The sequence below is a fragment of the Pseudonaja textilis genome, chromosome 1 (assembly GCF_049901715.1).
Source record: "Pseudonaja textilis isolate UNSWEBS1 chromosome 1, rPseTex1.2, whole genome shotgun sequence".
NCBI lineage: Eukaryota > Metazoa > Chordata > Lepidosauria > Squamata > Elapidae > Pseudonaja > Pseudonaja textilis.
In genome coordinates this window covers 272,217,510-272,275,129 of record NC_141990.1, presented here as the reverse complement: position 1 = coordinate 272,275,129, position 57,620 = coordinate 272,217,510, and the positions used below count along the sequence as shown (strand labels likewise).

The following is a 57,620-nucleotide window of genomic DNA, read 5'->3' as shown; positions in this document are numbered from 1 at the left end:
CAAAAAAGAAAGCAGTGTTCTTGGCCAGGATTATTTCTTTTTGGACCTTTGTTGTAATGACGAGGCAGTCAAGTTGTTTGATCATGATCAACTGAATCATGATGAACTTTATTGGAGTCTAGTCTTTCATTTATACACATTTTAATTATCCTCCAACATTGGTTAACTTTGGTTACTGCTTAACTTTTATTACTGTTTAGCATAACACAATTAATTATCTCTAGTTAAAGTCTAACATATGTTTACTTCCTCTCTCTAATCCTCCTTTAGATTAGTGACTTTGTTTGCCTGAGTTGTATTTGCTTGGAAACATTCTTTATCTGAGGTTTGCCACCCGAGATAGGAATATTCCTGCAATTACAACTCTACAGACCTTGTCAGTAATCATCCTTTTTTTCACCTCCTTGTAATAGTTTATCTAGTTCCTGAAATGTGGTAAAAAAAATCCAAATTGTTCCTTATCTTTTTTTTATGTCTTGTTTGAATTTGAATGTAGGGCCACCATCCTATTTCAATTCCTTATAGTTTTAATTGGATCTGTGTTTTAGCTCACTTTCATCAGTTATAAGTTCTTTGTATTTTATTGTTTTGTTCAAATCCATAGCATTGGGATATATTAGTGCCTCCATTGGGAATAGCCAGAGAGGTATTTTCACATAGTGGTTCCTTTTGATTTTTCCCCCCCATACATATAACAATTCTTACCCAGTGTCTTTGAAAGTAGTTGTGACATCTATTTTTCCCATCCCAAAGGAATGCATGCCAGACAAGCTGTAAATCAAAGCCTTCTATTGTCAGTATTCTCTTGTCTGCCAGATTGACCCAATCCTTAATCCAGGTACTAACTGCAACTTGGTAGTATAACTCAAAGTCTAGGAGGGCCAAGCCTCCCTAACTTCTATTGTCCTGCATTAATTTCCATTTTATTCTGGCTTTTTTCTTCTGCCAGATAAATTTGGCAATTTTTTTTTATTAAGGTCTTTGAAGAATTTCTTTCCTAGTTTGACTGGCACAGTTTGGAATAGGTATACTAGTTTTGGTAGCACATTTGTTTTTACAGTCGCTATCCTTCCCATCAGTGAAAGTTGTACATTTACCCATCAATCTAAGTTTTTCTGTATCTGAGCTATCGATTTATCATAGTTATCTACCTCGATTGTGGAACATTTCGCTCGGAGCCAGATCCTCAAATATTTTACTCTTTTCTTTATCTGGATCCCTAATTCATAGACCTTGTCAATGTGCAGCAGTAATCATTCTGTACTTTAAAAAAAAAGCAGCAAAGAGTTATTTATCTCTGGCTTAACAGAAAGCAATGCAACAAAATGGAGAGCAACAGACCTGGCTTGTTCCTGATGCCTGAGGAGTTCTCACTTTGTCTTTAATAGGACTTTCCTCTGGGTATGTATCAATTTCTGCTCCCCCTAAGGGTTTCTGGTGGATTTTACCATTTCTTTTGAACTTGGATCTGCCAATTAGGAAGAAAATGTTGTTGCTGAAAGTAATGGTGAAGATTGAACACTAGCCTGGGAATTATGGGACCTGATATAGCTCTGGAGAGTACCACATGTGCTCTGCAGTTGCATCAAATGTTGCCTATGCTCTCAAGCCTACCTTTAGCGCATAGCCTAAAGAAGCTGAATGTGACACTTGCTGCCAAACATTTCCATCATGTACTTACCAGAAAAAAAGGCAGCCAAATGATAGCCTTCAGCACGGAGAATAAAACATTATTTTTATACCGAGAAATGTCCAGCTTCGTTTTGGCTGCCGAGGCTTAGCTTTTAATTATTCAGAATCATGTTATTGTATGCAGGCTATAATTTTCATACACAAACATGCACACACCAACTGGAAGTTTTCATCTGAATGGAGCTCCAGAATCCAATCAAATATGTTGTCGTTCATTAAAATTGACAACTGCTATCGGCCTTTTTTTTTTCCCGTTACCCTAGTTGAAATTCAGTTTAGTACTTCCCAAACAAGCATCCTTCACTTGTGATGAATTATGTTTCCCATCATCCCCTTATAACAGGCACTGAAGTTTGATATAGACCCGTTAGGTTATCACTATACATCACTATAATATATTGTTTATATTCCTCTATCAATGCCTGCAATGTTTGGAAAGGAAATAGAAATAGTGCAATAAATGCAATTCTTCAAATGCACACACTGTTAATAACTCTGCTTATTACAGGACATGGAGAAAATTTGTGTGATCCCTAAGAGTCAACAAGACTTGATGGCATGTAATCAGTTAATCAATTATAGGACCCGTGGATAATTTGTTCTGATACAAATTTATAATTTGGGCCCTCTCCTACACACATAAGCCACAATTATTTCATCCCATGCATATGATCTCATTGGTAATGACAGCAAATATGTCTGTTTTAATCATGAAATTAATAACCTTGTACATAAAACTGACAGCAGCTTTTGATATTTGCTTTGCAACATGCCGGCTTTTTCTTTTTTTAAATTAAGCTTTAAAAAAATTAAAAACAGATAATGCAGGAATCCTGATAGATGCCAAAAGTAATGCACTATGCCAAATATTAGTTGTACTCTGTCTTAATAACTGTATCAATGCTATTTGTGCTTTTAAAAACAAATAAAATTGTACTGTTGCACTTTCACCATTTCTCCAAGTAGGAGTTTGATCTCACCCTCAAACAGCCCCCAAAGCCCATGATTTTCTTAAACCAGCTTATAGTCAAGCCATCGCAAGCGTAAGACAGGAGCAACTTAAATTATAACTGCAGTTATTTATTAGTTACTTAGTATTAAGCCATGTATTCTTTTCCTTGGCTTACAGGTGGATGAAATCTGACAGGTCTGGGCTGGTTCTAAATTAAAAAAAGAAGAAGTTGTTCATTCCCAAACAATGGCTGATTCTCAGGAGCCTGATGCAGAAACAGGTAAATCTTTGCTACCCTATTTAGTGATCATTTCAAGTTACAATGGCACTAGAAAAGTAACTTTATGACTTATCCTCACACTTATGGCAGTTGAAGAGCCACATAATCAAGATTCAGGTGCTTTTACAAGTAGTAGGCATTTACACAGTCATCTTGCAGTGAAATGGGCAGCAAACAAATTTAATAAATGAATAAATAAACCATGCAGGGTCCAGGGGTAGGCTGCTGGGGGGTTGCAGGGGTTCGGGAGAGCCCCTAGCTAAGATTCTGCAGTTCAGAGAACCCCCAAATCCCACTCCTGGCTGACCCCGCCCACCTCACCCCTCCCAGGAGTCCCCACACAGCCCATTTTGAATGCAGGTAAGTGCAGGGAGCGTGCGGAAGCTTGGGGAGGGTGAAAAACGGGCCTCTTGGAAGGCTGGGAAGGCTGGAAATTGGCTTGTTTCCGGATTCCAGAGAGCCTCTGGAGCCAGGAGTGGCTGTTTTCGCCCTCCCGGTGGCTCGAGGAAAGCCTCCGGAGCCCAGGGAGTGCAAGAACGCCCACCTCCGCGGTGGTGCAGGAGGCTGACTAGGCCACACCCACTATGGTCACAGCCACCCAGCAACCAAGCAGAAAACCCATTGCTAAAAATTTTGAAGCCCACCCCTGGTAGGGTCCTGTAGTCATGTGATCACCACTTGCACACTTCACAGCCAGCGTCTGACAAGCAGAGTCAATGAAGAAGCCCTCAGTAAAATCGCAATGTGGCATCTCATGTAACAACGGCATTGCTTAACAGAGTTGCTAGCCTCAATTATGGTTGTTAAACAAGGACCAGCTAAACTGAGCTGAGCAATCCCTGAGCTATCTGTCTACTGCTTTCCTTGCAATTAGAGAACCAAAAATAATTATGGTTTGTAGAAGTAAAAATAGCATTCTAGCTGAAAGAGTCAGCCCAAATCAATGGAAAGCAATCAACTGATTCCTAATTTGAAAAATGATTTTCCCAGAAAGGTTTACTTGGCAAAATCGAGGCATAGCACATGGGAGTATAGTTTGCACTGAGATATCCTTACACAACATTGTAGTCTTTCACTTATCACATGCACTTTTAAGACTAATTAGTACTATGGTATTATTTTTCTGACTAATTTTGCTAAATGCAAAATCTGATCCTGCATCTCATAGGCAGTTTATACTTAAATATAAAGAAATTGGCTGTTATAATGGGGCCCAGATCTTTTAATCAAATGATTAATAGCCATGTTCTTTTGTAGTATGCTTTTAGTTTATTTAATTAACTACTCAGGGTCACCAATTTCTAATGAGGTTTTTAGACCAGAAAATAAGCAATAGTATTCATTATCTTCCTATTACAAATAATGTTTAACCATGTGAAAATTATGTTGTGCGGCTATGCTTTTATTAAATATTAAAATCTCTGCCACTTGCACATGAAAATGCTAAATACTAAACTCTGTGCTAACAATTTGTGCTCCCTGTGAAATTCATATATTATTTGTTTCCATTTTTGAAAACTAAATCTTGGCTGTGATCTTTGGAAATCATAAAAAATATTTTGAAATTGCAGTATTTTAATACTCTTTCTCCTCCTTTCCTTCTCCCCCTCTTCTCTTTTTCAGTCTCATGTTAGTCATGACTTGTGGGGAAAGTTCTAAATTTCTGAATTCACACAAATTATTTATAAACAATTATAGCTTGGAACACATTCTGTCTTTAACCCAAACCAAATAGATTATATTTTGGTTTAGCATAATATGTGAACTCAGTTTTGTCTTTTATGATGAAGTTTCATTTTATAAGAGGACACACCAAAACACAGTTTATCTGGATTGGCATATTACACACAAATATGGTTTGCATGAATCTAGCTATTGTAGCCAGTGGTGGGATTCAAATAATTTAACAACCAGTTCTCTCCCCTAATAGCTGGATGGGCATGGGTGGGTGGTCATGTGACTGGGTGGGCATGGCCAACTTGATTAGTCTCACCCTTAGGAAATTTCTCCTTAGTCCAACTCACAATAAAATAACACTCTTTCAATATTTAGAATAGAATAACAGAGTTGGAAAGGACCTTGGAGGTCTTCTATGGATGGAAACTAACCAAAGAGAGAATCAACCTAGGACTAAGGAGAAATTTCCTAAGGGTAAGACTAATCAATCAATGCAATAGCTTGTCTTCAGAAGTTGTGGTTGTTTCATCACTAGAGGCTTTCAAAAAGAGTGAGGGAAGTACCCCCCAAAAGGACAATGCCAGGAACCACTAAAACAATGCAGAAAACTTAAAACAGCCATTCTCCTTTTTAAAAAGGTCAACCCCAAAGCAATCGCAGCAGCTGAGAGGGAAACTAAGAGCAGCTATTCATGCTAATTGAAAGCCTGGGCATGCTGCCAAAAGCCATTAACCCTTCCAACTCTATTATTCTGTATTCTCTATGTTCTAAATTGGGTGCTTCACAGCAGAAGCAATACAGCTGGCTGGATCACACATGCATTAAATTGGCCTGTGTGATCAAGCTGCATCATTGTCCCCTCCTGTATCTTTTCCCCCAGGAAGAAACAAGAAGTAGCCAACACTGCAGCAGCTATAGAAGGTCTTGGGGAACTCCAGAGAGTATCAGTTGATCATAGAAGTGTTACTTAATACTCTTTATAATGGAAACGTTTGCAATCTTATCCTTCCTGAAGGGAAGAGGTTAATCCCATCCCTAGATGGGTGATTGATGCGTTTCGCTACCCTAATCCTGTCAGTTTCTGTTGTTTCTTGACTTGGTTCAGCATATATAGACTGCATTGCAGCTGTAACTGTTAAGTGGTTCTTGGCTAACTGCCCAGAGCTATTAACTGAAGGAGGAGAGAGAGAGAGAAAAAACCCCTCTCTTGCACTTTATTTTAGTCAGTTCTCCGAACTGCATAAATAATTAACTAACTGTTTAGATGAACAGGTGAGAACCAGCTCAATCCCACCACTGATTGTAGCTTGTCATGATAAAATAGGTTAGGGCTACCGTATCTGAATTCATAAATCCAGATAGCCACTAGATGGCACCATTTTCCCCGGCCTCTAGTGCTATGTACTCATGTTTTCCCCAAAATAAGATGCAGTCTTATTCTCTTTTGGGGCCCAGAATAAGCACTAGGGCATATTTTCAGGGGATATCTTATTCCCCCCCTCCCTGTATAGGAGGCCCACTTCTTTTGCTTGCTCACAGTGGAACAGGAGACCTATCACATTCTGTAGTTTGGCATCAAGAAACCTCAGACAACACACTTCAATTAGAAGCGTTTATCCTTGAAAGCTTGAAACCCGGCACAAAGTGACCAACGAGCAAAGAAGCAAAACAGAGTCAGCACTAACTGCAGTTTATCCCTTCACCCTTAAGTATGTGTGTTTATCCCACCCCCTGGCATCCCCACCCTCGGGTGTCCACCCACATTTAGTCCAGCAAAATCTTCGCATACTCACCTGCCCCTGGTTGCCGATGCTCAGCTGTTTCGGCTGGGTCTGCTTCTCAGCTGATTGTAGGCTCTCTGATTCCCAACCAACTGCTCACGCAGCAATGATGGGTCCTCCCCTCCCCGAATGGCAGCCCCGGGATGGCTCGCTTACGGATGGCCATTTCAGGGTTCACCATACCTATACCCAGAATAGGCAAGGAGTTTTGAAACAACATTTCCTTGGGGTAATTGAAAATGTTTCATCTTGGATTCTTTAATTGAAAGAAAAAGAGGTTTGATGTTTAAATTCGATCACCTTGAAGGATTGTCTATCATACAGCTTCATAATTTCTTCTAAGTCAAACCTCCTTTGAGTTCTGAGTCCAATTCTGGGAACCAGAACAAACTAGAATAGATATAAGTTAGAACAATGGAGATGATCAAGGGTCTGTTCGTGATATTATAAGTGACTGAGGGAGCTAGAGATGTTTAGGAGAAAAAAACACAACTGAACAGGCGTATTGTCACACTTTTCAGACTGGACAAAGATTAAGGCACCTGCTGTGAATGTGTGAATCTGAAGTTCTGTAAATGGTTGGATTCAATGATTAAACCTGAGGAACATTCAAGTTACTACATTTATGAAGTAGATTTCATATTCTGTAAAATGTTCAATTATCATTAGCATCTTTTCAGCTCCATTCAAAAGCAATCAGCAAAGAAACGACCAATCTGATTCTATACACATACACATCTCCTGTCCTTGTGTCGTAGCATTCATTTGCTTCCTGTACTGAATTGTTGACCATGGGATAACCATAACGTTTTATGCATCAGTAATTATTAATGATCCATAAGAAAACCTGTCTTCTTATTCAAGGGTTGCTTTACTCAAGAGCCTTTACTGAGGAACTGAGAAGTATCTGGAATAAATTCATTTTTAAAACAGATTTGTGTATGTGTGTGTGTGTGTAGGATCAGATCTTTCATTGCTCTGCTGATTGCTTTTGAATGGATCTGAAAAGTTGCTAATGAAAATTGCTCATGTTTTCCTAACCTGATACGATTGTGTTTCTTAAGTCAAATGTTAACGTTAGTTACTGTTAGGTTCGTTTAAATGTTTTGTATATATCCAATACAGTGTGAGGAAATTTAGAAAGGATTTTCTACCATCAGTGCTTTAGAATTGAGGGAATTCTATAAGATGGCTTCGGGGGAACTCCCAAAAGTGGTTTTTCAAGAAACAACTGGACTTTCTGGTTTTTCTTTGAAGGCGTTTCACTTCTCATTCAAGAAGCTTCTTTAGCTCTGACTGGATGGTGGGGAATGGAAGGATTTATACCTCTTGCAGGCAGCTGGTCATTTGCGTTCTTTTAATGAGCCATTAAGGCCACCTGGAGGTTTATCTGTTTCCTCAGGGTTACCTGAGTGGTGCAAATGGGTGTGGAGCTTTCTTGGAACTTCTGAAAGGAGGGCTCACTAAAATATGGGCGTCAAACTCACCGCGTCATGTTGCCATCGTGCGATATTTCATGATGTTTTTTCCCATTCGTGGAGTGGGTGGGTGTGGACTGTGCATGATGCATCTGACCCACAGGCCGCCAGATTGATATCCCTACACTAAAAGAATGCAAATGACCAGCTGCCTGCAAGGGGTATAAATCCTTCCATTCCCCACCATCCAATCAGAGCTCAAGAAGCTTCTTGGATGAGAAGCAAAATGTCTTCAAAGAAAAACCAGAAAGTCCAGTTGCCTCTTGAAAAGGCACCTTTAGAACAACCATGACTTGGATGACTGAGAATCTCCATAGATTTCATGGGAACTTATTCAATTTATCTAATACTGTAGTTTAATTAGTCCCCCCCACCCCACCCCAATTTTATTCCTCTTGATTTTTTTTCTCTCTGTTTCTTTTTACCAGCCTCGTGTTTATTGTTCTTTCTGTCCCTTTCTTTTATTTTTTTATTTTTTTATTTTGATTTGTCGATTGCTTACAAGATAATAGGTATAAGTATATACATAGTTATGAATACATGAAATGGGTACATATAAGAAAAATAAAAGAAACAATAGAACAGGGACAGTAGGCATGTTGGTGCACTTATGCAAGCCCCCTACAGACCTCTTAGGAAAGGGGTGAAGTCAATAGTAGACAATCTAAGGTTAAAGTTTTTGGGGTTTGGGGAAGAAACCACAGAGTCAGGTAGAGTATTCCAGACATTGACCACTCTGTTGCTGAAGTCGTATTTCCTGCAATCAAGTTTGGTGCGGTTAACCTTGAGTTTGTATCTATTGTGTGCTCTTGTGTTGTTATGGTTGCAGCTGAAGTATTCATTGACAGGTAAATCATTGCAATGTATGATTTTATATACCATACTTAGATTAGACTGAAGACGGAGTAATTCAATGTTTTCTAGGTCTAGAATTTCAAGTCTGGTGGCATAAGGTATTCTACGAGTAAAGGAGTGGCGAACTCTTCTTGTGAAATATTTCTGGACTTTCTCAACTGTACAAATATCAGATACGTAATGTGGGTTCCAGACTGATGAGCTACATTCGAGTATTGGTCTAGCAAATGTTTTGTATGCTCTAGTTAGTAGTGTGATATTACCAGAGAAAAAGCTACGTAGAATTAGGTGAACAACTCTTAATGCCTTTTTGGCTATGTAGTTACAGTGGGCTCTAGCACTTAGATCATTAGAGATGAGTATTCCAAGGTCCTTTACAGAGCTTGGATCATCAACAAGGTCTTGACTATTCAGCTTGTATTTTATTTTCTGATTTTTTTAACCTGGACATACCACAGAAACTTTTTAATCTTTTCTTTGTTTTTAAAAGAGTCTGGGTACATTGAACAGAAATTCTATAGTGCCATGTTCTATGATTCCAGATGGCTTTTTTTAAAAAAGGGGGGAGATTAAGACAATATGATACAAGTGAAGAATACTTAAACTCTATTTATGTGGTGGGGGCTCCAGGATTAAGAATCCTAAACTTTGCCTGATGATGTTGCTCCGCTGATATCACTGTTTCCAAACGATTCCCAATGAAACAAAAGTGAACACATTTCAAGTAGGGATGTACAGAGAAATCTGGTAGGCATAAGCATTTATCTTATTTAATACTTTAATGTTAATCATTCTCTGTATATCACTTACTCTTGAAAACAGTTTTGATTTATAAATTTTAATCACTGCCATCAAATGTAAAAATATACTGGGTAAAAGTGCAACATGTGCAGCCACATCAAACTTTCAGCTTGGGTGAACAAAGGCACCAGAAAAAACACAAAGGCAGAAGTTAACATTGTTCTTAACCAAAGGACCCAGAAAGAAGAAAGAAGAAAGCAACTGAATACAAGCGGATTCTAACCTGACACTTATGTTTGGGGTTCAAAATATACACTGTTCCACTACATAAATCAACAGGTATGCAATGTATCCGAATACTCAGTTTGAATTAAAATAGAAGATAGAACTACTTATTTCTCATTTAATTTCCCCAGGAAAATAAATAAAGAAAACTCTTGCTGCCCATCTTTTCTCATGCCTTTTGTCATGATCACAGGGTTATATGTGATGAGCTGGGATCCACTTTTGAGATGGGAATGAGAAGGTAGCCATGTTACATGTTCAATCAATCAGAATAGAGCTGGAAGGGACCTTGGAGGTCTTCTAGTCCAACCCCCTGCTCAAGCAGTATACCACTTCAGATAAGTGACTGTCCAGTTTTTCCTTAAAAACCTCCAGTGATGAAGCACCTACAACTTCTGAAGGCAAGTGGTTCCACTGGTTAATTGTCCTCACTGTTAGGAAATTTCTCCTTAATTCCAGGTGGCTCCTCTCCTTGATTAGTTTCCACCCATTGTTTCTTGACCTGCCCTCTGGTGCTTTGGAAAATAGGTTGACCCCTCCTCTTTCTGGCAGCCAAAGTGAAACAGGTATTAAGTTGTGAAGTCTTGTGGGATACGAGGCTTGACTTCTTTCTCTGATAAAAATAGCTCCCAATACGGAGTGGTAATTTCTCATGGAGGGAAGCATAAATGAAAGGATTGAAACAGGCTGAAATCATGGCAGCCACATGACCTCAAACTTGGATGACATTCACATATCGCTTATTTGGGTCAGCAAACTCTTCATCCATATCTCTAATCAAATTAACCAACTGGAGAGGGAGCCAACGAAGACCAAAACACAGGACCGAAATCACCAGGATCTGGAAGGTCTTTTCTTTTTTTTTGTAGCCCGCTTTTCTTGGTTGTGACATACAGCTCCTGAGATCTTTCTCTTCTGGAGATGATAAGAAATGGTACAGGAAGAGAACAGCATGGCCGCAAGTGGAGGCATGTAAGAGAGGAGGGACATCAGGCAAGAGTACAGCTGTCTCTCTGTCTTCCAAGGCAACCAGATTTCTTCACAGACAATCATGTCATGGCCAATGCTGTTGAGGCCTAGGTAATAGGTGTGTAAATAGATCAGTAGGGAAACCACAAGAGACAAGTAGCAGCCACAATATAGATATAGCACTTGCATCTCACCCTTTGGCAAATGGGATGCACAATTACAATGTATCGATCGACGGCAATGGCTGTAAGTGACAGGACAGACATGAACATGGTCGTCCCTTGAATCAGGGTGACAAAGGAGCACATGAAGGCTCCAAAAAGCCAGCCTTGGCTTTCAAAGGCATACACGGCGGTCAAGGGAACGCAGAAAACGCACATAATCAGGTCAGCAGCTGCCAAGTTCCCAATAAGGAGATTTGTGGTGCTGTGCAGCTTTTTGGTGAAGCTGATGAGACAGAGGAGGAGGAGGAGGAGAGGATTCCTTGGGCAGGCAACTGACACCAAAAGAGCATAGAGGGGAATGAAAGGTGGCTTCAGCCCACAGAGGAGATCCAGGCCAGTGAAGAAGAGATCTGAGCTAATTAAACAGGAGCCATTCAAGAGCTGGGAATGGACCGCCATGTCATCATCTGATCGTGAGGATCTTTTACATTAGAAAAGAAAGCGGGGAAATTGTTAAAAAGAAAATAGAGATTTGGCATTGTTCATCCTTGTGGAAATGCCACTCTACTTACTTACCTGGTATGTCACCAAGACATGGGAGATTAGAAGCATAGAAATAATTTTGTGTCTGTTTTGAAGAGGTGGCAGGTTTCAGCCTCCATCTTCTAGCATTCCTAGGAAGTCATTAAATGCGTCCCTTGAGACTTCTTGACACAGCACATTTCATTAAACTTCTTTTGAGGCTATTCTTTCCCCCAGAAGGATTTTCCAGGGCTTTTGTAAGTACCTACATTTATTTGCGGCTACAACCATGCCCTTTTCCCCCAGTGTCTCCCTCTGGGTTCCTTCTGCTCTTTGCCATTCACTTTGGTTAATCCTGGCTGGCAAATCAGTGTGAGCTTGACAATTAGACTGGGTGATTCTTATGTCAAACTCTTACTTAAAATTCACTTGTTGCATGAAGTTAGGGGTTTCACTGCAATTTTATTTATATTTATTTGTCCATACTGACCTGCATAAACATAAATAAATGGCAATAGGGAATAATTACAAGAACATTATCTCAAAAGATTTGATAAGAACAACCCTGCATTTTAAAGGTTCATTTCCCTAAAATCCCTTCCACATTCAGTTAATGTTAATTACTATTCCATTAATTCCTCAATTAAGTATCTATATCTATATCATGGTATATCTATATCATTTACAACATATACATATCAATATTGTTCTATCTATCTATCTATCTATCTATCTATCTTTCTATCTTTCTATCTTTCTATCTTTCTATCTATCATCTATCTTTGTCTTTCTGTCTGTCTAATCTATCTATCTATGTATCTATCTATCTATCTATCTATCTATCTCTGTTTAATCTAATCTATCTATCTCTGTCTGTCTGTCTGTCTGTCTAATTTAATCTATATCTATCTATCTATCTATCTATCTATCTATCTATCTATCTATCTATCTATCTATCTATCTATCTATCATCTATCCATGTCTGTCTGTCTGTCTAATCTAATATATCTTATCTATCTATCTATCTATCTATCTATCTCTAATCTATCATCTATTCTATCTATCTCTATCTGTCTGTCAGTCTAATTTAATCTATCTATCTATCTATCTATCTATCTATCTATCTATCTATCATCTATCTATCTATCATCTATCTATCTATCTCTATCTGTCTGTCTGTCAGTCTAATTTAATCTGTCTATCTATCTATCTATCTTTCTATCTATCTCTAATCTAATTTATCTATCTATCTCTGTCTGTCTGTCTGTCTAATCTATCTATCTATCTATCTATCTATCTATCTATCTATCTATCTATCTATCTATCTATCTGTAAAGGTAAAGGTGAAAGTGTCCCCTGTCCAGTCATATCTGACTCCAGGGGGCAGTGCTCATCTCCATGTCTTAGCTGAAAAAGCCAACATTGTCCAAGGACATTTCTTTGTGGCCAGCATGACTATATGCCTAGGCACATGGAATAGCAATAGCATTTAGACTTATACCAGTATACTGACGCTGTTACCTTCCCACCAAAATGGTATCTATTAATTTTACCTGCACTTGCATGCTTTTGAACTGCTAGGGGCTGGTGATAGTAATGGAAGCTCATCCCGTTGCATGGAGCTAAGGTCTTGAACTCAGGCTGACAGCTTTCCAACTGACCTCAGCTTCTTTAACCACTGAGCCATCAGGCCCCCATATCAATAGACAGATGACATGATACAGATAGATAGATGATAGGTGATAGATGATGATAGATAGATAGATAGATAGATAGATAGATAGATAGATAGATAGATAGATAGATAGTTACATCTATTGCATGTGTCCCATTGCCCAAAACTCTTCTTTTCATTAATTGCATCTTTCTGATCCATTCTATGGTTTAGCTACATATACAGCTATACCTCAAGTGAAGGGAAAGAGATACCATTAGGAAGTTTTTTCTAACATCAAACAGAAAACTGTTTCTTTACAGTTTGCATTCATTAGCTGTTGTCATGACTCATTAATGCAATAGAAAATAACTTTGTTCCTTCTAATTCCCACTTATTTCGCTGGGATTTAAGCTGCAATTGTCTGGCCACAGGAATTAGTCAGATCTCAGTATGTTGTCTGGAAGAGTAGGAAGTTTTACATATCTGGGTGATGGTAACAAGCTCTGCTAAAACCTGAATCAAATTATGTTCTGATTAACATCTCATTTGGAAGGTGAAAAATAGACAGCAGAATACATTTTTCTCCAGTTAATGGTCTGTACTCTGGAAGAATAGTTCCTTTTCTAAAAGTAGTGAGGCATTGAAGGATTTGTATCAGATTCGTCCTCATTCCCAGGTTATAAGCAGTGTCAGCCTATAGGTCATTTTTCCATGCCTCAACTTTGGCCAAATGGTTTCTTGCCCAAACAGAGCTGCCAGTACTGCATTGCTGTCTTTTCAGATTGTGTTATATGTTAAGGAAAAAAAATCTATAACTCATACTTAAAGTAGCCATTCAACTCAGTTCTAATTTTTGTAACTTTTTTTCCTCTTTTGCTTTTTTTCAGCATGATAAAAGTATTAACCTCAGGAGTTTTGCTGCTGTTACCAAACTCTTTCCTGAACTGGACATTCTTTCATTTTTGTTCTCTGATTCATATGGTATCTGGATCTGGCTCCATCTCTACCATTGCTATCTCTATAGGTGTTAATGTGACTAGGGAAAGGATTGGGAAATTATGGAAACAATCTACCATCAATTTATAGATAGACAAACAGACATGTACCCATGTGTGCGCATGCATGCGCACATGCGCGCACACACAGAGAGAGAGAGAGACAGACAGACAGACAGACACTCTAGGGTTCTAAGATTCTCCCCTTAGTCTCCCCATCCTTCTGGAATATATACTGGGATGACATACAAGTACTTTTAAATGCACCGGAGCAACAGACAAGAAAAAGAGAGAGAGAAACAATATACTTTTTATATATATAAAAGTATAAAAAGTATAAAAAGAAAATGGACAAAACCAAGGTATTCTTAAAAATAACACCCCAAAGAATCTAAAAATCCATCAGATGCTAATAAACAACTGGCAAAGAAATAGATTTGAAGTTGATGTGAAAGCTTATATAAATTAAAGAACTCTGATCTCTCTTAGGAGGCAAATTTATGGTTGTGGCACTGTTTTTTCTTCTTCTCAAATATAAAGACCTATCTTGTGTGACCAGCAACACTCAAAGAACTATTTGAAACAAAGCTGTAGCTCAGGTTATTCCATATTGTAATCACAAAGACGCAATTTACTCTTTTCCCTATTATTATTAAAAAAATTGAGTGTGAGCTAATACAATACTTTATATGTTGGTGTTTTTCCCCCCCAGGGAAAAAGGCACATAAAATATATAACTGAGTTTTATGTATGCACCAGGAATGGTATGAATTCTGTTACAGATCTACTTGTTAGTTCCTGCTGTATTACCCCCACTTTCCAGATTGGCTAAAATCCCTTTGCTTCTTTTGTGGTGCTGGCACACCAAAAATAACTAAGTCATCATGTCCAAAGAAAAGCAGCAGGCTTCCATGACTCAGGCCTGATTTGATTTACACAAGAGATTAAAAGTATGAAGTACCGATATGAGTATATGATTTGAAATTTAAGTGCAGATGTAATGGATGCCAATGTAGTGAGTGCACTAGGACTGGAAGGTAAGAGGTTCAAATACACCTTTAATCATGGAAACTTACTGTGACTTTGGACCAATTTGTCTGTCTCAGTGTGATGTATTTTACAGGGTTGCTGTTGGAATAAAATTAAGAAGATTCTCATCATTTGTCTTGTGCATTTGGCAGAAAAATGGGATAGAAAAGTAACAAATAAGTGGATAATTTGAGGGTGGGTGGGCAGAATGGGTTGAGAATGGTGGGACTAATAGTCCCTTTAAAATATTAAAACTACTAAGTTTAATATTTCCACCACAATATTTTCAGATACCCCATTCCTCTTGCACCTTTTCTTCAGATAGAGATAACAGGCAAAAAGAAAAAAAGAAAGAAAGAAAGAAAGAAAGAAAGAAAGAAAGAAAGAAAGAAAGAAAGAAAGAAAGAAAGAAAGAAAAGAAACAAAAGGAAAATACAGCATCTTCAAATTGTCTAGCAAGGAATGTAGAGATAATTTATACAGAACCAATGCAAAAAAAAATCCTACACTAACTTAAAAACAACAGTATTCGACGTTGTTGGAAAAGTTAATTCTTACTGTTCTACTTGCTTTTTTGAGATACAAGGTTTGGCATGATGTTGACAAATGCCTCCCTGACTTGCTCTAGTGGTACCTCTGACTGAGTATCTGAAGAGTTGGCACCCTTGATGACAATTAAACATTAAAAGTGACTCAATGTTCTGGACGAATCGAGAACACTAAAGTTTGTTTGTTCTGGGGGATTGAAAGAATCCCGCTACTTTATCTCGCTATACATCCGCACCGTCAGCTCTTCAACACTTACCACTGAGGAAAAGAAAGACAAAATACAGCCTGGACGTTTTGCTCGAGTTTCCAAAGCTATCGCGGGGCGTTTGTGGGAGGAGCCGGTAAACATATTCGGCTCTTCCTTCTCACAATCTATGGTGCTTTTTTCTTTTCTCTTTTATTCTTCCCGAGCCGACGGGATGGGGGAAAGCCGGAGACGGGGCTGACCAGAGGCCAGACCTGTTTCGTTCACTGAGACTCGCCGTGTTGGAGCTGCAAATCAGACAAGCCTCCCTTCTTAATAAAGACGCGGCTCCAGTTGGGTTTCCTAAAAACCGAGGAAAAAGGCTGGAAAGGAAAACCCTGGAACTGTCCTCAGCTTGTGGTGCTGAATTTAAGTGCTGACCCGCCTTTATCCTGAGAAGTATATATAGAGACCGACAAATCTCCACCCACCCACCCACCCCCACAAGCTACTTGGACAAGGATTTAAAATGAACTCCCCTCTGCTTCTCCTCCCATTTCATCTCTTTACTGCTGGAATATAGTCTGCCCGTTTTGGAGAAAAAAGCACAACAATGCATGGAGTAGAATGCTTCCAAGGAAGCTGGGATCACTTCACCCTAACATTTTCCCTAAGCAGACTTACCTAGCCGGGTGCCCTCAAGAGAAACTGATTTCTGTCACCCCATCATGGTGCTGTGGCTATGAATGACAGGGGCTGCAATCCCAAAAATTTGGAAGGCATCACACTGAGGAAAGCTGCTTTCTGTTATGCTAATAACTTACATATGTAGGTAGTCCTCAGCTTATGATCACAACTGAGCCCAAAATTTCTGTTGCTAAGTGAGACAGTCGTCAAGTGAGTTTTGGCCCATTTTATGGCCTTTCTTGCCACAGTTGTTAAGTGAATCGCTGCAGTTGCTAAATTAGTAGCAAAGTTGTTAAATGAACCTGTCCTCCACATTGACTTTGCTTGTCAGAAGATTATTTAAAGGTGATCATATGACTCCAGGACACAACTGTCATAATACTGAGTCAGTATCCAAGCATATGAATTTTGATCACGTGACCATGGGATTGCTGGAACAGTTGAAAATGTGAAAAATGGTCATAAGTCGCTTTTTTTAGTGCTCCTGTAACTTCAAACATTCATTAAATGAACTGTTGTAAATTGAGGATTACTTGTAGTCCTATACCCTTCTCTCCCTATGAACAACCTCTGTGGATTTTGTTTTTGCAGCAATAATACATGGCAAAGTTTTAAAGGTATATTTCATGTACAAGCCATCATTTTTTTTAAACCCTGACTTCTGACATATTAAAAATACAAATGACTACCTACTAACATCACTTTTCATTGCCAAATAAGCCCTCAGCCATTATAAAAAATTTAGCAGGCTTCTAGAAAAATGAAAAGAGAAAATACATCTCATTGCAAAACAATTAAAATCATTTTTATGTAAACCTAAAACCTGGATTTGGCAAACAGATGAAATAGATAAGTGGATTTTAGATATCTTTGTTGGCAAATCATAACTCATGTTGAAACATAAAAAATTAGATTGCACTGATTGCATCTACCAATATTTAGCATTCTCTATCTTTTTTACTTTGGAAGTTTTCTTGACAATCACTTTTACAAATTTTGATTGTATGCCCACCATCAATAACAGAATAACAGTTGGAAGGAACCTGAGAACATAATCAAGATAATTTAGAATGAAAATATGAGATATGTGCTATTTTTATTATCTTAAGTTGCTGTTATTTTATTGTAATGCATACTGTTGGTTTGACAATTTACATATGTTAAGATGTATGCCACACAGCACTTGGCTTTGATGGGCTTGTTTATAAGTTGTTTATAAACTATAAAAATAGTTAATATATAAATAAATTTTAGTGATGGTCTCATGGATATGGAAAACCAATCAAAACAGCATATGCTTAACACCTACTATATAAAAGTTTCTCAAAACAGATCATTAAAATATATATTTCCTAGATTGGTTTTTTCCAGGATTGTTTTCCTGCAGCTGGTTGTATATGTTACTTATTAGATCATTATGATATTTTAGAATATGCTGATGTTTTGCCTCAAAGTAATGAAAATTGGTTTGATGTGTGTAAAGTATCTACTTGTCTTTTGAAGGTTGGGTATATATTACTTTGCGAAGATATATTCCAAAAACAGGGTATAGATTTATTAAATGTATGTATGGATCAGATGGATTAAATTGATGGATCTTTAAAACCTGTTCCTCAGTTTTACTTTTACCTGATCTGTCCATCAGGTATAGACCTGGATGTATAGAAATCAATCTCTATAAGTATGTCAAGAGATACGTACTTCTGCCATCATTCAAAAGAAGTGAGCTTTCATCAACCCCCTTGTCTTGGATATCAGCACAATGTCATCCATCCATGTTGAAATGGAAATTCACTTCAATCTTTTATTTTATGTTCTTCCTACCTGTCTAAGCAGCCGGTCTTCTAACCTTTCATGAAAAACCATAGAACGAATACTTTAAGAAGTTAATCTCGTTGCCTTATCCTATGGACCTGCAACAGTGACTATCCAGTCTACAATTTATGAGAACTATAATTAGAAAATCTAGGGAACATAAGATTATCTAGTCTTGCGAAAATAAAACAAATCTATTCTCATTTATTTCCTTGTCTGTTAAGCAACCTCCACTCTTGATAGTGGCACTCGGAGCATCTTGCAGAATATATTAGAGTTGGAAGGGGTCTCTGAGCTTGCTTGCTAGTTTAGACCACTACTGGCCTAGTGAGCTGATCAAAGGAGGACAAAGGGTCTGTTAATGTCAAGATCCATAGAAGCAGGGATTTACCCCATTAGACAGGACCTGAGGTGCAGACTATGGACAGAGACCTCAGAGATAATCCAACACATGGCAGACAGGAACAGCATACAGTATATTGAACAATAAAATCAAGTAGCTGGCATTGTGAACAAGAATATCTGCAGAGTATATGGACTACTAGGCCTTCCCAAGTTCAAATGGAGATTCCATAGAAGGTCATCAGGAGTAAGGTCCTATGGGACTTCCAGATTCAAACATATAGGCAGGTTTTGGCCAATCAACCAGACATTGTGGTAGTAGACAAGAACCAAAAACCGGTGGTGATAGATGTAGCAATGCCAAGGGATCAGGAAGGAGTATGAACAACTGGAGAAGTACCAGGACCTGATTGTACTCCAAAGCTGGGAAAGCGGCTGCAACAGCTCCTGGAAAAAAAATCACCAGAAGAGTGCAATGCTAGGAACAATTAAGATATTGCACAGAAAGCTCAAATTCCCAGGTCTCTTGTAGAGGACTCAAGATTGTGTAAGACACATACCACCCATAGAGATGATAAGGGATCTCTCTCTCTCCCCCGCCCCCCCCCTCTCTCTCACACACACACACACACCAAGATAAGTTTGACCCTTCCACTAAATTTGCTAAATTTTATTACGCTCGAATTCATTGAGTGTGAAACAGTTTGAACCAAATTGAACAGAGGCAAGGCCTTTGAAAAATGCCTTCCTTTCAATGAAATGGAACTGGATTTATTTTTACTTAACTGCGGGAAGTAATACGAAGTTGAACCATAGGCACATGGAAATCCATGCTTATATTTCTTTCTGCCTATTTTTAAACACAAAAGTGAAATTAGTCAAGACTGAAATACATTTATGAATTAAATATTTAATTTGCACAGCTTTCCAATGCAGGTTATTTCTATGGTAATCCATATTCTTTAAAAGCAATCAGCATTTCCTATTGCTTCTTCCATTAAATTTTTATCAAGCAGCATCTTAGGAGGAAATTGGAAGCTTTCCTTTCAAGTCAATCTTTATCACATGTGTACTTAGGAGGATAAATAGTTGTTAATCTGAAGCGTACAACTGCATCAGCATGTTTATCTAAAGATAATTTGACCTGATGAACAAATAGCTCATAACTGATAATTGATGTTATTGGAAAGTTGTCTCATTTCATGAAATACCGAAATGGCACACAATGTTCTCAGGCCTTCTTTCCTTTTTATTGTATAATATAAAGAGCACTATTATTTCAATTTTCAACTATTTGCCATTTAGACAAAAGCAACTATTTATTAGAAGATATTTGTCAGTCGCTATAATCCATGCAAATTCTGGGAATTTTTTGCAAGGAGCAATTGAACATGAAAGAAAAAGCTATCATGAAATACAAAAATAAAAATCTATTTACTTTTAATGGCCACTCAGAATTAATCAGAATCAAATGCACCATGAAATAAAAGGCTATAATAGAATAACAGAGTGGGAAGGGACCTTGGAGGTCTTCTAGTCCAACCCCCTGCTTAGGCAGGAAACCCTGCACTACTTTCAGACAAACGGTTATCCAATCTCTTACGTGCCTTGTGCAATATGAGGAAAGGAGAGATCAAACCTGTTTCTCAGATGGGGTGGAGGCAATGGGGATGACCATGAGGGTGGGATACATTGTCATGCTCACTCCCCAGATCTCAGAAAATGTAATGGGAGGTTATAACAAGGGTAATAACACCATTAAAATAGAAATCATTCAAAAGGAAGCAGTGGGGTTTTTAAAGAAAATATTCTTGCTCAACCGAGAAGAGACTAAAGCAGAGTGAAGCCTTCCGTTCTTCTGCCTGAGGAACACTTCTGCCCACTTCTACAGATTTGTATTAGGGATTGATACATATGAGTTAAATAAATCAGAGTAATTTCCCTCGCCTCCCCTTTCAACAGAACAAAGGACTCTTCAAAGCAGAGGCATGGATATCAACGTGATTAATGTTTCTTAGAATCAATCAGAGGACATAAGGCTCATGTTAATTTTGCATAGCTCTCGGCCTCTTTTCTAAACCCTGTTGCAAGATATTAATTCAGAGCATTGGTGAGATTTTACTGTCTGTATCCTGGGAATGAAATGAGACTTTCCAAAAGCATGGGGAAAAGGCGTTGGAAAGATGTTCCCGCTTCTTTTTGTTCCGGCCTTACCCACTGCTTTTTTCACTCTCAATTACTTGATGCATGCACCCCCTTGCCAGAGATTATCCCAGTAGGAAAATAAGATCCTGGGAAACTTATAGTTAAATAATTTGTAAAAAGGACAAAATGGAATCACAAATGGTTCCAGAAAGAACATATCACCATCCAACGAGCTCAAGTCTTGCTTTGGCTCGAAGCCTGAGACTATAGCCAGGTCTTTTATTGGCTTTCTGGTCTCTGGCAGGATGTCATTCCAGAGCAGTGGTCGCTGGGGCCATTGGTGGTCCGTAAGAAAAATTGGGTGGTCTGCAGAGAAATGTCACCCCCAAAGCACCCCCCAAAGCACCCCCCAAAGCAATTAATCCAGGCTGCGTGAGAACACAAGGCTGTGCCGCCCACGTGGCCCATGGGAACACAAGGCTTGCATTGTGAACAACATGTGGTAGTGAGGGGAGGGGGGAAAGGGTGGAGGGGGAACTTGCCCCACGCACCCCATGCACCTGGCCTGGCCACCAGGCTGCTTCTTTCCACTTTTTTCTTCTGCTTGTGGCTGCACGCAAGGAAAGCAGCAAAAGTCTTTCTTTCTCTCCCCCAAACTCCACCAGAAATGAGTCTTTGGGACCCTGCAAGGCACCCTGCTCCAAGAGGCTGCGCCAGCAGGACAACTCTCACAAAGATTCATTTCTGGTGGAGTTTGGGGGAGAGAAAGAAAGACTTCTGCTGCTTCTGCTGCTTTCCTTGCATGAAGCCAAAAGTCTCTCTCTCTCCTGGGAACGGAGCTGGAGATGGTGTCCTGTGATCCCAAATAAAGAATGATCAATCAGTAAAAAAATGGGGTGGGGAATTTTCCTGCAAACATTTTTTGGGATTTTCCCAGGGTCTCTGGTCCGTGGGATTTAAAATTATGAGTTTAGTGGTCCCTGAGGCCCAAAAGGTTGGCAACCCCTGTTCCAGAGGGCCCGTGCCATAACAGAGAAGGCGTGTTTCCTAGGCCCTACAAGGTGACTCTACTTACATGGAACCCAGATACAGATACTCAGAATTGGAAGGGACCTTGTAGGTCATCTAGTCCACCCCCCTGCCCAAGCAGTCTCAAGTGATGGCGCTCAAGAACTACTCGTTGAGTACCGTTTGCCAGCCAGTTGTGAATCCATCTAGTGGTGGTGCTATCTATTCCACTTTTTTCTAGCTTACTAAGAGGTAGGTTGTGGTCTACTTTATCGAAAGCCTTGCTGAAATCTAAATATATTATGTCCCATACCCAGAGCATGACCAGCCTACCTGGTCACCCTGGATGGCCAGAAAGAACTGGAAGCAGGCAGTTCCTCAAATAGTCAGGCTACATGGCATGAAAACATTTCTGGCGATAACCAGCACCTTGAATTGCAGCCAGAAGTCAACTGGTAACCAGCTCAGCTTGCAGGATCATGTCACACCAGCATACTCAAGCACACCCATCACTGCTCACACCATCGCATTCTGCATCAACTGTAGCTTCTGAGCATCTTTATGGGTAGCGCCATTACAGTAATCCCTTTGATGGATTCCATGCTTCAGAATTATCTTTTGATGGCTATATAAGGAAATTAGTCAGATTCTTGGCATCTTTTCCTTACCAGTTAGCAGGCATTTCTGCAATCACTACGGGTAGTCCTTGGCTTAATGATTGTTTAAAGTTATGACAGACCCCCCCTCAAAAGGGACTTATAACCCTGATTTGCCCCCCCCCCCATTGGTTACATGACCACATTTTGGCCAACCGGCAACCAGCCGTATTTATGGCCGTTTGCAGTGTCCCATAGTCATGGAACCACAATTTATGTTTTTGTTGGAAACCAACATTTATTTCCGGTTTCCAGCAAAAAAACCAACCTATAGCAAACAATGGATTTGTTTAATGACTATATAGCACTCACTTAATGACTGCTGCAAAAAGATTGTAAAGCCAGGTGTGGCCACATGGTGATCTACTTAACAACTGTCATGACTTATGACCAAACACACAGGCTGAATTAGGGTTCTAAGTTAAGGGTATTTCTGGTTGGCAAATATCAGGACAGTTGAGCCTTTTTAACCAGACTTTCTAAAATTCTTGACTAAATATCAAGGATTCTGAAGGTACAGAACATCCATCAGCAATGATCCACCTGGGGATTTTGATGGATGTTTCTTTTCAATCTGTGTTAATTGCTGTTATTAGTACTAACCTTATATCTTAAATCATATCCCACTCCATCATTTGAATGAGTCCTAGTTGACTTGTCAATAAAGATAACAATTTCCCGGTGAATTTGGAAATCACTTAGTTAATTGCTCTGCAGAAATCATGCACGATTGCAATTAGCATCGTAAACATCATAAGCATTTAGAGAATTTGGGGCATAGCGGCCCTGTTCTTTTCCTTTTTTTGTTTTCCAATGTCTTTCACACAAGCCACCTACAGTAGTGCAGACGTCAGCTTTGGAAGCCATATTAGCACCAGATGCTTCCACATTGCCACATTCTTGAGCCGGGGGAAATGTGGGGGAGAGGGGTAATAATTCAGAGAGCTCTCCATTCTACCATAATGTTCTGATTATGGAAATGAGAAGCCCAAAGGGGCAGGGCCGCCTTTTTCCTTTTCCTGTTTCTGATTCATGTAAGCTGCTCATCATTGGCTGGTTCACACGAATTCAAGCACCAATGAGTTTCCCATAACCAACACAGTGACTGTCCTGGGGGTGCCATCTGCCTTTTTTACATTAACACCTGGACCTTTAGTGTCCTCCTGCTTCGGTGTCCATCTTGCAACTCTAAATTATTTGGCAATAAAAGAATGTCTGAAAACAGTGACAATATCACATTAAAATATTCAGGAGGATCTTCTTTTCTTTTCTAAGGATTAATCCCATGCACCTGTTTGCAGCATTCACTACACACAGGTGCATGGGACCAATTCTTAAACAGCCAGGGCAACCGCCCCTCAATTTTTGTTGAATATTTTTGGTTGACTATAAACTATATGGGCACAATGACATTAGCAAAGAGGGTAAGTTTTTCTTAAAGTTTGTGGATTGGGGTTTCTTTCTTTGATTAATAATCAATGTTTACATGCAACATTATAGCACTTTTCCACCAGCCAAAATGCGGCTATTTCTCTGTGTGCCACCTCTATTCTAAAACATTTACCAAATCACCCCAAATTTATCTACACAAGAATGTATATTTTCACTGGATGGAGAAAACATCACAATCAACTTTCAAATAGTGTTAATTATACAAGTAGACAATATTCAGATTACAGACAAAGCAAAATCAAACGATACAATCCGCTATTCATATTATATTACCAGATTCAGAAAATCTAGTTAGGCTACATTTGAAATCAATTCAGTAAAGAAATAATCTGTAAACTTCTCAAGTTTTCAACATTTTGTCTAATACATTTGATGAACTTTTATTTTCTGATATGTTTAGTAAAACAGGGTATCTCTACAATTTTGGAGATGAAATAACAATGACATTTAAAGAGACATCAGATCTTCCAGTTGAGAATTTCAGTGCCAAAAAAAAAAGAACCCCACAGTGGGAATATCACATCATTTCCCCAATATGTGCTAAACCAATGCAAATAATTGTTGCATTTAAAAAAATGAGTTGTTTTTCTCCTTTCTCAGACCCATTAAGGTGGTATGTAGCGTCTCAAATTTGACTACATAATTTTGCCAATAAAGTTATGGTAAATAATGAAATTCAGATAGTTCCTGTCTTCAATTATTTCCATATGCAGCTGTTAAAAATAATTTCCATGGAAATAGAAAAGAAAAAGCAAATTTAAAAAAAATATTCAAAACAGCCAATAATAAGACAGCAAATCATGATAAGAAGTATTGGACGCAAAAACTATAAAGGCTTGGCGATAAAAATGGGGGAGATAGAAAGACCAAAGCTATGCTATAGCATTGAATGGGAGAATTACTTCCTACCAATCTTCCCCCGCCCAAATAAAGTGAAATAGGGGCTTGTTGGGAGGGTTACTCTAAAAACTCACATTTCTGTTCTGCCCTCATATCAAACTTTGTCTTCCTCATTCAACTGACAGCTCTGGTTTTTTTTCTTCATTATGCATTTTCTTTTACTTTTTGCAGCAAAAGAAATAAGAGGAAGAAAAACATGAATAGATAATTATTAGCCCAACATCCCCCCCAAAAAATATTTGAAAAGATGATAACATCAAATCCTTTGATGAAATGAATAAAAAATAATAATAGCCGCAACAGAACAAAGCTACACAAAGTAGGACATTTTTTCCCCCACCCAGCATTTATTGTGTTTTTGCTAAGGAAGTGCTTATCCCACTGAAGGGTAGAATTGCATGGCTTGGCTCAGCTTTAGCTCAGCTCAGCTGAATGGTGGTAGACATTTTTTACTTCCCAGGGAAAAAGGGTACAGGTGTTCCGGATTTTTTCCCAAGTTGTGAAAAAGATACCCGTGGGTAAACCAGGGGAGTTGTGAATGAGGCAATTACATTCTGCAAGGAAAGTATTGCTAAGGTTTTTTTCCATAGATGATCATTTAAGTGCAAAATCTTCTGTGCATTTGAGGGAAGAGATTTAAATCTGTTTGCCAAATTAAGTTATTCTACCACGCTTCATCATCTTAACGAATTACGCACAATTAAGTTAAATCTGCAACATTATAAGACGTTTAAACCAGAATCTGTACATTATGAACTTTGGTGGAGAGAAAAATCCACAAGGTCTATCAAACTCTATCCTTCTTCTGGCATTTTGACCCAAAGTGCCAACAGCCAACTGTGCCGGAGACAAGGTCCAAGGTCATTCACTGTTCTACAGGCGTAGGTTCTTCTTCTTCTTCCTCTTCAGCCTCTTGCTTCTCAGGAGGTGCTCCAAGGGGGATGAGAAACTGTATCTCCTCACTGCTGACTGCCACCTTCTCTGGTTGTAGCCAACGTTTCAAGTATTCCAAAGTACTGAGAAGAAGCAGAACAAAAGGTTACAAGAGCACTTCAGCGTAAATAAATAAGACAGGTGTAGACAATATGGTGCCTGCAGGCACCAATAAAGGACTTTAGATTAGATTAGTCCATCAGGCTTCCTACACCAATTTTAAAAAATAAGCAAACATAACCACAATTAACTTGCTAGTTTGCATCAGCAGATCAGGCTCTGGCAAAGATCATAGAAAGATAGTTGCTTTCAGGGAAAAAGTTGGCTTGCGTCTGTCTATATCAACCATTTTTGTCAGTAGGCAAAGGTCCGAAGGCAATTATTTTCTGAATATAACCACTTCATATGAGCCTGTAGTGAGAAAGACTAATTACCCCTGAAACAAGCAATGATTAAACTATTCATTCATAATTGCAAGGGCAGAATCTGTTTTTGAAATGTACCTTCTCTGAAAATTCCAGTAGAATCCCCATTTGGTTATACTAAACCATGATAGATTGCAGGGATTAAGCCATTATGGTTTGGAAACTATGGTTAGTGACTTATCACAATGCCAGCTACAGTAATCATAGCTTGACAAATAATATGATTAAGCAGATTATCACTTGGTGAACTGGGTAAGTTCCTCAACACAAGTTAGTTCACAGGGTTAATAGGAGAAGGTAATAGGAAAAAGCAGCACATTAAATGCCTTGACTTTTTTTTTTAAAGATAGGCAGGCTATAAATATAACACTATAAATAAATAAAGTAGGAAAAACATGTAAAATATAGTTTTAGGAATTTTCCAATCGCTTAATATTGTAACAGGACAAGTCTGGGCCATATGACCAGGAGTAAGCAGGCTTAAGAATGGAACAATTAATAGCATTCCAAGCTATTAATTAAAGTACTGTACTGTACTCCATAGGGGATGCATTGGTGAATTTTCTTCTGAGTGTTCTTTTTCTACAACTCTTGGTTTGACTGAGATTGATCTTTGTTTTTTTTCTGGTTTTTACTTCCACAGGAAATCTGTGCCGTACTCATTCTTTTCCGTTTTTAGAGAGCTAGTCTGCTGATGGAAAAAAGAGAGTCCTGAACCTCTTTAGAAAATTTCTAGATTAGCTAAAGATCATTTATTTAGATATTGTGATGGTCTGGAAAGCTTAATAAAATAAATAGTGTCCTGCTGGATAAGAACCCCTGCACCATTTAGTACCTTCAGTGATCAACCAACTGCACAGTCTCCTAGGGTCCCAGGAGAACATCTCCTGCCTTCAGAAGCATCTCCCCTGCCCTTATCAAGCCATGGAAGCCCATGATTTCCATGAATTGGTCCAACTCTTTTGGGGGGAACCTGCCAAGATGGTAGACAGCACCATATTTTTTAGTGGAGTATTCCAAAGTCTAATTACACATAGATGTAAAGTTCCGATTCTTCCAGGATTCAATTTCATCAGGTGGCCTCTGGTTCTACTATTTTTGGAAAGGGAAAATGGCAAGTCCTTTCCCACTTTATCCACACCATGAATACCTCAACATTTGCAACTGTTCTAGACTAAAATGTCACAACTTTTCCTTAGAGGGCAGTTGTTCCAGCCTTTTTATCATCTAAAATGCTCTCCTCTGAACCTTCTCTAACTCTTCTAGATCTTTTTTCAGATGTAGTAACCAGAACTTCACACAACATTCCAAATGCAGTCACATTCTTGATTTATACATAGGCATTATGATATTAGCATCTCTATTTTCTTTTTTTAAAATTTAATAATTTTATTCTAGAAAAAACATTTATTTGACATACATTTAAAATAGACAAATCAATATATATAAACTGCTCAAAAAAATAAAGGGAACACAAAAATAAGACATCCCAGATCTGAATGAATGAAATATTCTTATTAAATACTTTGTTCATTGCATAGTTGAATGTGCTGACAACAAAATCACACAAAAATTATCAATGGAAATCAAATGTAGCAACCCATGGAGGTCTGGATTTGGAGTTACACTCAAAATTAAAGTGGAAAAAAACACTACAGGCTGATCCAACTTTGATGTAATGTCCTTAAAACAAGTCAAAATGAGGCTCAGTAGTGTGTGTGGCCTCCACGTGTCTATATGAACTCCCTACAATGCCTGGGCATGCTCCTGATGAGGTGGATGGTCTCCTGAGGGATCTCCTCCCACACCTGGACGAAAGCATCCCCCAACTCCTGGACAGTCTGTGGTGCAACGTGGCATTGGTGGATGGAGTGAGACATGATGTCCCAGATGTGCTCAATTGGATTCAGGTCTGGGGAACGGGTGGGCCAGTCCATAGCATCAATGCCTTCGTCTTGCAGGAACTGCTGACACACTCCAGCCACATGAAGCCTTGCATTAGGAGGAACCCAGGGCCAACCGCACCAGCATATGGTCTCACAAGGGGTCTGAGGATCTCATCTCATGCCATATCTAATGGCAGTCAGGCTACCTCTGGTGAGCACATGGAGGGCTGTGCGGCCCCCTAAAGAAATGCCACCACACACCATTACTGACCCACTGCCAAACCGGTCATGCCGGAGGATGTTGCAGGCAGCAGAACATTCTCCACAGCATCTCCAGACCCTGTCACGTCTGTCACATGTGCTCAGTGTGAACCTGGTTTCATCTGTGAAGAGCACAGGGCGCCAGTGGTGAATTTGCCAATCTTGGTGTTCTCTGGCAAATGCCAAACGTCCTGCACAGTGTTGGGCTGTAAGCACAACCCCCACCTGTGTACGTCGGGCCCTCATACCACCCTCATAGAGTCTGTTTCTGACCGTTTGAGCAGGCACATGCACATTTGTGGCCCGCTGGAGGTCATTTTGCAGGGCTTTGGCAGTGTTCCTCCTGTCCCTCCTTGCAGAAAGGCAGAGGTAGCGCTCCTGATGCTGGGTTGTTGCCCTCCTACGGCCTCCTCCACATCTCCTGATGTACTGGCCTGTCTCCTGTCTCCATGCTCTGGACACTACGCTGTCAGACAGAGCAAACCTTCTTGCCACAGCTCGCATTGATGTGCCATCCTGGATAAGCTGCACTACCTGAGCCACTTGTGTGGGTTGTAGATTCCCTCTCATGCTACCACTAGAGTGACAGCACTGCCGGCATTCAAAAGTGACCAAACCATCAGCCAGAAAGCATAGGAACTGAGAAGTGGTCTGTGGTCACCACCTGCAGAACCACTCCTTTATTGGGGGATATCTTGCTAACTGCCTATGCTTTCCACCTGTTGTCTATTCCATTTGCACAACAGCATGTGAAATTGACCAGTGTTGCTACCTAAGTGGACAGTTTGATTTCAAAGAAGTGTGGTTGACTTGGAGTTACATTGTGTTGTTTAAGTGTTCCCTTTATTTTTTTGAGCAATGTATATATACAGAGAAATGTATATATACATTTTAGAGCATATATTGAGCAATGGTTAAAAAATTGTTTCCTTATCTTTACCATTGACGTGATCTGCCTTGTTACAATAACTCCTTCATTCTTTTAATGTTTTAATTTCTCTGTATAGTTTATGATTAAATGCACATCTTCTGTCATTTCCATAACTTATCCAAATATCAAATATTACCTTTTCTTTAACCACTCATACCAAATGTTCCATATTTCATAATAGTCACTATCTTGTTTATTTTTTAACAATTTGGTTAGGCTATCCAACTCAGTGCATTCATGTATTTTTTAAATTACCATATCCTCTGAAGGAATGGAGGACAGTTTCCAGTTTTGTGCATAGGTTATTGTGGCCGCAGTTATGATGTGCAAAATTAAATATTGATATTTTTTTCTCCATGTTTAAATCTATTATACTTAGCAGAAAGGTTTCAGGTTCAAGTTTAAATTTTGTTTTGTTATATTTAAAATCCAATTTCTAATATTTCTCCAAAACTTCTGAGCACATGGGCGAGTCCACCACCACATGTGAAAATATGTTCCTTGTGCATAGTTACATTTCCAACAGTTGGGTGGTAGGTTGGGGAACATCTTAGCCAGCCTCGCAGGAGGTAGGTGCCAGCAATGAACCATTTTATGTAAGTTTTCTTTATACGAGACTGGCATGGTTAATTTGTAATTTGTTTGCCACATGTGTTCCCACTTATCTAATTCAATACTATGACCCACGTTTTTAGCCCAAATTATCAAAGATTCTGTGACTATTTCTTCTTTTAATTTGTAGTCCAAAAGATATTTATATGTTTTACTAATTGTTTAGCATCTCTATTTTCAATAACATTGCTTATTATCACTAACATACTGTTGGCCTTCTGTTTTTACAGCTGCACACTATGTGTTGACACTTATATTGAATAAGAACCAAAGAATCTGTAGCTGAATCTTTAAGCTACAAATACAAACACAATTTGTTTGAGAATCAGTTTCAAGAAAGATCAATTGAATAAAGATTAAATTGATACCGCACTGTCTGTCTGTTGCCACTGGCATCTGACTTGATAAAATCAATAGCTTTATCAAGCTATTGTCAATAGCTGACAAGAATGCAGCAAAAATTTAAATGTAGCTAACATTATTTAAAGCGCTTTTCTTAAGCTGAAGAGACTCTCAAAATAGATTCCAAAAACATCAGACTAAACTGCTTTCAGATGAATCTTACAACCCAAAGACAGAAGATGTAAGCAAAGGGATTAGGAAGAATATGATGGGCTCAGCTGCCCAGAGGGATAAAAGATAAGCATTCTAATCTAACTACAATTAGCATCTATTCACAACTAGTACTGGCTTGGCTTTTTTCTTAGCCATCTTTTTTCTTTCTTCACGTGTCATGTTTCTCTTTTCTGTACTTGAGAACAAGCTTGTCTTTCTCTTTCCCTCTTCCTTTAGAGAAGGATGGCTCCCTTGAAGATTCTCCTTAGTGACTGTAAAATCTAAGTTCTTTTAAGATTTACGTTATTAGGACAGGAGTCTGGTCTGGCAAACATTTATTTTCCCAGGTGATGGTGATGCATACATTTTCCCCATGCAAGTCTTTAAATGTAATTTTCAAAGGAAAATGAAAAAAGAAGCCACCGCTTGGATACAATTTCCAGTAGGATATGTGTTTTTCAAACACTGTGGTTCTTAGACTTTTGATTAAAGCAAGACAAACACTAGAAATAAGACAAGCTCTGAGACCTGACAAACACTAACAAGACTTTGCTTAAAATTAATGCTTTTATGCTGCTGCAAAGTCTCATGGGAGCAGAGTCCCAACATTTGCTCTGTACGAATCCATAGCAGATTGTACACACACACACACACACACAAACACACAGAGGGGTGGGATTCTACCAGTTCGCACCTATTCGCTAGAACCAGTTGTTAACATTCTAAGCGGTTTGGAGTACCAGTTGTTAGAAGAAATTATTGGCCTAACCCTGTAAGGAAGGCAGGAAGGAAACATTCTGGTGTTGCTTACAGAAACTGCCTCTCCGTTAACTCTTATTACATTCTTGGCAGGACTGGATTTCCTGCCTCAGGAACTTCTCTGGAGTTATTTTTCCCTCCTTTGCTGGTACTTTGCTTGTGTGGAGTGACCATTCAAAGTTACAATGGCACTGAAAAAAGTGACATGACCATTTTTCACACTTACGACTGTTGCAGCATCCCCACAGTCATGAGAGGCCAAGTGAGGAGATACATGCCTCGATGTGAGTGATATTGAGTTGGCCACACCCAGCCAATAACATGACCATCAAGCCATGTCCACCCAGTCACATGACCACCAAATCACCTAAGCCTGCCCACAGAACCGGTTGTTAAAAATTTTGAATCCCACCCCTGCACACACACACACACACACATACACACCGGATAATGACAACTTAGTTTCCTATTTAAATAACATTTCTGCCACAAATGTTCAAAGAAGCACCCAAAATGTTAAGAGCCAGGTCAAGATGCTTCTCCGATAGGACTCCAATTTAACAAGTCTGTAGAAAAGTGGAGAAGATGATTCACTTTTGAAACCAGATTTCCTAGGTAACAAGGCCACAATAACTGCTTAGCAAAATCAAAGAGAAATTATAGAACTGGGTTTTTGCAAACTAGGAGGTAACAGCTTGCTCATTATTTCAATTTTCCTGAACAAAAGCTTCGAGATGTAAAATGCAACTTGAAAATGTGCAGGTTTTACTCAATATGCAGGGGCATTTTTCCAAACCCATACAGGAAAAAGAAAACGGTGCAATTTAAAAAAAAACAAAACAGCTTTTTGTTATCACACGCTAGCGCAGTCTCACTGGCTTTGAAAATACTGGCCAAAACTGAAAAGAAGAAATATCAACCTAGTTGGACTGAGAGAAAGAGCGGTAGGGAAAAGCAGTCAGAATGAGTCAGAAACATTAAAAAGCCAGCAATGTATTCAGGAAAGCTTGGAACGGGGGTGGGGAATTGAAGGGGATAGGAGAAATAGATATATATGTTTTTGCTTAATATGTAAACAGAAATATATCACTATATACATAAGTGGATATACATGTTTTTAGTTTTAAAAAGAAGAGCTTTAGGAGAAGTGCAGAATAGCATGTACTGTATGTGCTAAGAAACTGAAATCATGTGGAGTTGGAAAGACATTTTTGGTTGGGATAAGTAAAAAAGACAAACATATTTGTGGAATTCAATTGGAGCTCCTTCTAAGCATTTTTCGAGCTGACCTTTGACACTAAAAACATTCATAGGTGCACCAGAAGACCCTAGAGTATAAATAAATGTCCCAGAATATCCTTTCTCTCATAACACTTGCAATTTTTACAAGACAAATATTTAAAAGTGGTGTTAAGTATAAAATATTTATTACACAAGCATTACCTCTCATCAGAATCTGTTCCCTCCATATAAAAGTCAGATTCAGACTTCTCCTGCAGAAACCTGTCCCAACTTTCTTTCTTAGCTTGAGAAAGTGTATGCAGGATATCTTTGGATGTCACTTCCTGAGACAAACCCTTTATTCTCATTAATCTTCTCTCTGAGGAAAGAAACAAACTAATGAAGGAAAAATGCACCCCGTAGAAAAATAAAAATCAGTGGGCAGGTTAAAGTGAACAATGTTCAGGTCAACTCTTAAAGTTTTGTATAAATTGTAACTATGTTAACAGTGTAACAAACCCTGACAGACCCTTCTAATGTCAAAGCTTCATGTCAGAGCTTTATTTTGTTGGAGACTGGATAAAAACAAATATCAGCATGGACCAAACCATTGTTTTAATTTTTTTCTTTTACTGTTCCAAATCCAAATCAGAATATACTTTGAGAAACTTGTGCACCAAAGTGGCATTTACCCGGTTTCCCCGAAAATACGACCTACCCCAAAAGTAAGTTCTAGCTTGATTTTTACACATGCGCCCAATATAAGCCCTAATCCCAAAATAAGCCCTAATTAAGATCCTACCCACTCCAGAGTGCACAGATAAAAATTAAACTAGGGTGGGGATGGGGTGTGTTACCCTACTACTTCCCTTTGGACAGTTGTAGCCAGGCCTCACATACCCCGACACCTACCTTGCCGGCCCATTTCTTCTGCAGTCAGCAAGGCTGGTAAGGCTTTCCTGAAGGCCTCTGTAGCTGATAACAACGCTCCATATTGATCTGGAGCTCTGTTATTGGCTGCAGAGGCCTTCAGGAAAGCCTTGCTGGCCGCAGAAGTAGTAATTCCTGAAGGCCTCTGACAGAAAAAATGAGGGGCCGGGGGCAACGCACACAAGTGAGGTTAGTCGGTGAATGACGTCCCCCCAAAATAAGACCTGGTGCCTTTTTTGGTGGCAAAAAAAATAAATAAGACAGGGTCTTATTTTCAGGGAAACACAGTATATTTAAAGAAGAAAGGGTTTTACTATCCTTTAAAGATCATGGCTCACAGTTATTCCTACAAATATTTCACATGAGATTACATGCAGAGCAGGCAAGAAAAATGTGAAATAGAAATCTTTATACTTAGGAATTTCATCCACATTAAGAACACCCATTCTTCTTTTTCCCAATTGGCTGATAGATTAGATTTTTTTTCAACACGTTATTGAAAAAGATAACTTCAGTTATATTTTTCAGAAAGTTTCATTAAAAAAAACCAAATTAGTTAAAATAGGCAGTGATTTTTCTTTCACAGCTCTGTAAAATCTCAGGTAGGAAAATATGATATACCTTAGTGTCACAAATCTTAAAAATAAAATAGGAATCTTTCTGATGTCACAGAATATCAGACAATCTCCAGAAAACTGTGAAAGTACAAGAATCATTTATGCAACTGATAAACCTGACAGATGTATTGTTTAAAAAATGCATCTGTATCAGGCTTAAAGAATTTGAACATAAAAGCAGTATTTTTTATAGCTTGCCAACTTTAAAAGATGTGTGCCTTTCAACTCCCAAAACTCCTCACCCAGAATCCTAGTTGGGCAATTCTAGACCACAACTGTTTAAGTTGCCAAGTTTGAAAAACACTGCTTTAAAATTATACACAAATGGGTGTCAAATGGGTAGATTCACAATTCTCTATGATCCTCCCAACAATATCATTATCTGTAGCTGGGATTATAAGATTCAAAGTCTCACATATCCAGGTTGAAGAAAGTATCAACTCCTGTGAATAACCCCTAGATTAGAAAATACTTCAATACTGACCTAAAGATGCCAAGTAGAGCTCTGAATCTTTTAACGGTACCCAGGGCTTCTCATTCATTTGCAGAGTGGGGCCGGTTACTTCCCTCTGATTCTCCATCACGTGAACATAAGAATCTGCAAAGGAATCTGCAAATGCATTATTGGACTCTTCATTCTGACCTGGATGTGGCAGAGATGAACAGATTTCAGTCCAGAGGTCCTGGCTGGAAGCCATAACCAGAGAATCGACACTTTCAGTCATGATCATAATGCGGCAATTCTGGGGAGAAAAAAAAGAAAGAAAATGATGTGTGAGTTGTTACTAGGTATATAACATCATCTTGACAGATATCCTTAAAAAAAAAAAAACTTTCAAACCACAAGAAGAGTATCTTTTAAAAAGCAGGTGTTTAAATTTTTTCAGAACTACCCATTTAAAATTCTTGGTGTCAAATTATCTGCCGTAGTACATTACAAAACTCTTTCTTTTTTTTTTCCAAGTATTTATAATAAAAATGCTCAGGGAATTTTCTACAGAAAAAGATTCAACTGTAAACATTTGGGAAGAAAATATTATAAACTAAAACTAAATTCTTAAAACATTTATGACTCCACAGAAAATTAGTCATTTTAGATCTGGATTACCTGCATAATAAGCTTTATTTATTTGTGTTCTGCCTTTATTATTTTTACAAATAACTCAAGGTGGCGAACATATCCAATGCATCTTCCTCCTATTTTCCCCACAACGACAACCCTGTGAGGTGGATTGAGCTGAAAGAGTGACTGGCCCAAAGTCACCCAGCTGTCTTTCATGGCTACAGCAGGATTAGAACTCACAGTCTCCTGCTTTCTAGCCTGATGCCTTAATTATCAGACCAAACTGTATTATTTGTTGTTTTAAATTTATACTAGAAAAGATGTAACCTAGAATTCTATCATATATCTCTGGTTGGTAAAGCAAGTTGTCCCAAAGACCAGATTGAGTCTGTCTAAAACATTAAAGGGCATGAAAAAGTGTGTGTGTGATGGTGGTGGTGGAATACTAGGTACAAATACATATGGTGAGGCACAGAATTTTAAAAATTAACATTCTGGTGAAACCAGAACTTTTCCTACTAGGACTTATGGACAGTTAACTAGAAAACATTCATGGTTGACTGGCCATCCACCAGTTTCAGGTGACATATCACTGATTATACCTAGCTTTATATCTCCATTCTAGGCTGAACAGCAGACCAAAACAAAGAAGACTGGAAGTTGCATCCTTAGATATTTTTCTTTTCCTTGCTTTTTTTATTCTTAACTTTTTCTTTTATTCTATTATAATTTCTTTTCTATTTCTTCTTCTATGTTTCTGTGGTTTTTAAAATCTCTGCAAAGCCTTATTTTTAGAACAATTATTCATTAAAAAAATGAATGGGCCAGGTGACAGAAGGGAGCTGAGCTTCAGGAACGGGACTCCCAAAATTGGACTGAAGTCTGATTCGGAACCTTTATCTTGCTGGGATTCATCCAGGCCTGGTTCTGTCCCATCCAGCTCCTCAATTTTCAGGCATTGGTCAAGATTCCCACATCTCCTGTTCAACCTTGGTTGGAGGTATAAAGCTGGGCATCATCAACGCTGTATCACCCAAAACATACCACTTCCTCCCTCATAGAGAAATGTATGAATGATTGCCTGAACCCAGTTTTTGATCTCCTCACGAGAGCTTGCACAGTACAGGAAACTCAAAGATCAAGCACACACATCACAGAATGTCATTCAGAGTTCACTCCCAGATCTCCTTGAAAGTGTCACCCCTATCATCTCATTGGATTCAATTGATCCATAACTGAACATACAATGCATTTCTATGAATATGAGAAATAAGTTATCAGTTCAGTGAGTTTAAATCCAAGGAAACAGATTACAGATCTGAAATCATTCTTCTTCTTCATCATCATCTTAGCCACTGTATCCATTGCAGAATGAAGGCCTCTTCCGCATGTTTCCAACTAATACTGTCCTGAGCTTTCTTTTGCCAATTGGGCTCACAATACTTGCTGATGTCATCGCTCCACATCTCTTTGTGGACACATTTTATCAAGATCCATTCTATGACTACCTTAGTCCAGCTGCCATTAATTCTTCTTGCTAAGTGACCAGCCCATTTCCATTTCAATTACTCTTTTGATGATATTATATTTTTTTGTTTGTTCTCTAATCCATGGGCAGGATGGATGCTGACCATGTATCTTTCCATGGCTCTTCGTACCACTTGTAGCTTTTGTTTCAATTGTGAGGTTGGTGTCCATATGTTAGAATAGGTAGCAGAATTACTACCATTACTACCACTATGGTAAATTATTACGATTATTATTATTATTATTATTATTATTATTGTTGTTATTATTTTTATTATTATTATTATTATACAATAACTACTACTACTACTTTGCAAAACTGCAAAGAATGCTGGCATTGCCCTCACAGTGCAATTTAGATTCAATCTGAACTTTAAATTGATATGCCTCTACATTTATTCTAATATATCATTTCTAGGCATAGCACCAGAGCAGTGTTTATTAACCGCAACAACTTCTGTGGACCTCAATTGCAGGACTGTCCAGTTAGCATATGAAACCACCATTCCCCAGTCCACACATCTTAAAGTTGCTATGGTTGAGAAACTCTGCAGCAGAGACTTCCAAGGCAAATCTCTGCTGTGATGTAGGTATCACAGACTGTGACAAAATCAAATGCCAGCTTCTTATAGAACATATAATTATGAACTGCGGCAAGCTGTTAAATGCTTTCAAATGAAAATTTAAGAAAGTTTGGAGTACTAAGTGATAATGCTGCTATAAAATTGGAAGGGACCCTTTTTAAGCCACCGATTTCAGCTTCTGTTCCATGAAGAAATCCAATTTGGAGATCCCCTGCAGATTTACCCACCTGAACATCCCCAAGAAAGAGGAGTCCACAGCCTCCTTCAGGAATTTGGTCCTGCTGTGCAATTCACTCCTAACAGTGTTGAGGGGTTCCCCCCCCCCCACCTATTTTCCAAGCTACTGTCCTCCAGATGCGTTGAAGCCATTCAAAAACCCCAAACACACTGACCGGGAATGCCCAAGTACTGCGATCCAGAACAGCTGGAGAGACTGTATTGCTATCCTGGAGAAAATATTGCTGGGGGGGGGAAAGGCTTTCGGTTTAAAAAAAAATGGCTTTGCAAACTAGAGCCCTTGAATGACTTGGGCAATTAAAAACAAAACAAAACACCATGATACAGACACACCGCGTGGCCCACCTCCCAAGAGAGATGCGTTGCCAAAACAACACTGATGCGCCAACCTCGAGAGACAGAAACGAAGGGCCTTCGACAAGGATCTTCCCAGGGGATCGCTGGGGAGGATCCCTCCCGTTCTGCACCATTTTCCCCATCCCACCAGCCCCGCCACCCCCACCGACTTGATCGGCGGCTCCGACTCTTCCTTACCTGGATGCGTAAACCTGCCCGCGAGTCAAAACCCGCCAAGAGGAGAAACTGAGCGAGCAGATCCCTCTCGCCTCCACACTGGCCAATCGGCGAAGAGAACGGAGACCCAGCTAAAGAAAAACCATCGATCCTGCAACGATTAAAGATGGATCGCGGTCGATTGGGATTCCTATGTAACTTCCGGTTCCGTATAGCTCGTTGTGGCGTCGCCCATGTGCGGGGCAGGAGTGCTTAGAAAGACAAGACCTCAAAGAAAGTTTTGAGGGGCGGGGTGGGAGACGCTACATTCGAGCGCTATTTCCCCACAGGGTAAGAAGAGAGTATATTCATCCAGGAAAGAAATACGGAGCTTAGGAAAAGACCAGCAGGAAAAGTCTCGCTAAGCAGTTTCACGTCGTTTGTTTTTTGCTTCAGAGCCCTCAGCCCGCATATGGAGACGCCTAAGAGCAACGGAAGTGGCAAACGCCATCTTTTTCGTCTATCTCTTTAAAGTATATCTCTTTAAAGTAATGAAGCCGTGTAGTTGAAGGCGACATCTTGGAACCGGGCATTTCTTTGGGCGTTTGCGTTAACTGCGTTTTATGGAGCTCCGGGGACTCGAACCGTAGCTGCTTCTCCTTTCTAGTGTTATAAACAAACTGAAAAGGCTGGGAACGTGACGCTAGGTTTACCGCGTTTTGCACAGAGGAATCCTCCCGGTCACTTCGGGCTGGTGGGTGCTTTGAGAGGTCCTAACCGCTATGGACCCACCAGCGAAGGGGTAGTCTGGTTCAGTGTGCGGTGTGTGAAAGCGGAAGACTAGCTAAGTTGACTTAATCGTGGGCATGCGTAGCACCGCTTCGGATTCCGCATATGGTTTGGAATTCACTGTGCTAAAATCAGGTCCGTCGTCGTCTGTCTGTTCCCCCCCCACCCCGTTTGCATGCAGGAAAGAAGGCCTGAAGCAGCGAGCCTCAAGTTGGATAACTTTAAAATGGGTGGATTTATCATTTCCCAGAATTCCCCATGGATGGTTGGGGAATTCTGGGAATTGAAGTCCACCCAAGTCAAAGTTGCTAAATTTGCGAAGTTTCCTGGAGAGGGAGATGCCAAGGAGAGTCGCCCTGGAAGGGGCTTCTCTTAACAGACCTCTGTTAAAAAGCTCATATGCTTTTGTCAGGAGAAGGGTACCAGCAGGAACTTGGCTTCCAAAGAAGATCAAATAATTTAAGCAGAGCTTGGAAGCTGAGGTGAAAGGCAACTGAATTCTTTCTGTATAAAGACAAAATAATTTGGGGGGAGGGATCTGTGTGTTGGTGACTAGCTAGAACTTTCAAATTATCTTCCAGAGCTGCTTAGCAATAAAAATAGTGAAGTTTGCATTTATAAAACTGCCCAATACCTACTGAAATGGAATGGCGCTAAAGATCTTTTATTATAATGATGCAAATTCTAAAATTTAGAGTTGGATTGTTATGTTCTGATCAACCGAAGGTTTACAAGTGAACAAGCTTCTGAATTCATTGCCAGACTCCCTCTGGCAACATGAAAAATTGCTTACTCTGAACTTGAGCAGCAAATGTGTTCTTTCTATTTATGCACTCCTCTGGGGATCTATTCTTAATCTCGGCTGCTTTCTGGTTGATGTATGATTTTGTTTCTACAAAGTTTTATTTAAACAACTTTTGCTTCTTCCCTTTTTTAAAAAACTCACTGAATGGCTAGGAAGGATTGGGAACATTTATGTGCAATGAGCTGTTCGCTGCCTTTTTCTGTTTTGCTGATGGGACTGCTGCCAACAAGAACCATGGCTTGGACCTCAACTGGGAAGACACATGCTGAACTGATCAACAATCTGTATAGTGAGTACAAACAGTTTCCATTTAGGGCAGACTTCTAAAACAGGTGCTGAAGTACCTGGACATTTTTCATAATTAACAATTCTATGGCATGGTAAATTTGACTGTTAAGAATGTCTTTTAACAATTACATCAAATGGAACAGCATAACACTGAAAGGTTAAATAGATTTCAGAGGGTTATATGATAGACAGTTCACCACTTCCATTCTAAGGTGTATGATTCTTTCTCACTCATTTTTTTAAGGACAGAAAGTCCTAACTACATTAGGCAAAAAGGCTTCCTATTTTGCTTTACAGTAGCCAGATAGATGTCGGTGGGATGCATTTCTATTTTTCCAAATCATTAATGTTGAAGATAACTATTATGAATAATTATACTGATAACTTTATTATCCATTTACATTTAATTAGGGTTAAATGATCCCAGTTGAAATTTGTTACTGTGTTTTATAATGAATTCCAGTTATCTAAGGGCTATACAAAAATAATTTTATGCTAGTTCTAATATGAAATAGAGGAAAAATCCATGAAGCTGAATTGTAATATTTGTAGGGTATTAGATTTCAAATATAGATCATATTCCTTGGCACATAGTTGATGGATGTTAAGAAGCTAAGAAACTAAGAAAACTAAATTATGTTCTTAGTTTGATTTGTAACTAAGATAATTCAGTTTTCCTAGCTTTTTGTCGAAACTAACATAAGATACAGTATATAGCAAGGAATATGATCTACATCTGACCTGTATTACCCTAAGTTGGTCTCCATTTTGTGACAAACATGAGTTTTATACTGTATAATAATGTGTATTCATTTCTCTGTTCCTGTAGAAAATGGTGTGATTAAATCCCAACGTGTTCATGCTGTGATGCTGGCTACCGATAGAGCCCACTATGCCAGTTATTTTCCGTATATGGATTCTCCTCAGTCAATTGGTAAGATTGCAGACTACTGTCAGTTAATAAATAAATATTGCATATATTAGAGACCACATATGTTGTTTTCATGCTTGGAACCTCATGTCTGTCTCAGGCCACTAAAAAGCATGGTTTCATCCAAGCTATTCTACAGGTAATAAAGATAATATGAAAACTTTTTATTAAGTATATTTATTTTGTTTTATCATAAAAGATAAAATACAAAACAGAAAAACAAAACAAAAACATATGTCCAGCACTAACAGCAACAGAATTAAAAATGGTGTACAAAAAAAGACAAATACCAAATAAATTTAATATTTAACATATAGAATCCACCCTGGTTGGACATTGAAAAAAAAAAGAAAAAACAGTAAATTCTCTTCTCCCTTTTTACAATATATGTATATAGAAGAAAAAGGAAAAGCAGTCCACATTATACTAATCTTCAAATCATTCTATTAACTATCTGTTATTGTATTGAGTGTGCAGAAAGTTCACAAACAGTTTCCAGTCGCTTATAAAGCTGTCTGGTTTTTTTTATCTCTGATCAAAGCAGTTAATTTCACCATCTCTGCTAATTCAGTCAATTTTAATAGTCGGCATCCTTGTTTTCAATAGTCAGCATCCCTGTTTCTTTCCAGTGCTTGGCAAGTGCAATCCTCGTAGCTGTCACCATGTGAAGGAATAGCACCCCAAATTGTTTTTCAGTTGGCTTGTCCATAATACCTAAAAGAAAAGCTTCAGGTTTCATTAATATTTGTATCTTGAATATTTTGTCATTGTTATGCTTGTCCAGTATGTTTTCACATATTTGCAAGACCACCACATATGATAAAATGAGCCTGGATTTTGACTACATTTCCAGCACTTATTAGAAGTCCCTTTATACATTTTTGCTAGTCTATCTGGGATCAAATACCAATGATACATCATTTTATAAACATTGTCTTTCAATTATAATCTAATGTAAATTTTAGTCCATTAGTCCATACATTCTCCCATTTATTAGTGTTATGTTATATCCAAAAATATTTGCCCATTTTACCATACAATCTTCAATGTATTCATCTTCCAGATTCATCTTCAGTAACTTTTTATATATTTTAGCAATCAAGTGGTCATCTCCGGAACATAAGTTAATATGAAGACTTCAAATAAGAATCCTAATTCAGGAATGAATTAAGTTCCCAAATCTACTTTGGGCAGCTCCAGAGTTCTTTCTGAAAGATCTAAAGATCAGTGGTATGATTTTCTACCAACTTGAAGTAAAAATCATATAATGGTGTTGGGTACCCTAGACTAGGCTGCAAAGAGTTTTTTTAAAAGTCCCTTACATATGATTCAGTGAAAAACCTGAGAAAACAAAAACAAAAAGCCTGCCCTTTGCAGCTTTACCTTCTTAAAAACTATTATACCTGCACTAAAAGATCGCCCACCATCTTACACTTTTAATTGCCTGGAAGGATTGAGAAAATGAAGGGTTTGTAATGCTGCTTGAATGATGGTTCTTAGCACCTTGTTGATGATTTTATTTCAGGATTCAAGGCTACTATCAGCGCACCTCACATGGTAAGTCACATTTTTTATATTAAATATTATATAAAGACATTCTTGCATTGAAAAATATTTATCCAGTAAAGCAGAGAGACCACCAATGTAAGGCTTTATAGCGTTGAATTATCAGTTTATTTCCAAGCAGCTTACTATGGCATTGCTATATGCGATTCTTTGTAGTAGAACAGGGAATTTTATTTATCTGTGACTTATAACTAGAGAAAGTGCCAGATGATTTGACCTAAGGCAGTATCCATATACACTACCACAGAATTATGAGACCCTTTTTATATCTTACATACATCATTAATCTGCATCTTCTGGACAATTTTGTGTTCCACATTGGTACATCTCTCATTGAGGTATATGACACAAATCAATATAAATCTCTACTTTGATCATTCATAAAACTACATCTATACTATAAGAATCTGTCTGCCAGGGCCAAGATGGTAAGAATTAACTTGTTTCTTTTTATGAAAGAAAAATGGTACTAGAATATAGTAAAAAGAATTATTTCCACCTTGATGCCATCCAAATGTATTAGACTGTAACCTTTTCCTTTCTCTGCCCAGCATAGTTGGTGGTTTGATGTAATGGAAATTGTCACTCAACACATTTGAAGATACCAGCTAGGGAAAGACTGAGCTAAAAACTATGAAAATAAGTTATGTGAAAAATGTGTAATGTTATGTATAATGATTGTTTTACAGCATGCTCATGCTCTTGAGTTACTGAAGGACCAGCTAGTGGAAGGAGCGAAGGCATTAGATGTAGGATCAGGAAGTGGCTACCTCACTGCTTGTTTTGCTAGGATGGTAAGCAAAATACAGCACTTTTTTCTCTTCTTGCTACAGGTGAGAAGGCACACCTGTGAGTTGTTTTTTTTTTACAGTTACTATTCTGTCAACTTGATGTATCTGGTGCAATTGCTGTCTGACTATTACAAGACTTAAACTTTGAAAAATGAAAGGGAAAGCACAAATTTCAATTGCATCTCAGTTGCACAAAACCCCCTACGCAACATACTTTAATGAGACTACTACTATCCGGCTCATAATTCATAAACTCATAATGAATTTTAATTTAATGAATTCTATTTCCTCTATAATAATGAATTTGAAGTAGCAATAGAGTTTGAAGTATACATGACTCCTTTTATAGGTGGGCCCCACAGGCAAGGCAATAGGTATTGAGCACATAGAAGAATTGGTCCATGAATCCTTTAGGAACGTCAGAAAAGATGACCCAAACTTACTTAGTTCTGGACGAGTGAAACTTTTAGGTAAGTTATCTGTTTTGTAGCTGTCGTACCAATTCTGATTTGATAGGTGCTTGCTGTGCTTGCAGTAGAGAAAGCATTCTAGAAAGATAATTCTTAAAATATATTTTTCAAAGCTACAGGGGTGAGTTGTCTTTAAATAATTATCTCTATATAATAATTCTTTTTATGGTAAATTGGACAATCTGGATGTTTTGATACTCACATATTACTTCCCATATTATTTCACTTTCATTTTACCCAGAAGTTCTTTATTGGGTCTTTCTTAAAGCTCCTTCTAACTGGAAAATAAGAGACTAAATTATAATACTGAAATACTGAATGGAATAATACTGAATGAAATCTTTTCTCTAGTAATATCCATAGTGTGATGCTTCAGTTTCAAAATAGATCCCCCTTTTTTCAGGAAATCTTTGTGTTTATGAGGCTTGACCCTGATGATTAATTAGGTTGCATATGTCTTGTTCTTTAACTGTCATTTTGATCTGTTGTTTTTGTGTTATGTACAAAGTTTCTGTAATTTAAATTAGACACTATTTTCAGTCCCCTGTGAGTTTAATAGCAAATCGATCGTGAATGAGAAAAATCATTTTCTTCCACTTATAAAACCTTAACTGTCTACATTCCCTCTCCACAGTTGGGGATGGTAGGACGGGATATCCTGAAGAAGCCCCATATGATGCCATCCATGTTGGAGCAGCTGCACCCACTGTGCCAATGGAGGTAGGATACAGAAGGAACCCTCTCCACTCCGTTCAGTAAACAATAATCTTGTCTTGTTGTAATGATGAGGCAGTCGAGTTGTTTGATCATGAACAACTGAATCATGATGATCTTTATTGGAGTCTTAGTCTTGCATTTATACACATTTTTAGTTATCCTCCATCATTGGTTAACTTTGGTTACTGCTTAACTTTCGTTACTGTTTAGCACAGTAATTAATACAATTAATTATCTCTAGTTAAAGTCTAACATATGCTTACTTCCTCTCTCTAATCCTCCTTTTGATTAGCGACTTTGTTTGCCTGAGTTGTATTTGCTTGGAAACATTCTTTATCTGAGGTTTGCCATCCGAGATTGGAACATTCCTGCAGTTACAACTCTACAGTCTTTTGTTTTCCAAGTTCCCAAGAATGCTACGGAACTGTGACCCATATTGGAAGTTTAGCCCCGAATAATATAAACTCGGAAGAATACTTCAAATATAGAGGCTTTTGATAATTTCTTTCTTTACATTATAAGATGTAAGCTTTCATGTTTTACCAAAACAAACACTATTTTGCTAGACTTCTGCCATAGAACCTTTCAGGAGCTAAATACATAGACCAAGTTGAATTAAAAATAAACAGCAAGGTTCCAGATTCTCAAGAAATACTTTATGTTCACTATACTTCCTAGGATGCTCAGTGTTTAGCTTGATTTTTTTTGTCTTTAATTTGCCTTACCATGTTTACTGATATTTTTTCTGTATTACCAGTTGCTTAATGAACTGAAACCTGGAGGACGACTGATTTTGCCAGTAGGGCCAGAAAATGGAAACCAGGTTATGATGCAGTTTGACAAAACGATGGATGGCCAGATTGTGGAAAAGCATCTGATGGGTGTGATATATGTTCCTCTGACAGACAAAGAAAAACAGTGGCCTCGGTAAAGTATTAAAACATTTTAATACATTAAAACATACACTTATAGAAATTAGAATTATCTTCCCTTAAGCAGACAAGCAGTGAAAACAAAATCTCAAATAGAGTTTGAGCTCATTATAATTTTGCCAAAACCACTTTTCAAAAATTTTACTCCAAAAGGTAATGATTTCAGAATCTCTTTGTATCTTTCTGATATGTTACAGTTTTAATTTGCCAACATTTAATGCTATGAATACATGCAAACTGCAAGCTAAGTTCTACCGTATTAAGCTTCATGGAACTTGCTTTCCCAAAAACATGCATGTGACTGGATGGCAGCTGTGTTTATAAGTGTGAATTTACATATATTTCAGTTTAATATTGATGTTCTAAAGAGTTTTATTATGAATATTGTAACTCCCAAGATTTAAGAGTTATTCCTGTACACTTCTTTGAATTAAAATTAACAATGGTAAAATCAGTTTAGTAGTTGGAAAAAAAACTAAAAGACTGAGAGTTCCTTGCTTTGTCCCTCCCTCCATTCTTCCATATTTGTACTCTACTTTAATCACAACTATTTGTTCAATCCAAAATGGGAAAGCATGATTTAGTATTAATTTACTACTCTGAATCTTCAGTGTTTATATAACACTAAACAGCCACCTTTGGTATTATTTTTTCCACTCACAACCAAATATTAGCATTAAGTTTTAGGAAGAAAGAATTATTGTGTGATATAATAAAAGACAATTATATCTTTTTCTCTAGGGGTGAACTTTAAAAGATTTAAATAGCTTATAAAGGACCTTTTGAAAATCTATGAACTATGTTTGGAACCATTGATGTTTGCAGTACTTTATATATGAATGCTCATTTCTCCTCTTTGAAAATAACATTTGACCTGTAAAACTTGGGTGGAATTTGGAAACAAAGCAATACAAATTGGTTGATTCAGGGATAACACATCTCACAATTGTCAATAATTCTTGTGTGTATCAATGTAGAATAAACAATGGAGATAGAAATCTGTACTTTCTGTGGCTTTTATAAGTGTGTTAAGAAATGGTTTATTTGTGATTTAATATTTGGAAAGTATCCTGTTATCGCATAAAACAGTAACAATCTTATCTAATTATCAACAGTCTGATAATATGGGATCTGTTTTTCTGATCAAAAAGTGAATAATTGTACTTAACAGCCTACTTTTCTGTGGTCTATCCATATTTTAGCTGAAGTTATACTGAACACCTGAAGGCACTTTGTGCTCCAAAGCAAAAATATAAATTAGAATGAGTAAAAGCTCTGTAGACAAATATTTCCTTGAGGCTTAAAGATCAATAATCGATGCCTATAATTAATATATTTTGGGGTAGACCAATAGAAACAAAGGATTGAACTTGTTGACCTAAATGGCTGCTCCTATGATTCTATGTAGATTTAAGTAAAATCTAGTATTTCTGTATTCCCAATTCTTTTGACAACAAAGAATTAGGTAATCTATTTACCCATAAACTAGACTGCTGAAAGGAAAAATGGGAGTAGGGAATGAAGCAGATTTTTATATAGTGTGACTGCAGTCTCAGTTGTGATATTGACAATAAATTCTGTTCACAGTCTGTCCAGAGATAACCTTAATTTTACAGACATACATATTTGTCATGTTACACCCTTTCAGGATAAGCAACAATACTGTAAAAAACAGAAAAGAAGTAAGAAATATTGGAAAAAGAAATATGACTGAATTTGTTTTACACCTATTTCATCCTATGGAGTCTAAATTTTTTCTTTCCTTACAATCTATTCTTGGTTTTACTACCCTGTTTCTCCAACAATACGGCCTCCCCCAATAGGAAGTCCCAGCATGTTTTATAGGCATGAAATGAAATTAAGCCCCTCCCCCCAAATTAAGGCCTATATTGAAACATGCGGAATGGTGGGGGGGCTTGCCATTAGGAAGTACTTTTGTTGCACACCCGGATATGGTGCTGCCTGCGTTGACCCCGATACGAAGTGCCCCACCAACGCCGAGGTCAACATCCAAGCCGTCGTCGCCCGCCCGAAGATGCAAGCGGGGGGGAATTAAGTCACCCCAAAAAGATGGCCTAGCCGTTTTTTCGGGGCTCAAAAAAAAGTAAGACCCAGCCTTATTATATGAGAAACACGGTATGCCCATACAACACTATACACTTTGCCTTTTATTGTTCACAATTCTTACCTCTTGCACTTCATCTTCCTCTCAACCGTCATTTTTCATTCATTTATATTGCTTTCCAACAGAATCCTCATTCATTTTCTGTACAAGGCCAATCACCTCAACAAACTTCTTTTATATTGGTTACTCATTTTTGTATTCAATCCACATTAATTCATTTATTCATTCTTAACCTGAATCCCTCCTTGTTTCCTATTCAGTTCATTCAATTTACTGTTAAAACATACCCAACTTTCATTTCTGTATAACAAAGTGTGCAGATGTATGTTCCAATGCACAGCTATTTTATTTCAATAAACATTCATTTTTTCAGATAAATCATAGTGTTGCCATTTTTCGTGGGGAAGACTAGAACCTGGGTCTCCCTGTGCTTAGTCCAGCACCTTAATTATCCTAATACTTGCTGTTTGTGTGTGTGTAACATTGGCCAGAACATTTCATTTATTACTTTTGTAAATATTATGTAAAGTGATTCCTTATTCATTTCATTGATTCATTCTATTTACCACTTACTCCCTTTTCATTAAAATTTCCCATATAGCAAATTATAAAGCTTTTATTATTGTTATAGTCCAACATATAGAGATATATAGTCATTAAAAGAAACATAAAATATAATTATAATCAATACAAAGTATTAACACTCATATGAGAGCTATATAAAACAAGTTAATGTATGAGACATAAAAGGTTATAAAAGATAAAAAGGAATGGAAATGGTAGAAGTAGAACATCTATGTATCAAGTGAGAAACTGCATACTAATAAAGGAAACTAGATGCACAATGAGTCTAGTAATTTATGATAAGAGTCTGAAGCACCAACCAGAAGCCATCATCTGATGCATAAAATGACAGCATTTCATGTTCACAAGGAGGCTGCTGGCCATGTAGGACCATCTTCCCTAGGTCTTGCAATGAAATTGTCATTTCATCATGTTTGGTGAACTTGTAAAAAAAAAGCTGGAAAAAATTGGCAATACAATGGAGGAATGCTTGGTGAAGATGATAGAATTTGCTGAAATATGGTAGCTAAATTATTTGATTAGCAAAAAGACTAGGTTTATATTTATTAAAGATTCAAAACCTTAGTGTTTTTGCACACAAAACATGAACATGTGATTTATTCTGGTAGACAGAATATAGTCATGATGTAACCTTAGAGAGCTTAAAATATAATGCTGTGAAGATTGGAAGCCTGTTTTAATTTTTTTGTATTTTTTCTTTTCTTTTTTACCTTCCTCTTGTTTTTTTTCCTTTATGCACGTTCTACCTTTTAGTGTCATTTTCTTCTTTCCTTTGGTTTGTATTAGGTACTATTATTGTTGTCAATAAAAATTATATTCAAAAGAAAACACAAAAAAAGCTGGGACCGTATGTCAGTCATGAACAGCTGGGTAGATAGATTTTGATCTCTGCCTCCCCTTATAGCTCCAGATGTGAGACTCATGACACTTTTAATAAATTAAACCTTATACTAGATTACTAGCTTTAATCGTATCTCTGCAACATACAGTATTTCTTGCTTATGCAATAGTAAAGGCAGGAAGTCAGCTTTGGTGCATTTGGACAACTGTGCTGGAAGTGCAAATAAAGCCGAGTTTTAATTCAAATTAACCTATTCAAATTAGGATGCCTGGAGTGTACTACTTAACAGACCGGGTGATCTCTTCAATTCAGTAAACGGAAACATGATCTGAGTTTATAGAAATGGCTAGTTTATATATATATTATTATGAAAAAGCAAAAAGTTGTGTTTGATGTTGATGCCTTATTTTACTGCAACAGAGGAAGTCGGCAGTCAACGTTTTTTTTCCCCCTTTTTCCCAACCTTTCCTCACTTCCCTCCTCCCTCACTTTCCTATTTATTTTTGTATATTGTATCTTATAACCTAATAAAATGCTTAAATTTTGGATCTGAGCGTTCCTCGAGGGTCCAGCAAAACAAAACGCGGAGCCCTCCATAATCACCACCACATTTCTAGAGGACCGCACGTTCGTTCCGTCGCTTGCTTTATCCGTCAAGAGGCATAGAACAATCTGATTGGGTAAAGATGAGTGGGGTCGCGTGGGGGGGTGGGGCTCCACAACGCCACGTGGTCGGCTTCTCCGCCTATACCCCTCAGCATGCGACCCGGGTCGTTTTGGAGAACGTTGCTCCGCTTTTGCTTAGTCCGGCTGATCGCAGAGCGCGCTTTCTTGGGTACTCTCGCCGGCCTTGTGCCCGGGAGGAGCATGGAAGGGAAGCCGATCCCGGAGCCTAAAGAGCAGGTGGCGAAAAAGAGGCGGCTGTCTAAGGGGCAGAAGAAGCGGCCAGGGCCGCTCGAAGAGGGAGAGAAGCGCTACGTGCCACCGCCAAAGAAGCGGAATACGGGCGTCAGCTTCGGAGAGGCCCATTTCGCCGAAACTAGCTACTACTTCGAGGGCGGACTTCGCAAGGTGCGCCCGTACTACTACGACTATAGTACCTACTGCAAGGGGCGCTGGGTGGGAAAGAAGCTCGTGGACGTCTTCCACTCGGAGTTCCGCGGTCGGCCCATCGAGTACTACCTGGCCGCAGCCAAAGCCGGACGCCTGCTTCTCAACAAACACCCCTTGAAAGACCTCAGCGTGGTACTCAAGGTGAGGAGGCCGGGCGTCAGGCCAAATGCTGAAAGCTCCTGCCTTGGACCCAACCCACGCGGCGAGCGTCCCGTGGGAGACTGCGGTCACGCAGAGAGAAAAAGCCAAGTCAGGCAGTGAAGGTATAGCCGTAGCCAGCTTTCTGGTCTTCGTCTTCTCTCCTCCTTCCCCTTCCCCGTTTCAATATGAACATGCTTTTGCAAATGTCGTATTTCTTTTTTCTTTTTGTAAGCACCTAACCCTATAAGTTTTGCGATAGCAGGTATTTGGAAAAAAAAAAAAACACGGGTACATGTGTCATAAAATTAAATGTGCAAAAATACGCCATCAGTGCTTGAGTTGCATGGTTTGCACCACAGTGAGGCCTCAAAGTATTATAAATGTGTTATGACTCATTCTGGGAGGACAGCTGCCATTTGTAATGTGACTTTAATTCCATATGGAACGATAAGGATCTGTGCATCAGTTTTTGCATGTCTGCTGTCATGGCTGATTTCGTACAGGGGATTGTGATCTATAATTTGATGATACCGTGTTTCTCCAACAATAAGCTCCCCCCCCAATAGGAAAACCCAGCATGTTTTCTACGCATAAAATAAAATTAAGCCCCCCCCCCCAAATTTTAGGCCTATTTTAAAACAAGCAAAATTGGGGAGGTGGGGGGGGGAACTTGCCGTTATGAGCGCCCCACAGGCAGCCATGCCTCACCACCAGCTGCTCCTAATGGCCGAAAATGGCTGAGGGATCCCTACCCCCGCCAAGTACCTTTGCTGCAGACCCAGGTATGGTGCTGGTTGCAGGCCGGGTCAGCGGGTAGGCAGCAGCGTGGTTGTCCGCCAGCAGCATTTCAGTCACCTCTCAGGCCTCTGTAGCTTCCACGGTTCCTGCCGGCGGTGGCGCGAGCATCTGAGTCGCTCCCGCTTTTCCATCCCCCATCCCCATCCCCGCAACAACAGAGGAAAAAAAACATTTTGAGGTACCTTGGAGTGCCGCACGCTGTGTTTTCGTTTAATCCCGAGTGGCTCTGTGGACATGAGAAGAGCAGAGCGAGCGTCTCTGCCGCAGCTACCCTTGGTGCTCCAGCCTCGGGCTCTGCAAATTTCCAAAAGTCCCGGTGCGCAGCCCTTTCCTGCATTCCAAGCACACCCAGGCCAAGCTGCAGCTGTCCCTCTCTCACCAGAGATGTTTCCAACAACAGTGGCAGCAGCGGAGGGAACCGTGGAAGTTATGGAGGCAGCTCTGCTGCCCGAGAAGTGGCTAAAACGCCTCCACGGTTCCAGGCGCTGCCGCTGCTGTTGGAGACGGCGCTGGCGAGAGAGGGACAGCTGCCACTCAGCCTGGGCGCACTTGGAATGCAGGAACGGGCTGTGCACTGGGACTTTTGGAAACTTGCAGAGCCCAGGGCTGGAGCACCAAGAGTAGCAGCGGCAGAGACGCTTGCTCGGCTCTTCTCATGCCCACCCAGCTGCTCGGGATTAAACAAAAACGCAGCGTGTGGCGCTCCAAGGTACCTCAAAATGTTTTTTTCCCCTGTTGTTGCTGGGGCGGGGGTGGAAAAGCGGGAGCGACTCAGATGCTGTTGTTGGAGACGGCGCTGGTGAGAGAGGCGCCAGCACTGGCGGAAACCGTGGAAGCTATGGAGGCCTGAGAAGCAGCTGAAATGCTGCTGGCGGACATCCACGCTGCCGCTGCCGCCCACCCATTGACCCAGGTCTGTAGTAAAGGCACTTGGCGGGGGTAGGGAGCCCTCCGCACTCCACCATGATAGGCCATTAGGAATGGCTGGTGGTGAGGCGTGGCTGTCCATGGGGCGCTCTAGGCGAGGGTGCGCAGGGGGAGAAATTAATTCACCTCCGAAAAGACGTCCTAACCATTTTTTCAGGGCTCAGAAAAAAAAGACCCGGCCTTATTATATGAGAAACACGGCGGTTTATGTTTATCAGAATAAAAATCAGTGACACGTGATTAAGAGTTCACTCTGAATGCAGACATATTCTTATATGGTAATTTAGGTGATTCCTTTGAAAATTTATATGGAAAGCTACCACCATAACTCTTGAAACTGATTGCTCCAGAAAATCATCTGGCTGAACTAATATATAATAATCGCTTTGTTTGCAGAATAACGACTTTCTGGAGAATACCATACATCGCCATGAACCTCCAGTTACAGCACAAACTATTGAGTTTATAGAGGATAATGATGAAGTTGTGGTTGTAGACAAGCCCTCATCTGTACCTGTTCATCCTTGCGGTGGATTTCGGCACAACACTATCATTTTCATTTTGGGCAAAGAGCATAACCTGAAAGAGCTGCATACCGTTCATCGGCTTGATCGCCTGACATCAGGTGTCCTCATCTTTGCCAAGTCTGTAGAAGTGTCCAAGAGAATTGATGAACAAGTTCGACAGCGGCAGGTAAAATTATTTTTGTTAATGATATCTTCATATTTGTAATATGCTTTACCAACAGCATCAGTACAGATACAGTTTTAGACATCATCCTTAAGGGTGTAAGTAGGTTAATGTGACAGAAATTCACATTAACTCGCATGTTTAGTGAACTTCATAGCCCAAACAAAAATTCTTATACGACTTCCTGGGCTAGAACTTTAACCTCTGTATGTGTTTGATAAATTCCTGGAAGAGATCCTGTTTGATATAGTGGTTGAGGCACTAGGCCAAAAACTGGAGATCATGAGTTCTAGTCCTGCCTTAGAATTGAGCCAATAGGTTGACTTTGGACCAGTCACTCATTCTCAGCTGTAGATAGTAGGCAATGGCAACTCAATTTTAGAATCTTGCCAAGAAAATAGGCAGGATCAGTCCAGGAAATTGCCAGGAGTCAATACTGAATCGAAGGCACAAAAAGAGAAAGAAAAAAAGAAAATCTGGAAATGGATACGGCCATATATCTACATTTCATTCTTTGGTAGATGAGCTGTAAATAATAAGTTCTAGCAATTAAAATAATGTTTCCTTAGCTAGTAAACAAATGAATATCAATCTCTGGCTTTTGAGGTGCTTTAAAGCCGACTGAAGGTACTTCAAGCTTGCTTCCTGTCCACCTTAATGCCGATAACGTTTTTAGCCTCAGTACAGAACATGGTTAATAGATTAACTAGTTGTCAAACAATTTCTCCCTTATAGATCCAGATGGCTCTGACTCTTTTAGCCTTAAAACATTTGGGCTAGGAGATTAGACTAGCCGTACGATATGATTTTTATAATTGGAAAGTGTCATTCCCCAAAGAGCCATGGGTTATTTTTAATTGTTGGGCTTTAATTTTTGTACACAATCCAGATTCACTGTTGTGAAATAGATGGCCATATAAATTACTTACATGCATAAATAACATTCTGAAATACACATTCTTTCTACATTCTAAACCCTAATAATTTTTCTTTCTTTCCCCAATTCTAATAGCTGGAGAAAGAGTATGTATGCCGCGTGGTTGGAGAGTTTCCAGAAAATGAAGTGATCTGTGAAGAACCTATCTTGTCTATGTCTTACAAAATGGGTTTGTGTCGAGTGGATCCCAAAGGCAAGCCATGTAAAACCATCTTCCAGCGGCTCAGTTACAATGGCAAGACTAGTGTAGTAAAATGTTTCCCATACACTGGCCGTACCCATCAGATCCGTGTCCATCTACAGTTTTTGGGGCATCCTATCATCAATGACCCTATCTACAATAATGACATTTGGGGTCCTGAAAAGGGCAAGGGGGGCAGTGTTAATAAAACTGATGATGAATTGCTTCAGTCATTTGCGGAAGAATATGTCTCAAAAGAGAGTCTGGGAATCTTGGACATTGTTGAGGAGGACCTGAAAGCAGTTTTAGCAGATAAAAAGCAGGAAACTCCAGATCACGGAACTAAGCCTCTGCAGGTCACTACTGCAATTGATCATTCTGACAACGTTGAAGAATCAGAAGACAAAGCAAAGACGCTTTCTCTGAATTCTGCCCCTCAAGCAAATGTACATAAAACTAAAAGTGGGGAAATGTGTTTAACTGAGTTCCACAATGAGATAGACCCACTGTGTGAAGAATGCAAAATGGTGAGGCCTGATCCATCACCCAGAGAGTTAGTGATGTATCTCCATGCTTTACGCTATAAAGGAATGGAATTTGAATATTGTTCCAAAATGCCTGCTTGGGCCCAGGATGATTGGGAAGAGACTTGAATCTTATTTTATAAAGTGAAGAGTGGGTGAGAAACTTTCTGCAAATGGAACGGAAGAGTCAGTATAGGTGAAGAAGCTGTTCCAAAGAATGTATTTTATTTTTATTGCAAGAAAGTGAAATAATTATTTGGAGAAGCAATATTTCTTACCAAGTAAGAATATACAAATAATCCTTGAGTTACAACAGTAATGGAACCTGCCCATTACAGGACTGTTGGAATCTGGATAAATGAACCCCATCCTTGCTCACCCCAATGCATTTGGGAAACAAATGTGCGGGTCATTATGTGCGCATGGGGTGCCTCAGGGATGACCCTGGAGGAATTAGTGCAGGCACAAGCGCCATGCCTTGGGCCTTCCAAGGCCTCCCCCCACCCCTTAGATACCCCATTGTCCGTTTCCAACCCTTGGGATCTCCAGAACCCATTGGATCTCTATTTTATGCTATATATTTCCATACTCTGGTTATTTTATTGTGACTGCTACTCAGCTGCTCTGTTCCTTAACAGAGCTGCATAGCTTCTCCAATAAATTAACTTAATAAAAGGGCTCATTAAACAGCTGCAATCATAGTTAATGTGTCTTACGGGGAGCTTGTACTGCCTATTTCATTGCTTTTAAAAAGCTGTATAATAATAAAGCTGTTCCAATTTCCTGGGAGCAATCATTGGTCCTAAAAATCTGATGAAACTGAGCTCTTTCAAATAAATATACACATTAAAAACATATGTTGCTAATTACTTGTACAAAGTTGGCGTGATTTAAAACATCTGAAGCATGAGTTCTTTGTATGTGAGAAATGCCAGCCAGTTAATTACCAATTTTGTTTAATAAATTTTAAGTAATTGAATTATTAGAGTATGCCAAAAGTTTGAAACATGCATTTTGCTCTGTAGGCAAGAAATGTAATTTCAGACCCTCACTTTGGCAGGAAGAATACCATGAGATATTTTTCACAAGTGTGACCATTCCAACAGAAAAACAGGAGTCCCATGAAGATTTAGTTTAGTTAGTTTACATTATTGTCATTGCACCTCGTACAATGAAATTAAATACCATCTCCAGTGTACATTATAACTATGAAAATAAACACAAACACACATCCTTCACATTCTATACATTAAATTTAAAACCCCTGATATTGCATTAATATTGCACTATACAGTAGAATTCAATAGAGGTACCCTGGGATAGAAGCTGATTTTTAGCCTATTTGTCCTTATTTTTTTTATCCTGTACTGTCGGCCAGATGGTAATAGTTCAAAAAAAGGGTGCCCAGGGTGAGATGGATCTTTGAGAATGTTTTGAACTTAAGGCAGCGGGAGCTATAACGCTCTTCTAAAGAGGGGAGAGGGCAACCAATGATCTTCTGGTCAATGACATTAACCCTCTGGAGTAGTTTCCTATCTGCCACTGCAATTGGCAAACCATAGAGAGGTGCAGTAGGTTAAAATGCTCTCTGGTGCAGCGGTAGAACATCACCAGTAGTTTTTCATTCAGTTTTCTATTCATACTAGTTGCTGTGTTCACTTTCATAAATAATAAGACGGCAAAAACTGAGTTCAGAAATGTAATTGATTTAGCTCAGTAAAATTGAAAGGCTGGAAATCTCTGGATGGCTAGAAACAACATTCACCTCTGCAAGTTCAAAGGTAAGCATAGGGGAAAATAGTGTAAACTACACATGTATATGCTTACCAATGCCTGATTTTGTCATGAACTTCACAAGATAGAAAAAATAGGACTAATCAAGACATTCAAAAGTAAGTCAGGTGTCAGGCTGTCATTACAGTGTATGGTGAGTATTACACATTTGTTCACAATATCTTACAAAAAATGAATATCACTTATTTTCAGAAAAATATTGTTAGAAGATTTGAGTATTTCTAAGTATATAATGCAGATTAATAAGTGATTAGAATAGGATAGAATTTATTGGCCAAGTGTGGTTGGACACACAAGGAATTTAGATTAATAGATCAGTCCAACCCCTGGACTGTGGCCCACTACTGGGCTGTAAGACGTTCAGAACGGGGCTGCAGAAGCAACAGGTGAGCATGTTTGCACACCCATCACCACTGGCACAAGCAGCGGATGAGTGTGCACTCGATTTGCACAAACGACAGGCTCATGCCAGCCACTTGCACAGAACAACCCTACACATCAATCCACAAAGCCGGAAAGGTTGGGGAACTTTTAATAGATTATTGAAAATACTTATTAGTCTGTGGGGAAAAATATTTGGGAAATAAATATAAGATTGCATTTTATATTTTAACAAGCATGTTTATGTTAATTCCACATGTATTTCACAAAATTTAAGGCAGCAGGTTGATGGAATGGTCAGGCTCCAAGATTCCCTGTTTCATAGCCACAATTTGCTGTGGAGACAATAGCAGGGAAAAAGTTACTTTTCAATTACCACAGATAATTGGCTCTGTTCTGGGTGGGCCATATCCTCCTAGGGCAGGGCTGTCAAACTGGCAGCCCGAGGGCCAGATGTGTCACATGCAGGCCATGGCCACCCCAGCTCTGCGAAGACAAAAAAAGTCACAATACGTCGTGTGACGTGATTTGAGTTTGACACCGTGCCCTAGGGAGAGAAAATTTAGAGAGCCATCTTGCAGCAGCATTCAAGGCAACTTCTGACAAAGTTGCTCAGATCTGCTCTGAGTTGGATTCTGACTCTGTAATAGGTCCTGTGAACTTGACTGAGGCATGATCTGGATGTATTCTCCAGGAGGAGTTTGTTGATTCCAAAGCAGTAAACATTGTAAACTCGGCTACCTGTACATTGATTCCGTGTCCATCCTGCTCTGTTAGGCCTTGCCTAAGAAGTGTCATGGCAGTGGAAACAGAAAGTGGTTAATTTGTCCTTGAGTAAAAAGGTGGCCTTGATGATAGATGATTCTGGGTAATCATCCAATTCCTAACATCTCAGTTTTGGGAGAAAGTGGTTGAGCTGCAATTTCCTAGGACTGTGGGGAAATGGATTAAACCAGGGTGTCCAACCTTGGCACTTTAAGGTGTGTGGACTTCAACTCCCAGAATTCCCAGCCAGCATGCTGGCTGGGGAATTCTGGGAGTTGAAGTCCACACACCTTAAAGTTGCCAAGGTTGGACACCCCTGGATTAAACAGTATCTGACCCTTTCAGTAAAGGCTGAGGTTTAGGTGTTAGAAGTAAGGTAGCAATGATTGCATTTCTGTTCATCTTGGAAAAGCTCAGAATGGCAGTGGCCGCCCCTGAACTCTCAGTGGTTGTGCTGAGTCCTGGGTTCCGTTAGTCAAACAGAGGCATTTGGTAGAATCAGGAAGTGTGCCTTCTCTAATGGAACAGTACCCAGCCAGCCACCTTCCCCCCGAAAATTGGTCAAGGCTCTGTTGACTTTCAAAAGGTGATGATGATCAGCTGCCCCTATGGGCACTGAACCAGGATGTTGAGCAAGTTTTTCCCACAAAAATAAACTATCCCAACATAAACTATGTTAGC

General features: G+C 39.1%; 3 protein-coding genes and 1 pseudogene across 9 annotated transcripts; 2 read left to right on the top strand and 2 right to left on the bottom strand.

Annotated features, from left to right (window-relative positions):
- Nucleotides 1-11,333, bottom strand: part of LOC113438630 (prolactin-releasing peptide receptor-like) — a 13,694-nt pseudogene extending 2,361 nt beyond the window's left edge.
- Nucleotides 11,334-24,170: 12,837 nt separating this feature from the next.
- Nucleotides 24,171-38,099, bottom strand: CCDC32 (coiled-coil domain containing 32). The gene is made up of 4 exons (XM_026710218.2): nt 37,891-38,099; nt 34,430-34,688; nt 32,621-32,777; nt 24,171-25,831 (listed from the first exon to the last, which is right to left on the bottom strand). Exons 2-4 carry the CDS (start codon nt 34,674-34,676, stop codon nt 25,681-25,683), a joined length of 555 nt encoding a protein of 184 aa, XP_026566003.1. The 5' UTR covers nt 34,677-34,688; nt 37,891-38,099; the 3' UTR covers nt 24,171-25,680.
- A 31-nt stretch (nt 38,100-38,130) lies between these two features.
- Nucleotides 38,131-47,640, top strand: LOC113442512 (protein-L-isoaspartate(D-aspartate) O-methyltransferase-like). Of its 7 annotated transcripts, none has more exons than XM_087921816.1 (9): nt 38,131-38,199; nt 39,599-39,731; nt 40,560-40,664; nt 42,187-42,218; nt 42,917-43,021; nt 43,368-43,488; nt 44,123-44,208; nt 44,963-45,132; nt 45,879-47,640. In XM_087921816.1, exons 2-9 carry the CDS (start codon nt 39,620-39,622, stop codon nt 45,889-45,891), a joined length of 744 nt encoding a protein of 247 aa, XP_087777942.1. In that variant the 5' UTR covers nt 38,131-38,199; nt 39,599-39,619; the 3' UTR covers nt 45,892-47,640. The 7 variants fall into 7 exon arrangements, with proteins under 7 accessions (XP_087777942.1, XP_026565962.2, XP_026565992.2 ...); XM_026710177.2 differs by lacking the exon at nt 38,131-38,199 and adding an exon at nt 38,410-38,602 and having other exon boundaries at nt 39,595-39,731; XM_026710207.2 differs by lacking the exon at nt 38,131-38,199 and adding an exon at nt 38,463-38,602.
- A 1,752-nt stretch (nt 47,641-49,392) lies between these two features.
- Nucleotides 49,393-54,854, top strand: RPUSD2 (RNA pseudouridine synthase domain containing 2). Its single transcript, XM_026710148.2, has 3 exons — nt 49,393-49,942; nt 52,064-52,360; nt 53,370-54,854. Exons 1-3 carry the CDS (start codon nt 49,448-49,450, stop codon nt 54,126-54,128), a joined length of 1,551 nt encoding a protein of 516 aa, XP_026565933.1. The 5' UTR covers nt 49,393-49,447; the 3' UTR covers nt 54,129-54,854.
- Nucleotides 54,855-57,620: the final 2,766 nt, after the last annotated feature.

Coding starts and splice junctions, on each gene's coding strand:
- CCDC32 (XM_026710218.2), bottom strand. CDS start 34,676: ATGATCATGACTGAAAGTGTCGATTCTCTGGTTATGGCTTCCAGCCAG. Junction 32,778..34,429: donor GCTCTACTTGGCATCTTTAG/GTCAGTATTGAA, acceptor TTCTTTCCTCAG/AGAGAAGATTAATGAGAATA. Junction 25,832..32,620: donor GGAACAGATTCTGATGAGAG/GTAATGCTTGTG, acceptor GCTTCTTCTCAG/TACTTTGGAATACTTGAAAC.
- LOC113442512 (XM_026710169.2), top strand. CDS start 38,631: ATGGACCCACCAGCGAAGGG. Junction 39,732..40,559: donor ACTGATCAACAATCTGTATA/GTGAGTACAAAC, acceptor CTGTTCCTGTAG/AAAATGGTGTGATTAAATCC. Junction 40,665..42,186: donor GGATTCTCCTCAGTCAATTG/GTAAGATTGCAG, acceptor ATTTTATTTCAG/GATTCAAGGCTACTATCAGC.
- RPUSD2 (XM_026710148.2), top strand. CDS start 49,448: ATGCGACCCGGGTCGTTTTGGAGAACGTTGCTCCGCTTTTGCTTAGTC. Junction 49,943..52,063: donor ACCTCAGCGTGGTACTCAAG/GTGAGGAGGCCG, acceptor CTTTGTTTGCAG/AATAACGACTTTCTGGAGAA. Junction 52,361..53,369: donor AACAAGTTCGACAGCGGCAG/GTAAAATTATTT, acceptor CAATTCTAATAG/CTGGAGAAAGAGTATGTATG.